Source organism: Sturnira hondurensis, unplaced genomic scaffold (assembly GCF_014824575.4).
Source record: "Sturnira hondurensis isolate 20B ecotype Veracruz unplaced genomic scaffold, ASM1482457v3 Scaffold0000880, whole genome shotgun sequence".
Classification (NCBI taxonomy): Eukaryota; Metazoa; Chordata; class Mammalia; order Chiroptera; family Phyllostomidae; genus Sturnira; species Sturnira hondurensis.
The window spans coordinates 9,914,114-9,986,202 of NW_028073511.1; the positions used below are offsets into that span (position 1 = coordinate 9,914,114).

The 72,089-nt window shown below is 37.2% G+C and overlaps 1 protein-coding gene and 1 pseudogene across 1 annotated transcript; one reads left to right on the forward strand and one right to left on the reverse strand.

Moving 5' to 3' along the window:
• Positions 1-8,032: 8,032 nt before the first annotated feature.
• CRISP1 (cysteine rich secretory protein 1) lies at positions 8,033-39,921 on the reverse strand. Its single transcript, XM_037056118.1, has 9 exons — positions 39,814-39,921; positions 34,641-34,708; positions 27,592-27,717; positions 23,582-23,672; positions 22,344-22,489; positions 16,009-16,106; positions 12,277-12,365; positions 8,684-8,813; positions 8,033-8,596 (listed from the first exon to the last, which is right to left on the reverse strand). Exons 2-8 carry the CDS (start codon positions 34,704-34,706, stop codon positions 8,686-8,688), a joined length of 744 nt encoding a protein of 247 aa, XP_036912013.1. The 5' UTR covers positions 34,707-34,708; positions 39,814-39,921; the 3' UTR covers positions 8,033-8,596; positions 8,684-8,685.
• Positions 39,922-50,937: 11,016 nt separating this feature from the next.
• On the forward strand, positions 50,938-71,638 carry LOC118994007 (DNA repair protein RAD51 homolog 3-like; annotated as a pseudogene).
• Positions 71,639-72,089: the final 451 nt, after the last annotated feature.

The following is a 72,089-nucleotide window of genomic DNA, read 5'->3' on the forward strand; positions in this document are numbered from 1 at the left end:
AGTGAAACACAAAAAAGATAGAGAATGAATTAGTGAGAAGAAACACTGATAGAGAAAATCTTTCAGAATGTGTAAGACACCAAGAGTTAGAGAGAATGAGAACAAATTTAAGATATATAGAAAAAGAAAATTGTAAAGATTCACCAGAGAGAAGTCATAAGAGAGAGAAAGCATAAATAAATGTCACAAAATATCTTAGAAAAGGGTAATCATACAATAAAAGAACAAAAGATTTCCAATTGAAAGAGTGTATGGTATACCATGCAAAATAGTCATGATTTAAAATACACAAATACACACAATGAGTGAATTTAAATAATATCACAAGCAGAAAAAAATGTTTAGTTTCTAGAAAGAAATAATGTTGTGGACCACTCTGCCTGGTTCTAGGAATTGTAACTCTACCCCCTGTGGCTAAGGAGGAGTCAGTGACCTCTGGAATGCGAGCCGCAGGAGACAAAGCTTGTCTCTGGTAGCAAATGCTGCCTCAGTTTCCTCTCCCCTCCCCTAAAGCTTGGTCAGAAGTCATTGATGTGTAAGACCTCTCAGACCAGGGGTAACCTAGGCCAGACACGATCACTTGGGAGGCCATCATGGAAGGACTCGCGGGGCTGCAACAAAGAGCAATGGACTCTCACCCCGCTGGCTTTGACAAAGCCAAAGTCCCCATGTTCTCTGGGAGAAGCGCTTCCTGGCTCTAATCTCCTTAAGCCTGAATACCTGATGGGGAGAGGTGCAGCTCCTTGCCTTGCTAGAGCATGTCCTGGGGGAAAATCTAGCATCACAAAGACTTCCTGACAAACCTGTGAAATCTGCTCTGCTAAGAGTGCTTTCATTCGTATGTTAAGGGTTCGAGCAGGAAACCCTAAAACTCTGTTCTTGATAGACTCTGACTCAGACTATCTACTGTTTGATCCTTGCCCCCCTGTATTCCTGTTTATTGCAAACCAATAAAAGCCCCTGGAAGAAGGGGTTTGAGGCCTTTTTCCCTTGAGAAACTGGCCACTGCTCAAGGCTTTTTTCCTCTGGGAAACTGGCCACCTTTCCTCCCCAGGCAGATCACATCATGTCTCAGTCATGTTTACTCTCATCCATGGCACATGGGGGGAATTGTGAGCAAAGTCGCCCCCACAAAATAACATCTAAGGAAAAGATTGACATCTAACTTTTCTAAATAAGCATGGGAAATAAAGCAAAAAGAGGAAAATCATTGCAAAATATCTAAGAAAATTTATTTTGATCAAAAAATTTACCTTGTACATATAATTTAAATAAATGAGTGAAATAAGGATATTTTAGTAATAAAAAAGTCAAAACATTTATTTTAATAGAAGTCATCTTTGAAAAAAATCTAGGTAGATTTCTTCTACCATGAAAAATCATATTTCTGAATAAATCAGTGAGTAATGGGAAGTAAAAAATCTTAAGAAATTTGTTGCTGAAGTAGGTTTTTAGAATTTCCTTATTACTTTTACAATTTTTACAATTATATTTTATAATATTATAAATTACTGCCCATATGTTGAAAAAAACCTTTTTTGGTTGACTTTTTAATCTAACTTCCTTGCTGAAATATCAAATAAATTTAAATATACATTTTATAAATTTTAATAAAAATGTACTGATAACATAAGTGATTATTATTTTATTTGAACATAAAAAATTAGCACCATACATTGCTTTTACCTTTTAAGTCTTATTAAACTACTTTATTTTTAGAAAATTTATTTAAATATGGTTGATACATAATCTTATATTATTTATATTAATTTCAGGTATACAATATAGTGATTTGACATTTTTATACCTTATAATGTAATCACACCACTAAATCTAGGAATCATCTGTTACTCTGTAATCACAAATTACTGACTATATTCTCTTTCTCTTTTTCACTCATCCGTCTACCCCTCCATTCTGTTAACCATCTTTCTGGTCTCTGTTTCTATGAGTTTGTTTTTTTGTTTTGTTTGGTTTTGTTTTGGTTAAACTACTTTCTTAAGTAATACCAGCCATATTTTGAACACACGCAGTAATGGTAGGCATATTTTGGTTTCTTTATATATAATATTTATTTCAAGATTTTGGTATCCTCTCTCAGTATATCACATCTCTCACTAGGTCTGATATGGTCTGAACAGATGTGAGGTATTTCAGGTACTACCCATGTATATTGCATATCCCTATTTTTCTGATAGTTTCTATTCTATTTCTTAATATAGTGGAAAAATTGAGAAAGTCAAAGTAAAACCTCTGGCCATTATGAAGAATATTTTAAAGTTCCATTAAATAGCTTTAAAAGTAAACCTGTAGGCCCTGTCCAGGTAATTCAGTTGGTTAAAGCATTGTATTGATACGCCAAGATTGTGAGTTTAATCCCCAGTCAGGGCACATACAATAATTAATTAATAAATACATAAATAAGTGGAACAACTAATCTGTGTTTCTCTCTCTCCCTCACTCTTTCTCCAAAAATCAATAAATAATTTTTTTGAAAAAAGCAAATCTGTAAAAACAATTCAGTATGCTATGTTCATGGGTGGTGTGTCTTGGCAATGAAGGAAACAAAGTCTCAAGCACTCTGTAAATTTAACGTAATAGTGATCATAATCCAGTAGGGTATATATTTTTTGATAGTGAAAGGGTGAATTTAAAAAACAGGCTAGCATTTTAAATGAAAAATAATAGTTAATTATGATAAATATTTTAAAAATATACAAGAAGGGCCACTCATTCCATCAGATTTAGACAAATATTAACCCATTATATTAAAATTGAGAATAAAGCACAGGAAAATTTAAATAGAACAACAGGGTAAAAGAAAAAATCCAGAAACAGACACTCTATAGACACTTAGTTTATAATAGAGTCAATCAAAAAGTATTGCATTTTGCCATGTATAATGTGTTTGGCCCAAATTTTCAAGAAAAAAAATCTTTTGTTTTAAATTTTAATTAACTTATTTATTTATTTATATTGAGATACATATTTTTGGTATTATAAAGGAATTTTAACACTTATTTTTGACATATTATGGTACAAGAAATTTTATGTAACAAATGATTACAAAACACAAGAACAGATATGAGGTATTTCAGGTACTACCCATGTATATTGCATATCCCTATTTTTCCTTCAAAAATGTGGGTAAAAAAACTGTACATTATACACAGCAAAAAATGGTAAATGGAAAAATACAATATTTTATATAGTAAATTATATTGGATAAATTGGCTTATCTAAGTGGATAATAATAGATCTTTAGCTCACCTAAATTATTTTTCCAAATAATTTAATTTAAAAATTCTGTAGGGGAAAAATTAAGGACAAAATGAGGCTGGAACTACAGAAATTTTTATGAGCCCGTGTTGTATAAAAATTTTATATGAAAGAGTTAAGTCATTTCTCATGAATGGATGACACTGATTAATGAAGAAGAAAACCTAAAAGATAAATAGTTATACAGTGTTATATAGTTGATGTTATAAAGTTGCTAAACAATGTCCATTTGTTTTCAAAAGTTCAAAATTATCTGTATAGAGTTACAACAATACAGTTTGCCTATAAAACAGTTATTTTATATTGTTTGATGAAAGAATTGCCTTGGCTGCATCTGTAAGGAAGAAATCCATTGCATTTTCTCAGTGGCATACTATCCCTTTTGAGATTGTCTTTGCCCACAGGCTCTGTCCAGATTAAACTAAGTACCATCCATAAAATTGCTGCCGAGCTTCAGTGTATAACAAATTTCTGAAAACCATTGTGAAGGAGAGAACAGCTTGGTTTGCAAGTGATCACATACTGTGGGTGTTTCCTCGTAATATGCCTGCAATCTTCATACAGTATAGAAGCTGAGCATTTCCCTAGGTATGGTTTGTAAGCGCATTTAGCACATAAAGGCTCTACACCCAATTCCAGGGTGGTGGGTGAGGGGTTTTGCCCCAACACTACCAAGTAATTCTCTGACACCAGCTCAGTGTCTGACAGTTCCACTCAATTCTGACACTATCTACCAGGAAACAGTTCCAGACACCAGAGATTATCCAGTTAGTCCTGTAAGACCATCCCCACTCCCACTGCAGACACAGTCAGCCTAGATCAGAGATTCCAATGGTCCCCTCCTTGGGTTTGGGTAATTTGCCAGAGTGACTCACAGAACTCAGGGAAACATTTTACTGACCAAATTACCAGTTCTTATAAAAAGATACATGACTCAGAAACAGCCAGATGGAAGGGATGCCTAGGGCAATGTATCAGAAAAGGATGCAGAGCTTTCATGCCCCCTCTGAGTACTCCACTCTCCCCAAGTCTCCATTTGCTCATCAACCTACAAGCTCTCCAAACCCAGTCCTGTGGGCTTTTACGGAGGCTTCATTACATAGTCAAGATTCATGAATTTAACCTATAGCCCTCTTCCCTCCCCAGAGGTCAAGGGATGGGAGTGAAAGTTCCAACCCTCTAATCACCTGGTTTTGTTCCCAGGTAACCTGCCCCCATCCTTAACTGCATTCCAGAAATTGCCCTAATAACATAACATAACAAAATAATTGCGTTATTAACATAAGCTCTCTATCACTCGCATCTCTTAGGAAATTCCAAGGGTATTAGGAGCTCTATGCCAAGAAGGGCACAAAGACAAATATATATATATATATTTCTCACTGTAAATACAATATCACAGCAGGATGTCCATTTTTTTGAAGAAAATAATATTCACAATAAACTCACCATAAATATCTCAGTATGCTGTTTCTTTTAAAAACCACACAATCCTGTTTATAAAATAAATGGAATGAATGAGAAAGAAAAAGTTTTCAAAATCCAAGTTTGATGTCTCTATTTTTGAGATGAGAGTCTAAAATCTCTTATTAGCTGCTTTTATTGCTGCATCTGGTGGCACACTCTTTAATTCCATCTGAAGTTTGGAAGAAAATACCCTTAAGGCAAGATCTCTGTGTCTTTCTAGTTGTGTGGTCCAGAGGAAGTCATGGAAAAACTTGAAAACTCGGTGCCCTCATGTTACAGTGGGCATTTAGTTAGGTATTAACCAAAAAGGGAGGGAGCCAATGGAACAGTCACCCCCAGGGATAATGGGTATCATTCCCCCAAATGGAGCAAAACATCCTGCTCCGTCCACTAGGCAGTGAAAATAATTTTATGACCGTACAAGGGGGAGAGGGAGGGAGGTGACCAGTATTGTTCTGATGGATCAATGGAAACAGCCAGGGGGAGTTCTTTCTACTGGGTGTATGCACAGTAGAAGCCAAAATGACAACTATAATAGGGGGAGGACAACACCTGGGGAAAACATAGAATTGGGGAAGGGCACAAGCCCTGGAGAATCCAGGAAAGAGATGGCATAGAGGGAGTGCACCAGTACGGGCGTGAGGAAAAGCCAGGGAAGAGATTAGGTAGTTTGAAAGAAAGCCTGCTCTTTCTCAAACCCAAGGAAATATAAGGAACGTGGACCAAGAATCCAGTGTGAGCCCTTCTTCTCTCAGGCTTGTACTTTTGCCTTTTTTTCTTCTAAAAGCTAAAGGTCCTCATGTGACTTACATCCAGGGGAGCAGCAAGCAGCAGCAGAGGACGTCCCTTTGCCTCTGCAACTTTCTTTCCTGAGTCCATGCGGGCCCTGCCCTGTAGCTTGCCTGCTCTCTGTCTCTCCAAGAGTATCCTGTCACTTTTCACTCTAACACATCACGTTACTATCAATTAAAACTTCTCCTACATGTGTGTTGCTGAAATTCTCCCTTGACACTGCCCCCAAATCTATTTTCTCCTGTAGCACTCATATGTAGACTTGTGATAATAATTTACACCTCAGAAGGATGTATAGTTTAAACGATATCATATGCATAACAATGTGTGCTCTACATTTTGCAAAAGTCTAAATACCCAAAGGCAGTTTCTACAGAGATTAATGATTTCTACTACAACCTGAAGCCGGAAACCTAAACACAGTCGAAATCTGCAGTGGTAAAATATTTGTCATGCTTCTCAGAGACAGTTGAGCTTTATTTAAAGAACACACTTCAAAATTCTTATAGATATGAATTTTTAATTATGCACTGGCTTTCATCATACAGCTTACTGGATAGACAGTCATATACTTTCCATAGTGTTCCCTCAATATTTCAAAAACCCTACTGACTATTTCCTGTGCTTTACTTCCCTGTGACTCTTGTGTAACACCCAGTTTGTGCCTGTTAGTCCTTTCACCGTTTCACTCAGCACCCCAAGCCCCCCTTCCCTCTCACAACCACCGGTCCCTCTTTGTTCTCGATGACTTTTTCAATTTTGTTTACTTCTTTTGTTCTTTACATTCCACATATAAGGGAAATGATATGGCATTTGTCTTTCTCTGACTGACTTATTTTCACTGAGCATCTATCGATGCTGTCGCAGATGGTAAGATTCCATTCTCTTTTATGGTCACATAACATTTCATGGTATACATGTACCACAGCTTCTTTATGTGTTCGCCTATTGCTTCCCTAGCTTGGCTGCTGTAAGAACGTGCATTTGATAAACCTTCTATTTCATATCTACATGAGGTGATAGGATTCACCCTAGTGAAATGTCTATGCTTCTTCATCTCTTTCCTTCCCGTAAAAAGATTTGAACATTACAGGCAGATCTAAGTCGGAGAAACACCATGTCCCCTATTACTCAGTGATTCATGGTATATGATCCCAGAAATGTCTTTGGCTTTTTGTACACTTAGCCGTCCTTGCATGTTACGGAAAACGAGCCGTGGCAATGTTGCTCGAACTGTTTAAGACTTGAGCACGTTTTGAAAACCCCAAATGACCCATGATGTAGGCCAGTTATCAGGCTGCACATCCGGAATCATTCTACTATACATGCCTTTGTATAAATTTGTGTAGACATTGTGTGTGTGTGTGTGTGTGTGTGTGTGTGTGTGAAGTTCTTGTATTTTTATTATTTTATTATTTTATTGTTGCTCAAGTACAGTTGTCTCCATTTTCCCTCCACCAAAAATGGAGCTGCCTTTTGACCTGGTAATTCCACTGTTGGGATTATACTTCAAGAATCCTAAAACACGAATTCAGAAGAACCCGTGTGCCCAATGTTCATAGCGGCACAATTTACAATAGACAAGTGCTGGAAGCAACTTAAATGCCCATCAGTAAATGAGTGGATCAAGAAACTATGGTGCATTTACACAATGGAATACTACACAGCAGAAAGAAAGAAGGTGCTCCTACTCTTTAAGACACCGTGGATGTGAAGCTTTTTCACAGAAAAACTAGGAGTGGCTTCCAAATCATTCAGTTTGCCTTTCCTTCCAGTTTCCCCATAATCTGGATCCATTTTTGCACCCATTCACTCTCTTCTGTGAACGGAGCAACCTAATGAGAATTTTGTCCCCAATAATGCTCTTTGCTTCATAGGTCTTCTAGACATCCACTAGACCATGTACACACGCATGCAAGCACACAAACATGCCTGTTTTTAATGGAACAATGTTGTCAGGCTCCTGGGTCCAGTTATGACCTTCTTCCCTGACAGTGACCCAGAACATATCCTGAGATTTCATTCTGCAAGTGGTGTGTTGCTGTGATCACAAACCTTCCTGGTAAACTGTGGTCATGGGGGTAATGTTGGGAAGCATTTTTTAAAAGTTAGACTATAATCTGTGTCACATTTCCTTGTAGATATTTAGCATAGGAAGCTTTTTTGGGGTCCCACAGACAATTGTCATAATTGAAGTGAAATTTGGTTTCTTCTGCCTCTTTCTTATATGTATTATGACTAAAGAGCACATTTAAGGAAAAAATCTTGAAGCTGAGAACAAATACCAGGTACCAGGCTCTCAAGGCAGCCACGTACTCATACACTTCACCAATTTGTTTAATGTTCAGATTCACTGACATTTACATCTTTATTTGAAATGAGTGAGGCGATATCCTCTATAATTTATGAATTAAGCCTTGTGAGTAATCAGTGCTGATTCCATATCTTGTTAAATTAAGGACACACAAGTTTTCTTCCCCCTGCTTTACAAATGTGTATAGATACAGCAATGAAACAATAAGACACTTAAAACCACTCACAGATAAGCAATATTTACCTTGCAATGAGTGACACTGGATCCTTTGCTTGCTTTGTAGATTATTTTAATGATTGATTCAAGATAAAAGTAAAGAAGTGAAGAAGGTTCGTTTATGTAAGTTGTATAGGGAAGACAAACATCGGGCTTGTCGGAGATGTAAGAAAGCAGGGGAAGGCGTTAAAGAGAACAAGAGGGGCCCAGCTGTGCCTGAGCTGAATCATGTCAACCAAAGAACTCTAAATCACAAAGCTCAAACATGGAGCAGGTGTTGAACTAGACCTTTCACTGCAGGAGTAAGAAAATTTTAAAACAATGTTACTTCAGGATGTGCCAAGACAGGAGTGGGTGGAATGGATACAAATATCTGATGCCCATATATGATTAGTGAAGAATTAGGATCTCAAGTATAATTAAAACCAAGTGAAATTCAGCAGAAGCTACTGAGGCAAATTAAGGTAAAAGATACAAACCACTGGACATTTCCTCAGCATTACGTTCTAGTTGAAACCACAGACACAACTGGCTTTGCACAGCAGTTTAACTGACTGGTGGCCGCATCCGGGCACATGCTTTAGCATTTCACAGTTAGTGTACTCATAGATACACAGTTAGTGTATCTCTGTGTTACAAAGACAACTGGCTTTGCACAGCAGTTTAACTGATTGGTGGCCGCATCCGGGCACATGCTTTAGCATTTCACAGTTAGTGTACTCATCATAGTAGATGCAGGGGTTAGCTGGAAAGAAAGACATGGTTACACAACATTACTCTAAAGAGATTATCTCCTTAAAGATATAAACATAAATTTATTAATAACTAATACTTTTTATTATCATGAGCTAATAAAATTAGAATAGAAAACAGGTAAGGAGGCTGTTATTTTAAAAAAGAATATGAAACTATGGTTTGTAACTAAACAGATTTCCCTAATCACAATTCTTTTTGGTAGGACATATCTAAGTAGATTAGAGATGAATCATCTTTATCAATTTGAATGTCATTTTGAAACCATCAACATCATACACTATATATAATAAAGTGCTAAAAGTGTTACTTATTCGTTGTAGTCTGTTTATTTGATGCTGTACCATTTAATAGGTGAGGCAATGCTTTGGATTATTAAAATTAATATACACCCATATATGCTAGGGTTTATTTCTGGGCTCTCTGTTCTAATTCCATGGGCACATGTCTGTCTTAAACCACTATGACACTGATTACTATAGCTTTGTAGTTAATTTTGAAATCAGAAAGTGAAAGTCATCTAGCATTGTTTTTTAATGAAAAAATTAATATGTAGCCAATTAAAAATTACATAAAATCCACATATAGAATGCCCACATTTCTCAAATAACCTCTTTACCCAGAGAACTTTATTTAAAAAAATGTAGTGGGTTCTATCCTACAAACAGGCATATATATACATCAATATTTATTTAGATAAATTATCGATCATTATCTCTTTGTCTTCTGCTATGTAATATTTTAGAAAAATATAATGTGATGAATTTTTTTATGTAACATGTTTTTTCTTTGACTTGTCTAAGGTGTTTTCATTCATATTTTTTCTTTTATTCTTTACTCTCCTTAGTTTTTTTTGAGCTATAACTGCTATATAACATTGTATTAGTTTAAGGTATACAACACAATAATTATATATATATGGATACTATATATATACTATATAAATGTATACATATATTTACTATATATTCTAAATATAAATATTATATATGTATATGTATATACACACACATTATATAGCAAGTTGTCTTTATCCATTTATCTGTCAATAGGCTGATTGTTGTTTCCATGACCTGGCTATTGGTAACAACAATAAACATGAGGGTGCAGATATCTTTTTGAGCTAGTGTTTTCCGTTTCTTTGGATGAATAAATAGGAGTAGAGTTGGTGGATCATATGACAGTTCCATTTTCAATTTTTTGAGGAAGTTCCATACCATTTGCCACAGTGACTGCACCAGTTTACATTCCCATCAACAGAGTACAAGGGGGTCCCTCTTCTCCATTTTGCATCACTTGTTACCTCTTGTCTTTTCCATAATAGTCATTCTAACAGGTGTGAGGGAAAAACTCATTGTGGTTTTGATTTGCATTTCTCTGATGATTAGTGATGATGAGTGTCTTTTATGTGTCTGATAGGAAAGAGGATNTGTCAATAGACTGATTGTTGTTTCCATGACCTGGCTATTGGTAACAACAATAAACACGAGGGTGCAGATATCTTTTTGAGCTAGTGTTTTCCGTTTCTTTGGATGAATAAATAGGAGTAGAGTTGGTGGATCATATGACAGTTCCATTTTCAATTTTTTGAGGAAGTTCCATACCATTTGCCACAGTGACTGCACCAGTTTACATTCCCATCAACAGAGTACAAGGGGGTCCCTCTTCTCCATTTTGCATCACTTGTTACCTCTTGTCTTTTCCATAATAATCATTCTAACAGGTGTGAGGGAAAAACTCATTGTGGTTTTGATTTGCATTTCTCTGATGATTAGTGATGATGAGTGTCTTTTATGTGTCTGATAGGAAAGAGGATCAGCGGGTTAAGGGTAGTCACTGTCTTCTTTGGAAAGGTATCTATTTAGTTCCTCTGCCCATTTTTAAATTGGATTGTTTGGAATTTTTGCTGTTGAGTCATATGAGTTCCTTACATATTTTGGATATTAACCCTAATTCAGATATATGATTTGCCAGTATTTTCTCCCATTTCTAAGGTTTTTTTTTTCCATTCTGATAGCTTTCTTTAAGATGCAGAAGCTTTTTAGTTTGAGGTAGTACTACACGTTTATTTTTGCTTTTGTTGCTTTTGCTTTGGGTATTAAATTTTAAAACTCATTCCCAAGACTGATATCAAGGAGATTTCCCTCATGTTTTATTTTATGGATTTTATGATTTCAGGTTTCATGTTCAAGTTTTTAATCTACATTGAGTTAGTTTTGTATATGGTGTAAGATAGTGATCCTATTTCACTCTTTTTCCTGAGGCTCTCTAGTTTTCCCAGCACCATATATTGAAGAGACTATCCTTTCCCTGTGTAGTCTCTTCGGACTACTTGGCTCCTGTATGTACTTGGCTCCTTTGTCGTAAATTAATTGACTACATATGCATTGGTCTACTTCTGGCCTTTATCTTCTGCCCTATTGATCTGTGTTTCTATTTTTATGTCAATACCATACTGCTCTGATGACTAAAGTTTTATTATAGTTTGAAATCACAAGTGTGATACCTTCAGCTTTATTCTTTTTTCTCAAGGTTGTTTTGACCACTTGAGGTCCTTTGTGGTTTCATGCAAATTTTCTGACTAATAGGTCTATTTCTATGAAAAAAATGCCAATAGAATTTTGATAAGGATTGTATTCAGTATGTAAATAACTTTGGACAAAATGTACATTTTAGCAATATTAATTCTAACAATCCATGAGTATGTAATATATTTTTATTTGTTTATATCTTCTTCAATTTCTTCATCAATATATAATACTTTACAGTGCATAGATTTTTTACATTCTTAGTTATATTTATCCTTAGGTATTTTTTTTATTTTTGACATAATTATAATTAGGATTGTTTTTTAAATTTTTTTCTGATAGTGTGTTATTTGTGTATATAAACACAACTAATTTTTATATATTGATTTTGTATCCTAAAACTTTTTTGAATTCAATTATGAATTCTGGCAATTTTGGTACAGTTGTTAAAATTTTCTATACACAATATCATACCATCTGTACTTAAAACGTTTTACATCTACACGCCATAATAAGGTCAAGTGAGCAGGGAAATCATAGAGCAGCAAGAAATGTGAGAACACTGGTAACTTGAAAGCACTATGTCTAATTTAAGGGCTGGAGTGAGAGAGCCCACAAATCTTTTATCACACATAGAAAAATTTTACTTATGTTAATATTTTATCTAGGTTGCCCCTGTTAGGGTCTTTAAAATTTAGGGTGGACACTTGATTTAGACCTACACATTCTAATTCCCATTCTAATAGATTTAATCAATGGTCTAGGTCACTTGTGGTAGAAATGGAAATCAAATAATGTTGATCTTTCCTGTTAAACGATTGAAATAAAAGTTGTAGGAAAGTGCAATATTAATAAATGTTTGACTTAAAGGACTCGTGACACCTGAGTCAACAGTCACCATTAAACAAACTAGCATGCAAAACTTACTACAAAGGCCATCGTCACAGTTATTCGGACAGGCTTCACATGGAGTCCCCACATTGTAAGGTATAGTCTTTCTTTCAGGTTCATTTCCCCTTAAAAAAACAGTGGTCTAATAAAATTGATGTTTGAAAAAGACATATGAAATATACTCACTATTTACAATCTATTTAAAATACAATTTTTGAAAACCACTTGTATATAACAATGATAATCTTTAAGACGGGTTTGATATTTCTAGACTTACAAAGAGGATAATTCATCTCTTTAAATGTACAACTGGCAAATGTGGTGCCCTCAGAATACTTTGAGGCAGTTTGTGTCTCTTTATACAGTCAAGTCCTAAGTAGCAGAGCAGCTTGAGAGCCATTTTTAACAGGAAACTTTTCTGTATACCCATAAGAACTTGATGAACAGTCATGAAAAATTACATGTTCTTAACAACACTAACAAACGTTTTGGGTCAAGATGGCAGGATAGGAAGATATGGCTCACCTCTTCTCACAACCATATCAAAATTATGACTAAAATATAGAATAGCCACTATTTAAAACTGTAAGAAATTGAGTTGAATGAAAGTCTGACAACTACAGAATTAATGAGACCACACCCATCAAGGCTGAGATGGCAAGCTGGAGCCATATCTGAGACTCCATCAACCTGGCTAGCCCTGTTTGACTTGCCTTGCAGACCCCCAGACTCTGTCCCACCCCATTTACAGGCCCACCCAAGTTGCATTTCCATATAAATAGCTGGTGTTGGCTCATGCTTCACAACTTCTTAAATCCTATCAAACAAGCAACAGCTGGCCTCAGAGGACCCACAGCCTTCCATTAAAAGCAACCGAAAGCCTAGAACTAAAGCCTAGATTCACAGTTTGGCTTCACTTGGAAATCTCCAAGCCCAGTACAAGTAGCAGTTAGCTCAGATTTCTTTATAGCTCAGGAAGGGTGGACCCAAGCAAAACACAGGTGAGGGCTGATCTTGGCCTGCACCACCTGAGAAATTCCAGGGCCATTGCAACCAGGGGACAGCTACAGACCATTTTAGGGTACCACCACCCAGCCCTGCACAGCTGATCCTCCAGGGAGGGTGGATGTTGGTGGTAAGTGGTTCCAGCCAAACCTTGCTATTGATTGGCCTGGGTAAATCCCTCTCATTGATCTGCTAACAGTAACCAAGGCTCAACTACAAGAAGAAGGTATACTCAGCCCACAGAAAGGCCGTACCTCAAGTACACAGCTTGGTGATAGGTGAGGTTGTGCCATTGGACCCTGCAGGACACCCACCACTTTAGGCAGCACTACCAAGACACAGAGTCAAGGCAGCTCTACCTAATATGTAGAAACAAACACAGGGAGGCTGCCAAAACAAGGAGACAAGGAAACATGGCCCAAATGAAAGAACAGATCAAAACTCCAGAAAAAAAGCTAAACAAAATGGAGATAAACAATATATCAAATATTTCTGGGTGGGCTTGTGTACATTCTAGGACCCTGTGGGTCTCTCCAGTGAATTCTCCTATGAGGCTGGGAGTGTTTCCTGCTACCACCACAACCCCAACAGGGGTTTTCAATCAGAGGTTTGAGGTTTTATTCCTCCACACTGGAACCCTGGGTTGCATGTCTTGTCTCACTTCCCAGTTGTTCCTCCCAGTTTATCTGTATGTAAATGTAGGACCACCTGGTCCTCAATCCACTGCCTTGCTGGGCCCTCCAGCTGCAGCCTTGCCACAAGTCCTCTCCACTTTGCTGCCCATCTCTGCCCCTTCTGTGGTCTGGTTGAATGTTTCTTCTTTAACTCCTTGGTTGTTGGACTTCCATACAGTTCAATTTTCTGTTAGTTCTGTGTTGTTTTTTTTTTTTAATTTGTGGTTGTCCTTCTTTGGTTGTGCAAGAAGGCAGTATGTCTACTTATGCCTCTATCTTTTCTGGAAGTCACCAAACCATTATTATATAAAATGTTTAGAGACTTAGTTAAGAAAAAGATCAAAACTATGAAAAATAAAATGGCAAAAATTACAAATCTATGAAGAGTTAAATCTAAAAAAAAACAAATTAAGCAAACAAGAAGAACAGAGACAAAATCATGAATATGAGGGGCATTCAAGGGTTGCCAGGTAGGAGTGGGATGTGTGGGAATGAGTGAAGAGGTGAAGGGATTAAGAAGTACAATAAGTAGTTAGAGAATAGCCATGGGGATGTAAGGTATAGTATAGGGAATGGAATGGACAAAGAAATTATATGCATGAGCTATGGACATAATCAGTGATGAGGGGATTGTCTGAGGGAGTGCAGGATGCTGGGCGGAGGGGGCAAATCAGTACAAATGTAATAGCATCATCAGTTACATATTAAAATAAGAAACGTTTTAAGTGCATGGAGATGTTCTAATTTCATCTCACACTACATCATAAAAACTTGATACATGTGAGTGTCTTTTATAGAAACATACGATGTATTATAAAAAATAAAAGTACACCAGCATAGCTAAATGTAGAGCATTGCAGGAAAGAGTGCATAGGTAATACTTTCCAGTTCTCAGGTAGTTTGAAATTGCAGAGACAACAGGCTTACCCGCAGATATCTAATAACACAATGTGGATGATTTGTACTTAATATCACTTGAAAATAAAGTGAATGTTCTGGCTGAAATAATGTTCTAACCACAGTTTTTCTCTTTGATATTGAAATTATTAAAATTTTACCTCATAAAAGAAATTTATCACTTATTAAGGATTTTTGTTAGAACCATGTCAAAATTTTTTTGCCAAGAAAATTCTTCTATCACAACTCCATGCATTCTACTTTCTTTAATATTTTTAGAAGTTCACCACAGACCATCAACCCCTTCAAAGATTCAATGCAATGGATGTGGTATAAATGCAAGCAGCTCTTATTTTTCTCAGCATTACTAAAATCACAATCAATATTAGCTACTAAAATAAAGACATAATGAGACCAGAAAGAACTCATATAGAGCTATTATGTGAATATTGTATATAAACTGCATCTATAATGACTTTGGAGAACTCATTTAATGTGTAAGGGTGGTTGCAGGTGATCAGATAAATAATTTTCATTGGATCATAGTGAACATATTTTACTATGCTATACATGTGGGAGACAGTGGTAAAACACCATGGGGACAAAGAGCACCTACCCTTCACTGAAGCAATCAGACTATTCCTTTTAGGAACTTACACTAACAATGTTGAATACATAAATTTAATTTCTAAAGAAAAGAAATATACCAATAGTTACACTAAAAAGTTAAAAAGTTAAATACAAGAACACTTGGGTTTTTCTATTTATTCTTTATACTCTGCTGAATTTCTGACCTTGCATTATAAAAGTACTCTGCATTGTTGAAGTGGATATCATTTTTCTTTCTTCTTTTTTTTTTTTGCTTAAGCTAGTTTGAATCTGTCTCCCTTAACTACTATTACTTGAAATATCAATAATACATAGAAAGACTACTGGTAATTCTAAATTTGTACATTCTATTAGTAATATATAGATGTATTTAGAAAAATATGTTGTAAATAAAAGTGTGTGTGTGTGTGTGTGTGTGTGTGTTTGGTATTTTAGATAATGGCTAAATGACATTTTAGCTCTAAAGTTCTGCTTAACTGATATGAAACATTTATTTGATTTTTATTTTATGTTTGAGAAACTAGAATAAGGGAGGGGGATAAATTGCTAAAAGCGACATGAACCCAAACTGTATGATACATACTCATGACAATAGTGACAAACATAGAGATATTGAAATGTCATTTTTTTGCAGCATGGTGACACACCACAGCCAATGAGGTAGGAAGAAGCCCAAATCATCTGTAAATATAAAGAGATAATTTTATTAGTACCTTTATATTTTCCTAAATTATTATAATATGAATACTGTTATCTATGATTAAAAATAAACACCCTTGCCATTAGGTTACTTTGAGTACAGCTTATAAGGAAGTAACAATAACAGAAATATTTCCATGTGTCTAGTTAACACACCTACATATCACACTCAGTGGCCACCATTGATGGTGGCTCACTCTCTTCCTCCCAAGTCTATATGGAAAATCAGATAACATGATGAAAGTGGCTTGGTGATTATAGTAAAATCAAACCATGGGAGAAACTTTACGTAAGCATCAGTGAGTAGGCATAGTGCAGAGTAGTGAGTTGGAAGAATAACTCAGGTTCAAATTTTTATCTCTACCTCTTCCTGGTGGGACGCTATCTACCATGATATTACAGTTTTGTAGGACAATGTCCTTGTAATTAGGAAATACATGCTGACATATCAAAAATTAAGTGTCATGACATCACTAATTTACTTTCAAAGGGTTCCAAACAAATGGGTATTTTTATAGAGATATAAACAAATTTGACAAAATGTAAAGAATTTATGAATATAAGTAGGAATAGTATTTATTATACCCTTAGTGAATATGTTTTGTGTGCTTCAAATGCTTTGAAATAAAAAGCTGGGCAAAGAAGAGTGATGGGAGAAAGGTGATGGATTAGGAAGTTCCAAACCCTTATTTTCTCATGGATATAGTAAAACTAACTCCTACAGTTTGGCTAAATTAGCTTTCTAGAAGCTGTGTAAAGCTATCAAAGATTTATAGCAACCAAGTGAACACCAAATCAAGAAAAAGCTACAGTCAAAATGGTAGAAAAAATTTCAATAACTTTTTACTCTTCCTCGACATACTGTCTCCCTGCTTTCCGCAGCATGATTGGAAGGAGATGGTCTAGATTCTGTTTCCCCACTTGGACTGGAGGAAGCAGAGAGGACTTTATGTGTCATGATCTAACCTCCCATGTACTACCCCAAGGAATATTCCTGTTTGCCTAATTTAGAGTTCAGGTGATAATCTGTGGCATAGTTCAGATCCCAGGCCAGAAAAAGCCATGAGAAACAGGGGGCTTAGCTCATGAAAGCTGAAGAGGAACAACAAGCCTATGGACACTCGGGGCAAGAGATTATGTGTAATAAAATACAGAACATCTAAAGTGCCAAGAAGAAGGTGGGATGATAAATTGTGGAAAATTAAGACATCTAAAAGCCCCTATGCATTTGGGGGAATTTAAAAGAAAAATCAGGGACCTATTTTTGAAAAGAAAGCTGCTCAGAAAAATAACATCAAATGGCCTTTAAGTTTCAGCTTGGAGTGATGCCCAGTCTCAAAATATGCCCTGCTAGTTAATCGAGGTCTTTCCTAGCAGTTTGAAAAGACTGGGAGGTGTTTCTGTTTTTGTTCAAATGCCCTATTTTCAACAATAAAAAAATCACATGGTATATAAAGAAACAGAAAAACATGTCCCATTAAAAGGAACACAACAAATTATGGAAACCATCCCTCAGTATACACAGGCATTAGACTTACTACCCAAAGACTTTAAGACAACTGTCTTAAACATACTTAAAGAACTAAAAATAAAACAAAACAAAACACACAGACAAGAAACTAAACTAAGTCAGGGAAATAATATATAAACAAACTGAGAATGTCAACAAAAATTAAAATTATTTAAAAAACAGAACCATACAGAAATCCTGGAGTTGCAATAACTAAATTTAAAAATTTACTAGAAGTGATTAGTAACAGGTTTAAACAAGCAGAAGAAAACATCAACCAACTACAAAACAGGTCTTCTGGAATTATCGTACCTGACTAGCACAAAGATTAAGGAATGAGGAAAACTCAACAGATCATAGGGTATTTGTGGGACACCATTAAGTACACCAGTATATATATTCTGGAAGTCAAAAAAGATAATATAGAATAAAAGTAGTAGAGAGATTATTTGAAAAACATTGTTGTTTAATATTTCCCAAATTTGTGACAATACATGGGTCTACAAATCCAAGAAACTCAGAGATCTCTAAGATACATTACATTCAAACTGTCAAAACTAAATATTAAAAGAAAATCTTGAAAGCAGAAAAAAATAAAGTGACACATTATGTGCAGGAAGCTCCAGTGAAATGATGAGAGGATTTCTCAGTAGAAAACTTTCAGTACAGAAGACAATGAGGTGGCATATTTGAAGTTCTAGAAGAAAAAAAAACAGTGAACCAAGAAGTATATATCTTGCGAAAGTGCCATTCAAAAATGAGGGAGAAATTAAAAGATCCTCAGCAAAACAAAATTGGAAGGAGTTCATGGCCACTAGATCTGCCCCACCAAAAAATCTGAAAGGAATCCAGCAAGTGAAATAAAAAGAAACTAGACAGTAATTTGAAGACATAAAAATACAATGATCCTTAATTACATAAATATAGGCTGAAATATAAAAATGAAGATTATTATAATTTTGTTTTGTAGTGGCATTTTTAATTTTTTACAGGATTTATAGGATAAATGCATAAAAATAATAATAACTATCTTCATAGGTGTACAATGTAAGAAAATAATTTTTTAACAGTTACATAAGCAAGGTGCTGGAGCTGTAAATGAGTAGTTTTTGTATGCAATTCATTAAAAGTTTAACACAAATTATTATCATTTTAGAATATTACATATAACCCATGTGGTAACCAAATAGATAATATCTATGGTATATACACAAAGGGGAAAGAGAAGGGAATCAATATGCACCACTACAAAAAGTCCACTCAAACAACAAGCAAATAAAAGAGGTAGTAGTAGAGAAAGTGCGGGACAGAAAAGCAGAAAACAATTTACAAAATGATAAAATACATATAAAAAACACTCCAGCCAACAGCAATGGAATATACTTTTTGTCAAGTGCACTTGGAAAAGTCTCCAGGATAGACTATATGTTAGGCTACAAAACAAGTCTCAATACATTTAAAGTTTAAAATATAATGTAGTGCTGGAAATGCTATCTTGAGCAACTAGACAAGAAAGATAAATATATTCCAATATGGAAAGGAGAAAATAAAATTATCTCTGTACATAGATTGCATAATCTTATATGTAGAAAACTGACAATACCACAAAAATTATTAGAACTGATAAAAAATAAAGCAAATCTACAGAGTACAAAATTGTCACACAAAAGTCAATTGTGTTTCTATAGATTTGTGATAAACAACCTCAAAAAATTAAGAAAATAACTCTGTTTAAAATAGCATCGAATATAATAAAATACATGAGTGGGCAAAATTAATAACAATAAATAATACAATAATTAATGAATAAACAACACAAGAATACAACTATAGACCTACTTTTTCCCACCTCGGTAGAAATGAACCTAACTAAGCAGGTGGAAGAGCTGTGCACTGAGAACCAGAAAACCTAACTGGTAGTCAGACTAAAGTAATGAGAAAGATATCCAATGTTCACAGGCTGGAAGGTGTCCTATTTTTAACAGGTTAATGTTACTCTAAGCATTCTACAGATTTAATGCAATCTCCATCAGAATCCCAATATCGTTTTTTTCAAACAAAAAATTCTAAAATTTGTATGAAACTTCAAGGAACCCAAAGAGACAATCTTGTAAAAGCAGAACAAAGTTGTAGCTCATACACTTCCAGATTCAAAACGTTGCTACAAAGCTACAGCAATAAAACTGTGTTTCTGGTGTAATGATAGACATATACATCTCTGAAATGAAATGAAGAGCTCAGAAATAAACCCTCATATACATGGCTAAATGATCTTCAACAAGGGTGACAAGACCATTCAATGGGGGAAGAAAGCCTTACTGCAAATAATGTTGTGGAAACAGACATCTACATGGAAACAGATAAAGTTGGGCACTACTTTACACCATATAAAAAATTAACTGAAAGTGAATCAAAGACCTAAACAGAACCATGGAAACTATAAAAGGCTTAGAGGGAAACATAAGGAAAGAACTTCATGATATGGAATTTAGCAATAGTTTCTTGATATAACACCAAAAACAAAGGCAAAATAAAAAGAGAGATTAACTGGACTTTATCAAAACTTAAAACTCTGAGTAAATAGGACACTACTATCAGAGTAAAAAGTCAAACTGTGCAATAAAAATTTGTATTTGCAAATTATATACCTGGTAAAGGGGAAATATCTTATAAGTAAACAACAAAGATAAACAATCTGATTAAATAATGAGCAAAGGACTTGAACAGACATTCCTCCAAAGTTGATATACAACACGGTAGTAGAAGGAAGGGGAGGGGACTCGTCAAAGAACATGTATGAGTGACCCATGGACATGGACAATGGTGTGGGGATTGCCTGTGGGAGTAGGGGGTGCGCTGGGTGGAGGAGGGCAAAGGGGAAAAAATTGGCACAACTCTAATAGAATAACAATGAAAAAATTTTTAAAAGAAGCTATACAAATGGCTGATAAGGACAGGAAAAGGTGCCCAACATCACTAATCATTAGAGAGATGCAAATCAATACCACGATGAAATACCACTTCACACTTATCATATTTTGTATAAATAAAACGGCAACAAATAAAAATGGCACTAACAAAAAACAACATCAAATATATAAGAAGTGTGTGAGTGTTATGTATTGAATGTTTATGTGTCCTCAAAATTCATATTCTGAAGCTTTAACCAAGCAGCGGGGCTCTATTTTGAGAAGTCTCTAAGGAATTCATTTAGGTTAAATGAGGTTATAAGGGTGGGGCCATGATATAATAGGATTAGTGTTCTTCTAAGAAAAGGCACCACAGATAACCCCCTCTCCAGGTATGCACAGAAGAAAGACCATGTAACCACACAGTGAGAAGATGGCCATATATAAGCCAGGATGAGAACTCTCACAAAAAGTGACTATACTCCAGATGTTCACAGACTTGTAGCCTCTAGAACTGTGAAAGAATAAATTTGTATTGTTTAATCTACCCAGTTTGTGATATCTTGCTATGGCATCAGACAGTGTAGATGTGAACACATCGGTAATTTCATTGCTGTTGTGAATGTAAAACACTACAGCTGCTGTGGAAGACAGTGGAAGATATTTATGTGAGTTCCTCAAATAATTAAACATAGAATTACCACATGATCCAGACTTCTTACATCTGGGCACCCACCCAAAATAATTGAAAGAGGATATGAACAGATATTTGCATAACAGTGTTTATAGCAACATTATTCTCAATAGTCAACAGGTAGAAACAACCTAATTATCTCATTGATGGAGGAATGGATAAAAAACAGGTGGCCAGGAATTAAACGGGTGATGGCAGCATCACACATACTATGATGCCCTCCCCAGGTCCCCTTCTCAACGGATGCACTTAGTTCCTCTTAAACTGGGAGTCCTGTCCACAGACAACTGCACTGCTGCCTGTCCTCCCTAACATGGTCCTTATTTATGAGCATTACCCCTTCTCTGGGCAGCCCATATCCAACAGCAAGTCCATGTGGGAACTGTGAATGCCGGGCCACCTCCCTCCAACTCAGGACAACACATGATGAATTTTTTTCAGCCGTACAAAGGAGTAACATTCTAACACATGCTACACCATGGATGAACATTGATTGAGGATATTATGCTAAATGAAATAAGGCAGACATAAAAAGACAAACATTATATGAATCAATTCATAGAGACAGGAGGTGGACTGCTGGTTGCCAGAGACTAGGACAAAGGAGGGAGGGGAAATGATCGTGTAGTGGGTACGAAGTTTTAGTTTGGGAAGATGAAAAGTTCTGGAGAAGGATGGTGGTAATATTTGAATGTCACTAATATCAGTGAACGCTAATGGTTCATAATTTAAAAGTGGTTAAAATGACAACTTTTACAATATATATCAATATTATTGTACTACAATATAAATAAAATAGAAAAATGGGAATTCTCTGTATAAGTTTTATTTTCGTGCTTTACAAATAATTTATAAATGGCATTGGTATTTTATGATTTTTTCAATCCCAGAAAATCAAACATGTAAAGGAGGAAACATCCTCTCCAAGTCATCTATGAAGGGAATCACATTATCTTGTGCTGCAAATTATAAGAGGAACTCAATGAGTTTAGGATACGTTTGCAAAAAGATGGGTAGAATGATTTTCCTTAGTTCTCAGTCACCGATATTTTGCACATGATCACAGTCACTTAAGCAATAGGGATATTTGCCGGTTCCCAAGGTACCTGAATGTAATTGTCACTTTTCTCCTCCCGCAAGGGTGACCAAGAGCCGTAACGAAAATGTTTAGACTCATTGTACCAGATTTCAATGACGTCAACCCATGGGATAGTATCAGGTGCCAGATACTTATTTTCTCCACAAAAAGTATCTGAAAGGAGAGAGAAAGGCTGGGTCATACTCTAAAAATCTGAAAATACTTTACAAGGATGATTTCCTTCTTTGTACTTTATAAATGTTATATTTGTCATTCGAGCAATGTCTTTAAAGAGGGAGGCAAACTCAGTTGTACCACTGCTGGCAGTCTTCTTTCTCACTGGTGAATAAATGTCTGCTGCTCAGGTTTGGGGAGAAGTTGATAGTACAAGGAGACGTGCAAAGCTTGGAAATGACATCGACCAACATTTCAGTCTCTGCCATTTAGCTGATGAAGAAAAGTGAAATCAGTCAGAGCAGACTATGACTTGTAACAGGGCTCATGGTTTGAAAACAGCTACACAGGGGTATTAATCATGTAAGGTCTTTGAAATAAACACTTGCTCATTTAGCCATCCCGTTTGCGCTGTGAGCTCTTAAGCAAACATGGTGGTCAGGAGTGACGTGCATTTCTCAGGGAATGGAAGACTCATTGCTAATTCACTGCTCCACAATATTGGGCAAAGATGCCCAATAATCAACAAATATAGAGGTGTCATTATTATTTTAAAATATTTTGTAATAAACAGTATCTCATAAATATTCACCTCTACTTGAGTAGGAAGTAGTGGTGAATATTGACTTTCCTGGAAACTAACAGTGACCCACTTATTACATATTCCATGCGATGGAGTCATGTTTGAGCATCTAAAATTGTACTTCTGGGGAGCTCAGTAGAGTTGAATATAACTCCTAAACTGTGTTAGTGTTCCAAAGTTCAAGGTATGGCAATGTTGTGGGTAGCTGAAACAATGTCGAGTGGAAACTTCTAGCTATCTGTGTGTAACAGTCATCATTGTATTTTTCAACTATTCTGTAACACTAAGAGTTTTGATTCTTTCCTTTTGATGATTAGAATATGGAATTTGAAAAAATTTGAATAACCACATTTAAAAAATAATAACGAAACTATAGTGGGCCACAATTCACGGTCATTTGTGGAGCAAATGTAAATATGGATGACATGAATTAAATTACCCTTTCTAGTTACTTAATAATCCCTGAGAACCTGTGAGCACACAGGGGAGTCATATACAAATATACCTACGTGTAATTCGCCTTTTGACCGCATTGGTCTTTGCCAAGTCACAGTTCCTTGACAATAGTCTGGCATTTTGGGCAGCTTCTTCACTCCAGCTCTACAGGGGGAGAGTCAAATGTTATACACACACATGATTTTAACATTTCCTTTTTTAAAAGAATTAAAAACAGTATTTATTCCATTTTAAAGAGAGGGGAAGAGAAGGAGAAACAGAGGGAGAGAAATATCAATATGTGGTTGCCCCTCGTGCACCCCTACTGGGGACGTGGCCAACCCAGGCATGCGCCCTGGCCAGGAACTAAACTGGTGACCCTTTGGTTTCTACACTGGCACTCAATCCACTGAGCCACACCAGCCAGGGCTTAACATGTCCATAATAAAATTTCAGTTTATCATTTAAAAAAATTCGAAGTGAGAAATATCCTCAATTTAAGTCATTTAAGATAATGTAAATAATTATACTTATTTAAATAGCTTACTTGAAACACTTGAGGATAGATGAAGAGGAAGACACAACTTCTAATGCATTGTTTTAGCTTTTGAATTTACACAATCGAAATTTGGTAATAGAGCTCAGATATAGCTTCTCTCTTAGAAGAATTAAAGAGGTTAAGTAAATACTTCCAGTAAAAAATGCCAAAGTTAGAAATCCCTCCCCTCAGTTATTGGTACATATTATTTCATCTTTTTGAATCTCAGTTTCTTTAGCTGTAACCTATAATTCTACCCAATGGTTTATTCAAAGTTTTTATATTATAACCAATACAATTGTGATATGACAAATCTTATGTTACATGTCTAATAAAAATGATGACTGTGATTAGAAGCAGATATAGTGTCACACATCTCCATATAAAATTGTGAATAATAATACAAATTACAGCTAATACCACATGCCAGGATCTGTTACCAATTTTGTATGCCTATTCCCTCATTTTTACTCACAGCAATCCTATAAGGGAAGCCCTATGATTATTCCCATTTGCCGATGAGAAAACTAAGGCACAGAAATGTCACATTATTTTCTAAGACAAAACAACAAATACGTGGTAAAAAGAGATTTAGAATCTAGGGTGTTCTGGCTCCAGAACATGTGCTCTTAATTCTCAGTGTGTGACAGTTGTGCTGAGTTGTAACATTTCGTTTGGTTTATCTCCCAATAAAATGAAATGTGGAACATCTATGTCACAAGTTATGGGACTCTGTGACAAACATTCTCCCAGTTACCCTTTCGTTCTCATACTGTGTTATGTTCATTGAAAAAACTGCTCAGATATCTGCACACAGCACATTATCAACCAAAGTTGCAGAGTTGGTGTTTTACTATAGGATTTTACATAAGTCATTCAGTTACTCTTTATAATAATTTTTGGATGACACCCGAAAACAGATTGACAATATTTATCCTGGCTTCAATGTTTAGCTATTATATGCATATGCTGCCATCATATTTGTTTCTTAGAATTATACCTCAAGTTGATGAATTTAGTAAACTGGGAGATGAATTGAGTAATCCATTAACCTAAGATCAAAGGAAAAACATGGTTTTGTTGAGTTTGTTTCATTCGAGAGATTTTAGTAGTGAACACATCTCACTGAAGAAATCGAGACGACATAACACATCCCATTAGGACATGAGATCTCCTGGCAATGGGAACAACATCAATCACACCCAGTAGTACCAACTCTTGCCTATAATGGCCAGGTTGCCAAATGCTTAGGACTGCAACTTCTCTGGCTAACTTCCAGCTGATGGCTTGTCACACATACTATGATGCCCTCCCCAGGTCCCCTTCTCAACGGATGCACTTCGTTCCTCTTAAACTGGGAGTCCTGTCCACAGACAACTGCACCACTGCCTGTCCTCCCTAACATGGTCCTTATTCATGAGCATTACCCCTTCTCCGGGCAGCCACATCCAACAGCGAGTCCACGTGGGAACTGTGAATGCCGGGCCATCTCCCTCCAACTCAGGACAACCCAGAAAGGTCACCCTAGTTGCACAGTTTCCCATGGGAGTAGCTGAGATCTCTGTTGGGCCTGCATCCGCCATATACCCAGTGCTGTTCCCCTCTCTACCTTTACACATAGGCCTGAATATTCCCCAATAAATACCTTATGTGCTAATGTCCATCTCAGACTCTGCTTATGTTGCTGTGTAAATTACCTGCAACATTCATTACACAGAGTCTGTTGTTCAGACCTCTTTGAAGAAGCTCTCTCCGACATGACCTCTGATTTATGTTGATAAGGTACCCTGTTTTTGTGATATATCCCTGATTAAAATCACAAGTGAACGTTTATAGTTATTGCATCAAAGCTGTGAATTCTGCCTCTCACAAGTGGTTCTGTTTAGTTAATTTTTAACCCAATTGGCTGTGGCCAAACCACACTGAACATGCCTGATTGCATTTGACGTCAGAAGTTTTTAACCCAGTATATAGAAACTTCTTTTTTTTTTAAATACCTGTCTGGCAGTTGTGATATACTTTATATCTCTATAGTAATGCTGTAATTTTCTTTCTAGCCACATCCTACACATTGTTTATGGAAGAACTCAATTCCCATAGTCCCTTTAAAATGTTAACTCAGTTTTATAGGTGTGCTTAACTTATCATCTTGTTGCTCTCTCCTACTTTTGTAAACTAGCACTTGAATAAGTCCATTTTTATGCTCTAATGTTTCCATTGTATAAACCCTTAGTCCACAGTAGTGAAATTCTGAAATCAGAGCCTATAATTTCCCCTTACTCTATAACTTCTTCAATATTTCCAGCTACACTTATTTGCTCATCTGGAAACCAAGGAGTTTAGACCATGTTTGTCCTAAGGGAAGTAAATAATTAAGAGCAAGTTCCTGGAGCTGGTCATTTGCATTTGTATTTGTACTGATCCAGTACTTAGGATTGGAGAAGCTACTTAACTTCTCAGAGGTTTAGATTAATAACCTGTAAAGTAGAAATGATAGTATGTAATCACAGAGCTATTGCATGGAATGAATTAACAGGATAGGATTCAGAAGGGTGACTGTCAATAGTAAGCACAGTATGTCCATCAGATGCAGCGCTAACAATGTGACAATGCCAGTGGGGGCCTTCGATTTTTATTGTTCTGTTCAAGTAACACCTTGGATTCTAAGATGACCAAGAGATACATTTGGAAATCATTTATCTATTCACTTGTTTCCTCCACTTCATTACTTAACATGAGGAAACTGACACTTAGAATCACCCTCCAGAGTCTGCACTAGTCCTTGCTACTTTAGGCCAGTCCGGGATTTGAGGAACCAGGATGAGGTTCCCCCCAAAATCTGAATGATACTTCTGTGAGGTTATAAATGCAATGCCGATCACCTGAGAGCATCCTAAATTTGTTTTGTTTTATAGCACCTAATCTGCTCACCCATCAGGTGTATAACAGAAATATAATTTCTCTCTCCTTTTATGAGATGCAAGGGAGCTGGAAAATAGATTCGTTGATACCTGGTTGCCTACTAGCCTCAGCTTAGAACCTGGACATCTTTATTCTCAGAAGAATGTCTTAGCCTCTGGGCTGTTGCCTAAGAAAAACAGCTATAAAATGCCTCAATGACTCGTTAAACAAGGTGTGCTCTACAGAGGACACTGACTGGCAGCATGAGCATCGGCAGGAGCTTGGCCTGGCCTCCACCCCAGACCTCCGGAATCAGGAGCTCAGAGAGGGGGCCCCAGGAACCTGGCTGTCCCCAGTTCTTCGGGTGCTTCTGGAGCACACTCAGGCTTGAGAAGCACCGTCCTAGGGCACACTGTGAATGAAGCCAGCCTGCCTGGGTTGGGGTTGTTGCTGTGTCATTTACTCACTGCACACTTTTGAGAAATTGATCTCTTCTGGGCCTCTGTGTCTTCTGTTGCTATGCCAGAGGTTTGCTTGTGAAGACCAAGCTTCTACTATATTGAAAGCAAATAGAACTTTATAAAAACTCAGTAAACACCATTACTATTATCGTCATCACTGCTACTGCTGTTTGAATAATCTTACCATTTTCAACATGTTGCCGGCTTCCGGAACTGTTACTTTCCTGATGATATTGTGTAGAGAAACAATTTCTTCTTGAACCTTTGGCAAGTGAGTAAGGAGTGCACTGTACGGAACCGCTGGTGTTGCCTGTTACCAGAAAATTAATTAGTCTTTCTTCTTCAAAGTGTAATTTGTCAGGCACATTACATTACTTTGCAGACCTATATACAATTTAAATGTATAATTTACATGCTGAAGAGTATTTTAAACTTTGTTATCGCTATGTGTTAGTTTCCACTTCTCCAGTCCTAGTTTTGAGGATTTCCATATGTCTGTCTGACATTATACAAGTCTACAGAGTAGTGCAATATTCTGGGATGGGCCTTTTGAAATTTGTAGTTGGTACTTTGGACCAGGTTGAAGCAGTTGTTATTGGGCTGTATGAACCACAGTGGGATGTCTCGGTACCTCTAACTGACTGACTTCACTTCCTTGGCTCATTGCCCACCACACCACCAAGTGTTCTCTTTGGGTTCCAGATAAACCACTTACACTTGAATTTCTGCTTAAAGGTCGGTATCTAGGAGAACCTAATGTAAGAGATTCATCACAAGTACAAAGATTCAAGTATCTTCAACTCAGATTGTACATCTTTGTCTAATTTGTATGAAAAAGCATTGTTTACATCTGTAAGTATAAAATAGGATTCAAATCAGCCATAATCTAGAATTTATATGAACAAAAAATGTGTTTACCTTTTATCCTACAACTAAGAAGAAAAATTACTCCTTAATATCTTAGGTTAACATTAATTGCAATAAAGAACAACTTTTCTATGTTTATGATATATCACATATAATTCACCATAAAAATTTACCTTAAAAGTAGTGATAAAACTTATCTAGTATGATTTGAGTGATATCTATTTATTCCTCAACTACCATGGGACTATGAATATAGTTTCTGAATAGATAAGATCCAGTGTCACACCTTTTTCAAATACAGAAGTAGTTAATGTCCTTTATTTTCTAATACTAGTTTTGGGTTACAGAGGAAAGGCATAAATATGGAAATTCAGAAGACCTACATAGAGGCTGTTGCATGGGGACATTATTTTCTCAAAAACACGCTATTCTGGTGCTATTTTCCATTCATACTGCAGGTGGCTCTGGTCTAGGCTGGAGGAGACGTTGGTGACTCTCGAGCATCCTCTTCTCGTTGTCAGAGATTATAACTTTCCTTGCTCCTCTGGAAAACCCTTCTCTGGTAAAACTAACAGTCCTTAGCACTACCTCCTCATCCCTGAATATTTACTCTCCTATAACAATTTTTCCTGTCATTTCCTGTTATTCACAGACATTGGGTCTCCTGAAACAAGTTCATATGGTCCACCTAACGACTTGGACCACCTGAGGGACTCGGCATCCACATAGATCATTCTAGCTGATGTCTCAGGCCTGTGAACTCTTCCTCTATTAAGCCTGTTTTACAAGCCTCTTTAGTTCTCCACCTCAATGGTCACAGTCTATATCTCACGATCATTCCTAGTGGCCACAGCTCCCTACCTAACCACCTGGCCAAGAATTCCACTGCCTTACCGTGATTCCCTGTTTTCTCCACTTGCTAAGTACAGGCATTCTATTAGCCATCAAGCTCAGTCTTTATTTTCTCTATTTTCCCTTTCATGTCTTCTCATTCTTTTCTACCCATGTGCCTTCATTTCAACAACTGTCTTGCTAAAAGATTGAATCTTTTGCCTGCCCTTCCCCCTAGAGGAATACTCTACCTTTGGATGGGACCAAAAATTTCCCTGCCTGCATTAAGTGAGCTGAGTATTGGCCAAAAGATATCAGAACATGACTAATACTGGTACCACCCATTATCAGAATGCCTGATCTCGAGTTATCCTTTAATTCTGCTCATCAGTTCTGCTCACTTACCTGCTTACATCGCATTGTTTCTCTCCACAGTGTTACCGCAGAACCTATGCACTCCACCCCAGTAACACCTGCCTCTCCCAATCCGTCTCACGTTCTTCAGTGAGGAGAAGCTATCAGAGGGCAGCTGCTTCAGCTTCTCTTCAGACTGCAGCTAAATCTTCTGTGGTACCATGGAACAGGTTACACTTTCTTGTGTGTTTTTTAAACTCTTTGATTGAAGTATAGTTGAGATGTAAAATGTTGTACATGCTGAATGTATACACATCTCAGTGAGTTTGAGATCAGTAAACACTCAGGAGTCTGTCACCTCCATCAAGAGCATAAACATATCCATCACCTCCTAAACATTTTTCTCACCCTCATTATTATAACTATTATTATTATTTTGTGGGGGGGGTAGAAACACTTAGCATAAGATCTGCCCTCCTGGCAAATTTAAAACAGGATATACACATGTGAAATAATGAAACCAAACCCTTATTTTACACTGTACATCGTCCTTAAATGTAAGATCTGAAATTATAAAAGTCCTGGCCCAAAACACAGGTAAAGTGCTGCTATTGGTCTTGGCAAGCACAGACTATCAATACCAGAAATATTCAAACCTGTAGAGAATTTATATGAGTTTATTTGAGCCAAACTGATGACAATTGTAGGGAAGCAAAACCTCAATGGATTGAGAAAACGCTCTGGAGCAGGGCAGTAATGCACCTTATTTTATTCATTACAATGAAAAGAGGATGCATAAGTGAGTTATGTGAAGTCTGTGGGTGACAGATTAGGGAGGCGGGAGAAAGCAAAGCAGGGAAACCTCTGGAACTGGGCAAAAAGTAAAGAGGTAGACACATACTTCTTTTACACAGGAGGGTATAAGAGAGTAGCCAGTTAACAATGAACACAGTAACAGTAACAAAGAGGGGACTTGCGGTCTTCTTCTGGTGAGGTGCCTGTGGTTGCAGGGGTCCCGAAAAAGGAAATCTGACATTCCAAAGGTGTGTTATCATAGATGCAAAAAGACAACAGAGACGCTCTACTGAGGTAAAGATGGACTTTTGTCAGATTCTGGCCTTGGACATGACTTTTTGCCATGGCCTGTTTTTAGAACATTTCTAACCTTAGACCACCCTTTGTGGTTACTTTAGGTCTCTGCATTGGCAGGGTTGCCACACAGCCCCGCCCCTCCTGAGCCTGTCAGGTTGAGTATGCGGCCCCCTTGGTTCAGGAGACAGTAAAAGCAAAAACTGACAAACAGGATTATATCAAGCTAAAAAGTTTCTGCCCAGCAAAAGTAACAATCAAATGAAAAAGGCAATTTACAAAAGGGAAGAGAATAGCACAAACCATATATATCATAAGGGGTTAATATCCAAAATATATAAGGGACTCAACAACCCAATAGCACAAAAATAACCCTATTAAAAATTACTCAAAGGACATGAACAAACATCTCTCCAAAGAAGAAACAGCAGCGGCCAACAGGTACATGAAAAAGTTCTTAACCTCACTGTTCACCAGAGAAAAGCAAATCAAAACCACAATAGAATATCACCAAATATTTCTTTGAATGGCAATTATTAAAAAACAAAATATTTCAAATGTTGGCCATGATGTGAAGAAAGATAACTTTATATTATACAGTCAGTGAAAATGCAAAGTGGTACAGCCATTATGAAAAATTGTCTTGGGTTCCTCAAAGAACTAAAAACAGGTCATTCTTTCAGAAGCACATTTCACAACCTGTGTTTTTTAGTCCATTCTTTTCCACCTCTCCCCAAATCTCCTAGTACTCATTATCTTTCCATTTTATCTGCAACCATTTTTTTGTCTTGGTCCTTCTCACTGGCATTTATTCATGACGACGATGCTTGTATCTTAAACTAAATTAACAAAACTCTTGAATTATCTCACTTCCCCATTCAATCACTGTCCTTTCTCTTCACTTTCTTTTCCTATCAAAATTCCTGAAAAGGTTGCCAGCACTGGTTGTCTATAATTCCCGGCTGTTTAAGTAACATAGTCTTACATTTGCTCTCTCCTCACTTAATCAACTTAAGCAGTGGGTTTGTATCAGTGGTGCTGTGCCCCCTCCCCAACATCCATCTCTTCCCACTAGGCTTTAGACGGTGTCTAGAGACATTTTTGGTGGTCAGACTGCATGAGGGAGAGAACTCTGCCATCTTGTGGAGAGAGGCGAGTGATTCTGCTCAACATCTTAACAAAACTGCAAACAGCCCCAAGTCACCAACAAACTCAAACTGTAAATTCAATATATTCTTTAAACATCTTCATCCTAGTTGGTCTATTGGCGGCTACGTCCTTTGACTAAGCTGTCAGTGTAGAAATAGTCTTTTTCTTAGTGTAAGGGATGACACATTCTCTTCATCTTTCTCCTACTCTCATAGACCTCTTCCCTCACCTGGACTGACTGTGGCTATAGCCTGCCCTTCTACTGGCCTCCCAGACTTTGCATGGGCCTCATCATCCCCGCGTCCTCCCTCTCCCTGCCCTGTCCAGTCCCTCACAGTCTGCTCTCCGGTCATCCACCAGAGTAAACATTGCAAAGTACAGATGCAGTGGAGTCACCTCTCTATTAAAACGCTTCAATAGTTTGTAAGTCTTAGAGACTTAAAGAACCAAATCTTTAACTGAACCTAAAATGACCCTGCTGGCTTCCCAAGCTCTATTTAAGACCTGCTCTCCGCCTTCTCTCTGCTGTAGTCTCCAATGTGCTGGTTTCCACATTCTCAGAACACCTGCTAAAGCCTGCCCCTCTGTTCGTCTGCCCTTTCAGCTTGCTCTACCAAGCCCTGTCTATATACCCTTTAGAGCTGAGGCACCATGTCCTAATCACCGGAGTAATCGCTAATTGCATTGAACAAGATCAAACCAGCTTAGTTACCTGCTTGCCACTCCCTACACTTTTTATTCAAAGACCACATTCTATAACATTTACCAGGTTCTCATGGAAAACTTTATATCTCAGTAAAGAAAAATCTGTCCAATTAGATGACTAGTATCCCAGTAAAGTTTAACATTGAAGAGAATTTTAAAATAACATTCAAGCCTGGCAAGCAGTCTATTTACTTTCTATCTGGAGTTTTAAAATGGCAAGTATTTGAAACAAATTGAAACAGCTTATTATTTACTTTAACTGAGATTCGTGTGTTTGAAGGGCTCTATTTGGCTTATATTCATGTTTTCATTTAAAATTCTTAAGCCTTAATTTTCTCAGCAAATTGTTTATCAAATTACATGTAAATGTCCCAATAACTATGTGTCTATAGAATACAGACATGTCATTTTGTCAACTCCTTCAACTCTTTCACATCTTTTCTTTGTGTTCTTGGAGAGTAGTGGATATCAATATGTGATACTGATTCCTTCCTTCACATGTCAACCTGGGCCAGGCTGTCTCCAAGAACTTGGGCTAAGTGGCCTATACCAGGGCAGCATTAACTAGGTCTTAAAGCAAATGTAGTTTGTTTGCTGTCTTCCTTCCCCTACCTCCCAAACCCCCACACTCCAAAATGGTTGCCATGCTTCAGCTTAGCTTTTCCTTACTGTGAAGTGTGAAGACCCACCCTTTACATCAGAGGACTCAATGGGCAGAGAATCAGAGGGGAGGAAGGAAGAGTGGTATGCTCTAAACCAACACCCCAATAGTCTCATGCATATGGATTTGCTTTTGTTTATAACATTTAGTACCTTCCATGCCTTACTTATCTTGCTGGGGACCACTCTGTGTGGTTTTGGAGGTTGTAGCCCCATGAGAGCAAGGTCTGAAAGGGGTTGGTAAGGCTCCCTGGAAAGCCAGGTCATAATGCAGGTGGCAGACATGACTCGACTCTAACACGAAGGGTCCCATGGGAATCAGTCCTGAAATGTACATTTTTCCCATTTGAAGCCAGCTCTGCTCAATGATAAGCCCTGTTGGTATAACCCAGATGTTTGAGCACAAGGCATGAGGAGTGAAACTCCCTACATCGTTCGCAGTGCATGCCTTTACAACCATCTGTCATCTGCATGTCTTGCAGACCCCGGCCTGAAAAGATTTCTGTGTTTCTTCAATTGTTATCTATAGATAGTGTTAGTTTTTTTTAGAACTATAGACTTGTTGGACATTGATTGACAAGCTATGCACATGTTCTGTGTCCCCCTGCACTTCCCAACCCTAATAAAAACCATATTGGAGAAGGGCTCCCAGCATTCTCCACTAGAAGGAATCGCCACCCCTTTTCCCGCAACAAGATTGTGTCTTGGACGACTCTTTATTCTCCTCTGCAGTGGCCTGGGGAAACTTGCTAGCTGAAGTTCCCCTCATTTTCTAGTTTTTAAAAATATAAAAAAAAAATACTTTCTACACCAAAGCTTTTAACTTCAGCTTATAGCAAAACTATTTTAGGAAGTATTCAAAAGTGTGATATTTTCTTTACATTGTTGAGGTATTTAGAGGTACATATTAATGGGTGAGCACAACATATTTGAGACTTATTTCTTATTATACCTTTGAGTATTTTGTTTGTTTCTGATTGTTGAAGTTCTTGTTTTTAATAAGTAGTGAGATTCTGGCCTTATATATTCACTCCATTGCTAATAGCTCCTTATATAATACTTCTCTCCTTACTTTTGGCATCATTCATTTTTATATTTATTTTTGATGTGTTAAAATCTTGTTATAGTTATAAATCAGACAGCCGAGTTGGGATATTAATGGAACATGTACCTTTTCTGAGTAAACAGAACAAAACAGTATTTGTTTTCCCCCATTTAGTCATGGAAAATACATGGATGAATTATAAATAAGTAATTCTTGCCCTACATTCTCAGTTTTGTTTCTTTTTTTTTTAATTATTGAGAATGACTATAATAAACATGAGCCCACAGAACCAAACTACTGAAGGTTACTGTTGGGCTCTGCTGCATCCTAGTTACCTAACCTTGGCTACAGGACTTAAGGAGTCTCTGTAATACGAGAGTAAGACTAGCATTGGCCTAACAGGGCAACGGTGAGACCTAGGTGAGTAACAGACAGAGTCCTCACAACAGTGCCTGTACTAAGGTGAGTCTTCTACAAGGTTAGCTCTTATTTCTTCCAAGAAGTAATTACAAAATACAGAAACCTCATAATACTCTTACAATCAAAACAGGCAGAAAGCCAGCAGCAGCCGCCAAAAATAAGAAGCATTTCATTGTCATTCCTGGAAAGAAAAGTAACATAGTTTTAGATTACTGTCAACTTGAGATAAAGTTTTGTAGTAAGACATTTTAAAAACCACTTTTACATATATTTGCATTTTCTGCAAAAATACACCAGCAAGATCAGAACAAGGTTTAATATATTAGTCATTGGAATCAAGAGGGGAAGAAAGAACTGTGATTGGAGGAATAATAGACTTAATGTCTTAATCTCTGGAACTGTTAAATATGTTCCATTTATAAGAAGAGAGAATTAAGGGAGGGATGGAATTCAAATGGCTAATCAGCTGACTTTAAAATAGGGAGATTATCCTGGATTTATCCATGTGAGCTCAATGTTACCACAAAAGTGCTGGAATGTGAAAGAGAAAGGCCATGTCAGTGATGAATCATGAGAAAGACTTGACCAGCCAATGCCGAGTTTGAAGCTAGAGAAGGGACTCTGGACATCAAAGAATGAGGGCGACCTCCGGAAGTAGGGAAAGGAGTGGACGTGGAATCCCCCTGGGCTCTCCATGCTAATCCTGATTTTAGCCCAGGGAGTCCTCTGACCTCCAGAACTGTACACTAACAAATTTGTGTTGTTTTAAAACACGAAGTTTTTAGTCATTTCTTCTAGTAGCATCAGAAAAATGACATAAAAGCACAAAAAGATTAGATTTGAGTTCTCTGTTTCCCAAAGAGAAGAGGTGTGATCTTGGCATGAGGAAGTTACATATGATTTGGAGACATTCTGTACCATCTGAGCATTCTGCTGAGAACGGTTGTCGTTGGGAGTCAGGGAAAACAGTTAATATAGCCTCTCTTTTATTTCTAGTCAGTAGAGGTTGCTTTAAGGTATAAATAAGTGCAGTTTATTAAATTCAGCTGGTACCTTTTTCTCACAATCTGCCAAGTTTATTTCTGAGTCCACCCTGCTGAGTGACAAGCAAAAATACTAACAGTTTGGTTTTTAAAAGAAAACTTCCAAAAAGCAGACTAAATGATGTATGCACAATAAAACACATGATGTGGTTTGTCACTGCTCTCAAGCTTCGTCTGCTCACTGCAAAACATGTCTGAGACCAGGAGAATTCTGTAAATTATTTTTTTCAAAGAACATGCACATGTAAGCAATCTCTCCTCTATTATTCTTATTTTTAAAAGATTCTCTTTATTTATCTTTAGAGGGGAAGGGAAGGAGAGAGGGAGAGAAATATCAATGTATGGCTCCCTCTCATGTGTCCCCCGCTGGGAACTGGCCTGCAACCCAGGCATGTGCCCTGACTGGGAACTGAACCGTGATTCCTTAGTTTGCAGGCCAGAGCTCAATCCACTGAGCTACACCAGCCAGGGCTCTCTTCCATTATTCTTTAGCCACCTTTTTTGTTCTCTTCCTCTTTCTTCCCCTCCAAAATGTCACATGCCCTTAAACCCTAAAATTTATAATAATATTGTGACATAGATAATGAAATAGGCACCTTATTCTCTTACCTAACCCTCAAAAACTCCAGTAAAACACAATTTTTTTCCTTAGTTGAAGAAAAAATAAAATAAAAAAGACTTACTGAAATATAGTAGGCTAATTTGTGTAAACATTGATATTTGTTATCTCATCATTTATACAATTACATAAAGCTACAATTACATATGTATATATACGCATTTATAGGAGTATATATTTACTTCAGTCTTATTATGTAAGTATGAGGCTGGCTGGAACTTCTGAGGGAAAACTTTTGGGGTTGGTGTGCATACTCATTATCTTAAATATTATGATGTTTTCACANAAAAAAGACTTACTGAAATATAGTAGGTTAATATATGTAAACATTGATATTTGTTATCTCATCATTTATACAATTACATAAAGCTACAATTACATATGTATATATACACATTTATAGGAGTATATATTCACTTCAGTCTTATTATGTAAGTATGAGGCTGGCTGGAACTTCTGAGGGAAAACTTTTGGGGTTGGTGTGCATACTCATTATCTTAAATATTATGATGTTTTCACAGATATACATTAACATGTACCTTGATACCTCAAAAAAGCTATTAAAGAGTTTTAAGACATACCCCCCAAATTGCTTATTTCATTTTAATTAAACCATTGGCACTGATAACTTAGATTTTGCTTTTAAGTCCTTTTTTATCCTATGACAAATTCAATACTTAGATTTACTCATCAACATACAATTTCTACAAAATATTGTTTGTTATTTTCCCCAGAATTATTATGAACATTATTTGGATAATGTGAATGACTTTTAATTTATGTAATAAAAATCTGGCTAAAGTTTGATTTTAGGCTGCTAATATTTTTCTCTATAAATAATGTTATGAATACATTGTTCACATGAGGGGTTCAAATACACTAGAGCAACTGAGTTGAATCTTGAAGATAAAGGTTGATACTTGGCTATCAGAAGTACATTAAGCATTTGGGAATGATGATTGAATTCTGGTAATTATGAAGGTGTCAGAACTCTTGGCGCAGAACTCTTAAGAAAATACAGCTCATTTGGACTCTGGGAGAGCTCTCAAAGATTGTCAGAAGGTGGGACTCTGGGATGGACAACGACAGGGAATAGAGCTTGTGGCAACCAGCAAATCCTGCAGAAATAGTCAAGGTGCAGACATGGAAATTAGAACTAGAGAGCAGAATTTAGAGGTTGAGTAGGAGTTGTGTGGATAGAAAAATAAGTGGTCCCAGGGTAGAGACTGTGGGGACCCACACTGAGGCTTATTCACTGGAGGATTAAGACAGGATTTGTCCAGGACCTAGACCACAACCAAGCCTCTGGAAGAGTCTAAATGATTCTCCATTACCTGGAGGACTGCAAATGTAGGAATTAAGTAGGTTGCATTAACTTAACAATCACAGTTGCTTGTTCTGAGGTAAAGGAAGCTTCTCTGAACAAACAGCATTACAGAAGCAGCCGAGGTATCACCTCACTGACTTTACTGCCAGCCTCCACCTCACCTATTCTGTACACAGGAGGCAATTTTAGGCCAAAACTCTTAAAATATTTTCAGACAATAATACCAGAAACTTGATACATAATTTAAATTTACTTTTATGTTTCATACTGTATTATCATTAACATATAAACAGACCATGGGAATTTGTAAGATATATTTAGTACAAGGAAAGATCAAAAATGAGAAAAAAACTGAGGGGAATTGAGTACTGCCTTCTGGCATGCCCTCGATGTGTGTTCTGATGTATTAAAATACTAGACCATGACTGTCTCAGAAAGCACTTACATGAAGAACAGCCCCACCCAGGTCTCGGCCAAGGAATTCATAAGAATGGACACTACAAGGAAAATGCTCTCCATCTTTTTATCTTCTTTGTCTTAGGGAATTTGTCAATTAAAAAATTACTAAGTTATATTTAGTAAAGTACATAAATCTTAAGCATGAAGATTGATAAATTTGTGAACATATGTATATATATATATGTGTGTGTGTGTGTGTGTGTGTGTAACCACCACCAACAGCAATATATGTGATGGTGTCAGCACTCAAGGAGACGCTGTTCTCCCTTCCAGTCAGTAACTCTCCAGAGTAAAAACTATTCTGATTTCTGCAACTATGGGTGAGTTTTATCAGTTTTGAAGCTTCATGTAATTAAAATATACATATTTTTAGTATCTAACCTCTTCCACTTGAGGTTAGGCTGATGCTACTCAACCGGGTGGCATGTGAGATTTGTTTTTGTTAATAGCTATGTAGTATTCTACTGCATGCACACAATATAATTTACCTCTTCATTCTATTATTGAACATTTTCTTTTCAGTTTAGAACCCTGGTGAATAAAACTTCCATGAACATTCTATGTAGGTCTTTTTGTCCATTTTGCTATTCACTTTTTTGAAAATACACACGAGTGGAATTATTGGGTCATACGGTATACATATGTTTTCCTTTAGTGGATACTGCAAAATATTTTTTCAAGGAGTTATAAAAGTTTATATATTTTTTCTCCCACTAGCTTCATGTCCTCACCTATAGGTGGTGTACTGTCTTTTTCTCTTTAAAAAAATCACTTTATTCATTATATTTATGTAATTATATATATACATATATCAAAGATTTAATTTGTATTTGTCTAATGACTAATGATATTGAATACATTTCTATAAGTTGATCAGCCACTTTGTTACCATTTTTTTTGTGAAGTTTGTCAAATCTTTTGCCCACTGCTGTAATTAGCTTGACTGTATCATATTGGTTTGCAGGAATCGTCTACATGTTTTTGATATAAAACATTTCTCAAATGTATATATTGCAAGTATCACCTCTTAGTCTGTGGCTTATTTTTGAACTCTTTTAATTGTAGCTTTTGTTAAACAAAAGTTCTTAGTTTAAATATGTCCAGTTTATCTTTCTTCCTGGTTAACAGTTGTGCTATAATGCATGCATATGTGTGTCCATCCCATTGCCAAAAATTCCGATCATCCCAAAGTCATGAATCATAAAGTTATTTTCTTCTAGAAGCTTGATTCAACATGGATGAAATTTTGGAAATGAACAAAGCCTGATACATGTACTATCAGGTATCAAGACTTACTATAATGCTGTGAATAATTAAGACAGAGTACTAGCGGCACCAGTATACATAAATAAGCCAATGTGAGATAATAGAATGCAGAAACAGAACCCTGTACATAGCTGCCTGATTTATCACAACCCACGAAAATGCCTAGCAACTCTCCATGGTAAGATTTGGAAATATCCTACCCTCAGTTTTAAAAAAGACAGGGCCACTGTCTGTTTGAGTATGAGTCTTCTTATTTGGGAAGAGTCATACAGTTCATGAAATAGAAGATGCCTGTCTTCGTACTTTAAGATCTATATAACTCTGGTAATGGTAATCTGCTTAGCTACAAGGAGTTCATGAGAATTATCTGAATAAGTAAGAGTACTTCACAATTGAATAGTATGTTCAAGTTTATTAATCCCTGTATTAAAAGCATGGAAACAGGTAACACTTAAATGATCATAGATGGTGTTAAGACTGCACATATCTCTTAGTTAATATGATAATGATGCTATTATTAATCTCACTTTTCAAAAAAGTAAACTGACACTCAAAGATATTGTATAACTTACCCAAGTTGACATAGTTTGTAAAATTCAGTGTCGTGATGAGAACCAGATAGAGGGTATACAGTGTGCTCTTGCTTTTGAACAACACTCCTCAGGAAAGCTTTGCACTCTGAGGAAGTCAGTGCAATGAACATGCTTGTAAGAGAGCCAGGAATTTATAACAGAGAGAGGGCCTGGGATCATGGTAATCAGAACAAGTCTAGAGCTTGTGATGATTACAAATCATGATTGTGAACGCATTTCTGGTTTATGGTTCAGGCAACATCTTCAATGAACCTCACCGCTCTTACATGTCCACATTTGGAACAAGATGCAAAGGTTAGCTGCACGATTCAGTGGAGACACAATCAGATAGCAAAAGGTCTGAAAAAAATTGACCCCATTGTCCAGAGGAGAGAGGCAATCTATCAGCTTTATTATGTGCAGGGATGCACTTATTCAATAAATATTTATTGCAGCATTTATATGGACCATGCCCACTTCTATGCACTGAGGATCCATAGAATAACCAAACATATTAGCAAACAAACAATCTCATGAAGTTTGCAATTCAATACCTGGCATATAGTACACACAGTGCATTTATGGAAATGGCACTATAAATGCCAGATACTCTGAGATTTGGGGAATAAAAAGATAAAGAGTCCATTTTCCTAAGAAACTTTCTGTTCCATAGAAAAACTATCTGCAAAAGAGCAATTTGTCCAAAAGTAATGTGGAACAAACTAACTGCCTTGAAAAGTCTGAAAATACTAAAATAATTTTATATTCAATAGTAAATACCAAATACTCCAGATGTCATTTGTGCTACATAATGATAAATAAGTATAACTTTTTAAAAGTGAAAGACATTGTCCTCCAGACAGAAATCATAAATGAGGATAGAAAAATCACTCTAAAATTAGATATAATCATTTTTTTGCTTATTATTCTGGAAACATGGAAAATGTCTGGACATATTAGTGTATAGTCATTTATATATGAACATATGGCCATTTATATATGAGTTTATCACCAGTTATATTGAAGTCTCTGTATTTTTTCATTTTTTCCATTTTGCATAATGCCTTTGTTCTTTGAAAGAAAGAAGATATTATTATGTAACGAAAAAATTTCTATTTCTTTCCTGAGAAGGTCATCTGAATATCTACAAAGGAACAAAACAAAATAAGGTGAAGAGTGTACACTCACGAGTGATTGTGTGTTGTGTTGTATCGCTTAGGTGGAGGATGTGAAATTAAAAAATAACAGAAAGATTGGAGGCCCTTGAGATAGAGTTTTCTGGCCTTGCCAAAGAGTTCTTAATGAATGCCAGGAAGACAGTCTGTGGGGTGGGAGTACTAAATGTCATTTAAAAATCGCTCACTGATCGCCATAAGAATTCTGTTGTTGTTGGAAGGAGAGAGTACGAAGCTGGGAGCGTGCCAAAGCTCATCTGTAAATCGTGTAACATTTTGCAGAAAGAGAATTTTGTATGATCTCTGAATGAAAACTCACAAATTACCAAACAACTTATTTTTTTCTCCCACCTTGTAAAAAGAAAGCTGGAGAAGAATTCTGTTACCTCATCAAACTAGTGTGGTTTATATATTGGAAATGTATGATTTGTCATTTATGTTTGTCACACGCTGTTTATCAAGAAGAGTGTTGATTCAACACCAAGTCAAGTGTTTGTGGAAACTTAATTGCTTTGGTTCTATCTGTTGGTCCTGTCAATTCCTGGCATTGCTCTACCCAACACAATGCTGTCTGTATTTATATCATTGATGTTTTCTTATAGAGTTTCTATCCAGCCTCAAATATGGTTTTTAAAAAATCGGGAAGTGTTTGAAAGCAAAAAATAACTTGATTTGCATGTGAGCCCAAGCATGGATGCCAGTTGGCTGCTTCTGTTCACATCTCTCTTATTTTCATACATTGTTCTTTTTTATGTTTAAGGTTCTTAGCATAGTAAGAAGTAATCTGAATGGCTTTTTTTCCCCTAAAGCCAAAAACCAAGACACATTGGTCTAACATATGATATAACAACATGATAGAATGTTTTTGATTGGAACTATCCCAGAAAACCCTTGGGTGATAGCTGAAGAATAATGTGCTCATAAGCATATCATGTTTGTTAAAATATATGCATATAAAATAAAACTGAAGTAGAATAGCAAGAAGCCAGGAATATTCCTTGGCACACAGAATGGGGAAACTGAAACAGGCAGCTGATTCAAACTGGTCTCATCCAGCACCCTGACTCACCTGCCTCCTTCTCCCTTGCACAGCCAATTCCTTAAGCTTTAAACCCTGGAGACAATGAGGTTTGATCAGCATCAGATAATGTTAGGAACAGAGCCTCAGGTCTTTTGACCACAGAGACAGATTCTTGGTCAAACTGGAGATAGCATCTGGGCCTCACTTATATTTCAGGTCCAGGCCCAGAGAAGCAACAAAACCAGACCAATGATACCGTGACTGAGATCCGGATGAGCTGCAATGACAATTGACCCCCTTCTCTCCTGCCAACCAATCAGTAGAGACCAGAACCCTGACCCTGTACGCTCATTTCGATGAGGTAGCAAATTAAAGGACATACACACACACAAACACACACACCCATGGAAAGAAAATTCATGAATATTCTACTGAGATCCCCCCAGGAGACCACCTCTAAAATTCCACTCTTTACAAAACATACAATGGGTCTTGGGCAGGTAGCTCAGTTGGTTAGAGTGTCATCACAATATACCAGAGTTACAGGTTTGATTCCTGGTCAGGGCACATACAAGAATCAACCGATGAAAGCATAAATAAGTGGAACAACAAACTGATGTTTCTCTCCCTTTCTTTCTCTCAAATCAATAAATTAAAAAAAAGGAATAAAAGAAAACAGATAAAAACCCTTAAGACAAAGGATCCAGTGCATGCTCTCTCTCTAGAGCACGCCCATACTTTCTTTCCTCAGGTATGTACCTTCACTTTTTTTCCCCTGAGCTCTAAGTTTCCCCAGGAGACTTGCAACCAGGGGGTCAATGGGAGTGGTAGCTTGTCCTGGGCTGACCCCTGAACCTGTCTACAAGGGCCCTCCTTTTATCTCTTTATCTTGCTTCCTGAGTCCACACAGCCCAGCTGGCTCACTTCTTCTGCTTCTGTGACCTTCTTTCTAAAGGGTCAAGACAACTCTCTGAGCAGGATGCTTGCATTTTCTCTTTGAGTGTACTTTTACTTTCCATGCTAAATAAATTCCTCTTGCATCAGAGCTCTTAGCTCTGAATGATTTCTTTGCTGAACACAGAACTAAGAGCCAACATTGTCAGTAACAGATACTTTAAAAAATCAGTTATTTAACTAGGGGTTGGCTACCAAACATTTTAGAACACAAATATATAATAAACAAAATAAAGAAAAATAGCATCTATGTGCTAAATATAATTTGAAAATGATACATGTACAAGAACAGTTGTATACATTATGGCTATAGCATCTTGAGGGCAAGATTCAACCTAGTAACTGTTGCCAAATCAGTCCATTTGAGGCTGATTGCCTCTTTATGTACTGGGGTGTAGGCTGAGAGCCCCAACAAGCCTGGCTGGGGGATAGGAGACCTGGAGCAGGGCCTTTGGGAGTTATTTTACATGTCAACAGCAGGCTAGCTTCATACCCATATGCGAAATAGTTATTTTGCATATCAATAGCAGGCAAACTAGGGAGACAGGCAAAATTTTGACCCATGGTGTAACTAGGAGGCAGCTCCCTTGGTTACAGCACCTGTGCTCTTGCACATCTCCAAAATCTTTGGAGTTGGCTCCAAGGTTTGACCATGCCACAGAGCCACGCCTGCCTGGACTAACTATAAGAGCCAAGAAAGGCAGAGAACAGGGGACTGCTAGCAGGTGTAGCCAGTTGTGGAAGGAGTCAGAAATGAGGTTCGGAGGAGGTTCCAGACTGAGATTTAAACTAAAAGTTGGGCCACCACGAGGGACGGAAGACAATGCAAGACCATGCTGGAAGAAAAGGGGTGAAAGGACTCCCCCTGGTGAGCCCTAAAGAGGTACCACGTGGTTTTTGGATTAAGAACTGGAGATCGTCGCCACACAGCTGATAGTGCTGGGAGCTGATAGTGCAGTTGCTGTAAGCAAGCCAATCTGCCCAGCCCAGCATGGGTTGCTGGGAGAACCAGGAGAAGTGAGCTGCAGGTGTCTGTTCTTTTTCTTCTGGAGAATAGTAGTTCTGATTGGCCTGTTCTGAGACTGGCCTGACTGGTCAAAGGGGGAAGGCAGGACTGTATGTTGGAGGGTGTTTTAAAGGAACTTTGAAATTTAATGGTGACATTCTGTCCTTACTCTAAAGCTGTATAACTTTTGAGTAAATAGTTCCTTCCCTTTTTACCAAACTCTGGCATTGAGAGCCACAGTTCCTAACACATGGCGAATGGCCATAGTACAGAAAGATCCTGGGGGAGGGAGCCCTTTCAGTAACAGTATCTGGTCTCTTAAATGGGTCCATTCTGTAACATTTACACCACTCAGAGAAGTTGTATTTACGCAACGGAGTTCTTGCTCTATGGCCTCAACAATTCTAAACTTGCCTGGCAACTTGGGCCCACCCACCTAAAAATTCTCTAGACCCTATGAAATTCAAACATTTGCCACATAAAGTCAAAGTAATGTTTTGAATAAGAATTCTAAAAAACCTGAACATCATAGCCCTTTGAACCTTTTTCTCCTCTTGTCCTACAATGTATAGCTTTTCCCTTATCCCCTCTATGTTCTTTGGTTGGCTTAATAATTAGATTGACATAAGACAGATTCATAGGAAAAAAACAAATTTCCTACCTGTGGAAGCCCCATAAAAGTATGAGACTCAGGTGGCCAGGCACTGGAGGCTCTCACTGACATTACATACTGGGCCAGGGAGAAAGGTATAGGGGTCTGGGGCTTCGAAGGAGAGGAAGATAACTCACGGGAGGAGCACAAGAGCCGCTGTTTGGTAAAGTGAAGTTTCCCTGGCCATGCAGATAGGCCTTTCTGTGTAATAAGTGATCTCTGGTGTTAGTTCCCTTCCTGGCACAGGTTCTCCCTAATTTTTTTAGGTAGTTCATGGAGAGGCACAAAGCTCTTCCCGAGTCTGCTGGGTCTTAATTGCCTTCTGTTCAAAATAATTCACGCGCTAAAGTGGTACATTCTGAGGTGGCATATTCTGCTCCTCCTCTCTTCCATAATCTGGAGAGGAAGTCAGTACACATTCTTGTATTTAATTTGTTTTAGTCTTTAGTTCTTGAAATAAATTATACCAAAGCTTACTGGCTTAAAACAATAAATATGACACTTCACATTTTCTGTGAATCAGGAATCTGGAATGGCTCGCCTGGGCAGTTTTGGCCTAGAGCCTGTAATTGATTGCAACTAAATGCAATGATCTTCATCTCTCTGGTGGCTTAACTGCTTCCAAATATGACTCATTCTTATCACTTGCAAATTGGTTCTCTTTGTTTGTTGGGATCTTTTTGTTCCTCTCTTGATTAGCTTCTCCAACCGGATGCTTGAAATATTCTTACAACAGGGCAGTTATTCACTCCCCAAAAGTGATCCAAGAGCACTAGAACTACAGTACCTTCTCTGACAAAGATTGGGCGGTCATACACTATGCTATTCTGTTGATTATAGAGACTAGCCTTGTTAGTCGAGTGACTAGCGTTGTGTTAAGAAGGTCACACAAGGATGTCAATAACAAGAGGCAAGGATTACTGAAGCCTCCTTGTAGGTCACTATCATAAACCCTTAACCCCAATTCTATTTTAACTCTATATCCAGGTTTTCCTAAATCCAGCTGAAAGACTTGTAATTTCTCTTCAGTTTTCAGGAAGATATCATAGGAAGCTTAAAATAAAAAAATAAAAAAAACAGTCTGCACATTTTCTCAAAAGTGAAGGTGGTTAAACATCATGCCTAAAACTGAAGTGGAAAAGGGACCTGGCTGGTGTGGGGCTCAGTGGATCGAGTGCCCATTTGTGAACCAACGGGTCACCAGTTCAATTCCCAGTTAGGGCACATGCCTGGGTTGTAGGCCAGCTCCTCAGTAGGAGGTGCGTGAGAGGCAACCACACATTGATGTTTCTCTCCCTTTCTTTCCCCTTCCCTTCTCCTCTCTCTAAAAGTAAATAAAATCTTTTAAAAAACAGGAGTTGCAATGGACAATGTAGTAACCAGTAATGGTAAGTAAATTTATAACACCCATTCTGAATAGATGAGGGGAAGGGAGTTAGTAGAAGCTAGAACATGAAAGAGTTGTGTGGGAAGGAGTCTTGGGTACAGGAACCCAGGCAGCCCATGCAAATGCTTCAGAGGGATGCTGCAGAGGGTCATGAGGGAATAAAACATACCTGACCTTGGCCAAACTCAATCTCAAGGTCAAGAAAACCTATTGATACACGTAATTATGCAAATACATATGTTTTAATTTCTCAACTTCAGTTCCTTATGAAACCTATTTTCTGTTCTTGAGTAATAAAGGGAGTTATTTTCTACTTCAAATCAATTCCCAAATTTTGCCATTATTCTGGGTGTTTCCAGTTATCTGAAATGAATTGAGTTCATTTTTTTAAAAAAAAAATTTATAGCATTGGGCATCAGTGCTTGCTTTAGGCAAGTATATAATGTTTTTAGCTCTAACATTATTGGGAATTGCCATGTTCATTTTTCAATAACTACTGAAAGAACTGTTCTCTCAGAAAATTCAAACCGTAAATGACAGCTCGAAAATAGCAAAGGCATTTGATTTTGAATATAAATGTTAGAAAAAACACTTTGAGTTTTTTTGTACTTCAAGTAAAATCTGAGCCCCTTTTTAACTCACCTCTTGGGTTTGGGTCTTCAAAGAATTGACAATGTAGACAGAGAATTGTCAATTGACAATTGTCAATTGACAATTGACAATGTAGACAGAGAGTCACAGCCTTGGATAAATTTGGGGGTCATTTTAAATTCAGACCAAGAGCAGAGACTCTTTTTGCATGATATCACTTTGAAATCATTTCCATCATCACGGCCTGGACGAAAACCTCAATCAGTAATCAAAATCAGTAGTAAAACCACTAATTCCTAGTAGTCTGGTTATATGAATAATTACAGTCATCCTATATCTGCCAGAGTATGGTACATATTAAGCAAATATTTTTAAAGAGCAACATGTTTGTGGTGGACATCTGGAAGGCCTCAGCCTCTTGCAGGGTGAACAATTTAGTTTCAACGATGATTCTAGATCAAGATGATTGCCCACCCTCTGATCTGCAATGAAACATTTTTCTCTGCTGATATGAGAGGAGAAAATCCTTATTTATAAATCTTTCTTAGTCCACTTAGAAAACAACTATATTCTTGGGTAGTAGGGGCTATTGTTATTTCTATTTTACAAAGAAATAGGCTGTGGCTCTAAGAAATAGTTTAAATAAAAAATATCAGAGTTAGGAAGTGGCAGAACTGGAATCCAGGCCCGTAAAGCTTCAGAGTCTAGGTTTTCAAGTGCTATCCTCTAGCAGTTCATATGATTTTAAAACAGATAAATACAATGAAACAAAAATAAAAATACCACTTCTCTCTTACGTATTTTTAGTGAAGGTGATATTTCTAGTTAATTAGTAAATTGGTCACCAAGAGCATACAGGGGACTTAATAACATCAGCAGATCAGAAGGGCCTTTTGCATAGAAGAGTAAGTCCTGTGAAATAATCTGGGGTATCAGTAACTCAACTCAATATTACTCATTGTGTTAGATGTGCCTACACTGATGAAACGTAGAGAAAAACAAGCCACAGAAGTGTTTAGCATATTTTTTATAGTCAGGAAAGCAACTCAGACTTGCTGCTGCATATTTCGATTAGGTTAATGGTTAAGGTTTTCTGTTGCAGGAAGCCTCCTGGTCCATCCCAGTTCTTTGTTAGGTAACCCTGTACCCATCTCTATGCTCTCATAACTGTGCTCCTGTCTGCTTTCACACAAAGCATACATGTCACTGTAGCCTTTCCAGTGTCGGTATTTGTGTGTGTGTTTAGAGAGGGAAAGTTGATGCATCTGTTTTAAGACTGTCACCGAACAAAGGGCCCAAGGGGGGGGCAATACCTGGCCCACCGAGGGATGCCAAAAACTGCTACAGAAAACAGGGGCCCCTCCCAAGGACGATACACTAATATCTATAGGGCTCTTCTGTCCGCCGCCAATTGGAAACACATCTCTCAATGCCAGAGATTTGTGAAAAGGAAACAAAATGTTTATTTAATGCTATTCAGGCCTAATGCCTTCCTTAAAATATTAAAGTCTTTAAGGGTATACACCTACACACACACACACACAGCGCTCCCTTCTCCCATTGTCTCAACTCCGGGTACCGTAAATAAGGAAAAGAGCACACGTCCGTTTTTCAGGTCGCTGGCACGTGAGCTGTGTCGCCTGCCTGTCTAGGCAGGATCTCCAAGTAATCCAAAGTCATGCGACACCTTCCACTGGCAAGAGTTCTTTGTACCAAGTTCCAGTCAAAGTCTCTCCTGCTTTCCAGGCCACTCAGCCAAAGGGGGCACCCCAAAGCCGTGTGGGCCTCTTCTACCAAAGCCGCACTCCACCGAAAGCACGTCTTTCTTCTTCACCTGGCCGCAGGGATCTCCATTCTGGCAAAGCTGCGTGGTCTTCCCTTTCACCTGGCCAAGAGGGGGTCTGCACTCTGCTGAAGCCGCATGGCTCTCCCGCAGGCACTCTCTCTGAGCATCAGCCCCCAGTTACATCCTCAGTAGCCACTCCTCCCTGGCCCAAAACTTGGCCACAGCTATTTAACATATCTATGAAACCAGTTAAAGGTTATAGATATGTTAAATGACCATTCCAGAGGTTAGCTGCAAAACTGTTACTATGCAAAACAGCTCTCAATGGCCCTGCTCCATTCATCCCTTCCCCCAACTGACAGCTTGTGGGGGTGGGAGGTGAGGACACCTTAATATTTCCTCCAATATTCCTGTACATTTTGAGTTCTGGACACCATTCCAAATCTTTCCTGGGCCCCCCCTTGGCTGCAGCCTGTATCAAGACCAGTATATTAAAATAGCTGTGTCAAAATGCAAAACATATTTTTGAAAATGTCATCTAGTATTATTATTCTGTCCATAACTCTTAATGTGATTGGTATGAGACTTCTTATTTTTGTTGTGGATTTCTGCAGTGTTAATTTTTTTGAGCCTGTTTTATTTAAAATGTCTATTTTAAACATTATGTGCATAGGTATTGTATATTATAAATTTACTTGTTATTTTGTAGTGCAATTTGTGTCTGAAAAGTTACAAATCATAAGGAGACCAATCTTCTCTCCTCATTTCAGTGTCTAATATATGCTGAATCAAACAAGATTTGCCTACCCAGAAAGCTTATAAGAAGTAGAGGCATAACCCACTACTATTATTTAATGTAGTAGAATATATACAAAGAAAAGAACAAAAACCACAAGCATATTAATGAGTTGAATGGTATTCCTGACTACAGGCCCCTTTCCTCACTTTCATTAGAACATTTACTTTAGAAAACTTGCAATTATAAATTCTTTCTCTGCCTCCCTGAGATGTGGAGCTTCTGTAATCCAGGAATGTCTCTTTCAAGGACTTTGGAACTATCCTTTGTACTGTAACCATCAGAAAAAATAGAGTCTCCACCTCCCGGATGCTGTGGGAAAGGAGGACCCTAATTTCAGTAAGCAATAATTCACATGGGCCACTCACATGAACCAACCTACCTCTCAGATTCTCCAGTACTTTTCATTTAACTCATGCCAGCCTTTAAAAATCCTTCTGCCTTTTGTTTTGAGACTTGAATTTAATCTCTCTTCCCTCTTGCAATTGAAGGGTCTTGACCCTTATTACAATAGTCTTGAATACAGTTTTCCTTCCTATTCCGTAGCAAGTTTTAGGGGCAATTTTTCTTTTACCCTGCATACATTACTGTTTCTTTAACTCGACAGTTCTTACGCCTCATCCGTTCCTTTTCATCTTTTATATTCCAGGTCAGATATTGTGTCATATTGATTTGAGGAGACCACAAGGTCTCTTAGATGCAGGTCACTTGGAAAGTCAGGGACAAGAAAGAGGGACAGAAATTAGGAAATGTTAAACAATGTAAGAAATGCAAAATGAAACAAAAATTTTTAAGTCTCACTGAGTACCCTATGAGCTTTGCACATTTTTGCTACAAAACACATTTGGATGAGGAGGTGGGCTCCCCAGTGTCTGAATAGTTTCTGGGACAGTGAATCTTTCCCTCTGGATCTATAGTCAGAGCGGTTAACTCGCTGAGCTGGAGGTACTGTAAGGCACACTCCCTTCTACTTCCCCATTTGCCTCTCTTCCACTGGCATCCATCAGTCCTGAAAGATGGAGATGCTGTCCTATATAGATTACAGGACAGCAATAGTAGTAGTAATTCAGTTCTAGATCTTAAAATCTAGAGCTTAAACGGAAAGTAGTCCTATCCAGATTATGCAGCAATAGTAGTAGCAATTCAAGATCTTAACATTTAGAACGTAAATGAAAATATGGGCTTTCACTTTTAGAAAAGAGTAACTTAGAAACAAATTGCTAGTGACTTATATATTTGGTCTCTCTCCTTTGGGAAGAACAACAGAAAATCCTGAAATAAATCTCTAATGTTACGTCTCAATAATGACAATATTTGTGAAAACAGATACTACTACTGATATTAAAAATAAATATGTAAAATAAAATTCATTTATTTTAATCATTATTATTTAGGAGTATTATTATCTGAACACCAAGTATCTTTAAAATTGCATTTGTGATTTCTGCTGTGGCAAACAAGACCTAAACCCCCTCAAATTTAAAAACTCATTAATAGTATGACATTTTCCAGTGTGAGACAAAAGGGATTTTTAGAGTCAGTTCTATAGATGTTCCACAAAGGGTTTTCTAAATCTCCAAGGGGCAATGCCTGAGGAATTCCTCTGTGTGGGAGCAGCGAGTGAAACGTGCTGCACTTTCAGCAGTGCCAGGGAGAGGTGCAGATGGGATGCAGCGATGGCCAGCAGGAGGGTGCCAACGCAAGAAGAGCAGCTGCTGGGAGTGATTGCTGAGCAGGTGGTGCAGTGGCATAGGCCATGGCGGCCCTCAGCAGTGAGAAGGAGAAGTTCACATTCAAAGGTTCTGGAACAGCTGCACTGAGCCTGGTACAAAATGAAATCATTAATTTCAATGATCATTTGTTAGGGTGCCCTGGTATTGAGTGTTAGGTAAAGACAATCTGAAGTATTGGTCAGAAGTCTGCCTCCTTAAAAATACAGTCATTGATTTCATATTTTCAGTAATCTGATTGAATAAAGTAAATAATACTAACTGAATATATACTTACAGGGATAAAAAGAGATCTAATATTTGTATCCAGCATTATGATTGATGTTTTTCAAGCATTATTAAATTACATAATCTATTAATTCTTTGAGCTAGTTTTCCTTCTTAAGGTATGAAAACCTTCATATGTATAAGGAACACATGAGATATTGGCTAAAAAATACATATTCCAGGGTTCTTTTCTAAAATAGTTAACTGATAATTTCTAAGACTACAGCCCTAGATCTGTAACTAACAGGTTTCTTCCAGTAGTCTTATGCACACTAAATTTAGAGTCCCCCACTTAAGTACATTTGGAAAAAAATTAGAAAAATAAAAGTCTGTGAATAAGCACTGTTGCAAATTAAAAAAGTATATATTTGTCATCTGCATATGGGAATTCAGATGGGATACTTTTGACCTCCTGTAAGGCTAGATCCAGGTACTCAAATGCTCTTTCTCCAGTTCTTGGGTCTGCTTGTCTCTGCTGGACTTCTCTCTACAGACTATTCAGGTTTACTTGCCGAACAACTTCTTTACTTATCCCTGAAAATGATCTGTTCTTAATTGGGTTACATTCCCACCCTGGAAAATCCTAACACTAAGATATAAATATAATGACTAGGGAGATAAGTAAATATGGGTCACACAGGAAATTTAATATATCTTGATTTAACTCTAACTAGAATAAGATGGGGAGTGGGCCTGAAAAATCAACAGAATTGTCACTAGGACCCTAATTTTTTTTTCAGTCTCTTAGCCTGCACACACTGGCCCAAAGAAATGCATGAGCAAGAGTTTGCAGTATAGAAAGAAAAACAGTTTAATATCGAATTGGCCAATATGGAGGCCAATACCGATGCTAATACTCTACAACCCTGACTTCCCAATGGAGTGTAGGTTATGGGTTATATTGAGTAAATTATAAGACACAGGCAGTTCAAGTGTTCAGACTCATGTTTGGAGCTGATTGGTTCAATGTGATGTAAGGGTAGTAAATCATTTTTCAGGTCTTGAACACAGTTCTGAAGTTTGCTCCCACATCCTTCTGTTTGGTCTCATAAGAAACTATCTGGGAGTTTGTTCTACCTTAGGGCTCAGGAGCTAAAACATAACTTAAGTCAAGATGGTATCTGCCGTGGCCTGGTGGTTCAGTCGGTTGGAATGGCATCCTATACACTAGAAGGTTGTGGTTTCGATTCTCACTCAAGGCACATACCTGGGTTATAAGTTTGATCCCTGATTGCGGTGCTTACTGGAGGCCTCCCAATCCACATTTCCCTCACATGGATGAAGATTTTATCTTTAGCCGGCCGAGGTTCAGACATTATGACCATTAGTCAAGTCTGGGCTACTGTTTTCTGCTTCCTCGGGGGTTGCTGATTACCTGGGGTGGGGGTAAAGCTAGTTCTCTGAGGGGTAGATAGAAGATAGATAGATAGATAGATAGATGATAAATATATAATTTCTAGAGCTGTGATTTAAAATCAAATTTAATCAGACATAGGAGATTTTAATTTCAAGAACAATTCAAAGATACTCATTGCTAAAAAAAATTTGAACTTTTCTTGGGAAAATTGAAAGATATACTTAGGCAATTGGCAGTGTTAGTCATTTTAGAAGATCACCTTTATCGTACGTCTTCTTCTTAGGTACAAATATTATTCAAGTACTCCCTGACATCTTAACAAAGGAATCTTAATAATGGAACTCCTATCACATCTCTAGCTTATTTCCTTAAAATGTGCTCTTTTAACATTGATAAAGGGATAAAAACAAATATTTTCTAAAAAATTTACTATGGGATCCATAATCTATAATTCTGCAACGTTTTATTTTTAGACAGGAACGTGTATTTAGACAAGAAGTATATTGTTCACATTAAAAAAGAAGAAGAAGAAAACTGAGAAAAGAACCAAGGAAAGAATGCTATTCATGTGATTCATGTAAGGATTTATATCTTTGTGCCATGCTGGAAAACCTAATTATACTTGATTTTCTGAAATAAGAAAATTTCTCATCTTAAAACTGATTTTTTCTTGTGTCCTAACCCAATTGTAAAAGATGAAAAGATGTCAAACAGGAAGTGAAAGATGAAAAAATGTCAAACAGCCTGTGGGCTTTTAACAATATAAGGAAAACAGCACTCTATTATTGAGTGTTTATAACACATTAAGGGCTTAGCATGCAGTACATCACTTAATCCATGACGGTCCTATAGGGAGGTGCTATAATAATACTCAGTTTCCAGCTGAAGGTATCTGACATTATATGATATTAACTAGCTTGGCCAAGATCACTTAAGAACTAAGTGGCAAAGATACACCTTGAATGTTTTTCTGTTTGATCACAAGACAAAGATTTTCAATCACAATGTCCATCATATGAATGACAACACATTATTTTGACACATTCTATTCTCAATTTCCCAATTTATAAGATGCGTGTAACACTATTCCATAGGATGGAATAGGAATACTGCTTACTGGCTTATATTCTTAGGCCAAGAAATAACTCAGACCATGCTGACTGTTTGCGGATGTCTGTGTGCCCACTAACTTGAGCGGGCAGAGAAGTATGAGGAAGCAGTATTTGGTGAGCACTGTTGTTACTCAATAATACACAATAAACATAATCAGACTTTGATTTCAAGAAAGGATTATCATGGTATATATCCTAACTTTGTCTCAAATATAAATATAATATCAATTATTTAAGTTGAGGGGGGAAATTCAACTTAATTTTCAGAAATTTTAAGCTATGTACAATCTTATTTTAGTTTTTATGCAATTCTCACTTTCTAAATGGTTCTCAAATAACAGATTTTTTTTAAAGTAATTCTGACATTTATATGTCTTTATTTTTACAGCTAGTTGTAAATTACTCTGCTTTCCACATAACATAGTGAGACTTTATATTCCTGGTTTTAAGACATGAATAACTGAACTGACAAAATTAGAGGGAAAAGTTTTCTGACTTCTTGAATCTTTAAAAACCATCTTTTGATCATATTATGACTCATAATTAGTGAAATACCACCAAAATATCCCCTTTAAAAATATTATAGGGTCTAAGTGAAGATTAGCAAAGCAGTCACTTTTTATCTATAATGTTAACTATAAACTTTCTATATAACACACTCATTCCTGAGAAAATTTCCCTCTTGGCTCTCATTAGTGTTGTAATTGTGATCTTTTCTTTTCTTTAGATTTTTAAGAGCACAGTATAAAATTAGGGTTACTATTTTACATGTGATCAATACAGTGAAATTATTTGGCCCACAAATTTTCCTGCTTGGTTTCTTTAGATCAGTATGTAATAACCGTAACTAGGGAAATCATTTTAATTCTAAAAATTCCTATTAGAATAACTGATTTGGGGGCAGTGTTCATAAATACTTGCAGATAGGTCAAACATAAGTCACAAGAGAGTTCTGTTTTTCAGGATATTAGCCCCAAAGTGGGTTGTTGTCAGGATCTGGCAGATGTGAGGTGGTGACACAGTGTCAGGTGACATTCCCAAGTAGACCTGGCTATCCTTTGAGTCATAGAGGTCAAGGTATGTTAACCTTAACTCAGGCTAAAATATCCCTCTAAAATTTCTTTACCTCACTAACACACTAACCGTCAAGGCTTCTGCTGTCCTCTTAAACCAAAGACTATATATAATTCTGAAGGTAAATAACCAGAATAGTAGGTTATATTTGACACCTGTGTTGTTGGTAGACTGCCTCTTCAGAGAATGTACAGACAGAGAGCTGACATGTGACTTGGTAAAGGTGTTTATGCTAGACAGAATGACATTAAACTCAATTGTGTGCAGTCCTGTTGTGCCCAGATGATCTGTGTTACTGTCACGACCAGTTAACCTCGAGCTGTTTCCACTTATTTTCTGTTTGCAGATGTATAAGTATGGTTATAATAAGCCCACTTACTTAGGAGAACTAATTCTAAAATACCTTTTCCAAAATAAGAGACTTTTCTATGTATGAAAAATAAATTCAATTCATCACTTTAACAAATCCATTAATTTGTTCTTAATCTACTCATATCTATTGAGTTGACAGTCCAAAAATGACATTGTAGATTTATTTTGAGGAAAGCTTCAAATAACACTTAAGGGGCTTCTTTTGTTTTTGTGGTAATCAACCAAGCTTTCTGTGTTCAGAGGGATTTTCTTAGTTACAAACTTTTTTAACATGCTTTTTATTCTTCATTATAAGTAACTCAAATAATATGTTTACCATGTCTGAATTTAGCTCATAAGGTGAAGAAATGCATTATTTTATATTTAGTGTGAAAAATAAAGACTTTATTCTGCAGTCTTGAATATATAACAGTTTGCAAGATGTTTTGTGAACAAAGTGTAGCTTCAGAATATCTCAGTGTCTGAATTTTGACTGAAGGGATAGAAAAATGACATATGTCCCTAGCATCATTTCTGTAATGATGAATATGGTATAATTTATCATTTTGTATCTTGAGTGCCCAACATTCACCTAGCTACTTTATCTCAAACTCTTAGAACAACCCTGCAGTGAACCTGCTTGAAAAAAAGAAAGAGAGTAAGTAGTTGCGAAAGAGACCCCACAGCTATGAAATTTCTGAGCTAGGATTGTAATCTGGTGTTTCATACTCTCTGCTCATGATCTTGTAGCACATGATATTGATTTTACCTTATGGATAGTTTTTTCTCAATATTGCACTTTTCAGTCTAAAGATCATTTTGATGGATGTCAAAGAGCCATGCTTTCAGTGAATGAATTAGGGTTTGACATGAAACCCAAAAAGATGACATTGGAGATACATAGTTAATTTTGTTCACTGCAAGCACGTTAAAATTCTCCCACCTGATAAGATTGTTTTCTTTAAAAGTAAGTTTATAAAATGCCTTAACATTTAAAATATTTCATTGCTAAGTATGGACACTGGTGATTAAGAATGCCCAGATGGATGATGTGAGCACCAACTTTTGACATCATTTTTGTGAATCTAATTTTACAGAAAACTCTTACTATTCTTTGATTTATGTTTTTACTATCAGTGTATTCACCAAGTTACATTATTTCCCAACAGAGTATTCTAAATTTGGTTACTGTAATAGTACATTTCATGTAATTTTAAATAATTTCTTTCAGCATGGCAACTAAAAGGAAAGAAATAGGACAACAAATTAGTAAGAGTTTGGGGATAGAGAAAGGACTTATTATGAGTGCTGTTTGAATAAGATGAGTAATTATAGAGTATGTAATTTTATAATGAAATGAATTCAACCAGACCATTGAGTCCTCCACTGTCTCCTTTGAAACACCTCCTTAAAACAGTGAACCTTCAGTAGCCAACAAAAGGCTACTGCCACCTCAAAGGTCTTTTTTACTTCTTGCCATCCCAACTTCACCCTTCAAGTTAAATGGGAATTAGCCTTGCTGATATATAAATCTTTGGGACAATGAAAGTAATAAAGTAAAACTGAATGTGGATATTGTTAACCGAACTCCCAAGCCCCAGTGGCATCTCTTATGCTAGAAGCCTGCCCTACAAAACCTACATTTAATACCTAACATAACTGCGGTTTCAACTTCTCCAGAAATGTAATCTTCAACAACCAGTCTGGAATATTCTGGTCAACACCAACGAGGTAATCTGTCATATGGGGCCTATCTATTCCCCATAAGAAGAAGAAGCAGTCTGCATGATAAAAACTTTGCTGGTCCCTTAACCCCAGAAAGATTTGCTGGCTTGAAAGGATCTCTTTCTTTGCCTTTGCTAATTGCTCTCTTGCCCCACACTTCCTCCTATAAAAGTGGTCCATTTTGTACAAACCCTCAAGTGCCCTTCCCATCGCTGCTGGATGAACCACTGTACTATTCATGAGTCTTTTAATAAGGCCAATTAGATTTTTAAGTTTACTTGGCTGAATGTTGTTTTTAGCAATATGTAAATCTTGGTATTTAGAAGAGAAGAGCAGACGTCTAAGAAAGATAGAGCTTGAAATTTCAACACAATCCTTTTATGAAAATGTGTTTTATTTTTGAATAAATAGATAAGGGAAAGGATAAAACTGGGAGCAACTAGGAGAAATATTGACATATACAATCTCTGTGACATTTTCTGTCACAGGCAATCTGGGAAGGACATGTGGAGTGATGGCAGATGCTATGTGATCAAAACAAAAAAAAAGAAAGTCCATGTCTTTATCTACATATTCCAAAGGCATTATTAAGGGTAGAACACATGCTTTGAAGGAGAGGCGGAAGAGGGAAGACGTGAGGACCTGATGGCTGAGAATCTCCCAAATGGAATATCTCAGAATGCTAGTCACTTAAATTCACCAAGTATTTATTGAATGCTGGACACATTCTCTTTACTAGCTTATATGTGGAAAACAACTTCTTGTGTTCTCTATGAGACAAAAAATTATTGTTACAGATCCAATATAATGTCATCATTTTATGGCACTCTCATTTGCTTAAAGTTATAGTCTCTTTCTTACACTCAAATTATTTATTATGTGTGTTATCTATTTTAAATTATAGAAATTAATTTTACTGATTTAATTTATTAACTATCAATAGAGCCCTTACACATTGAAAGTTGATTCACCAAGGGTGGGTGTTCCATGAGACAGAAAATTCCTCAGAGAAAAGTTTGTGGAATAGAGAAAAATAGCAGGTTTTGGTATAGAATAAAGAGTGGCTTAGTTTGTGTTTCACTTAAAACTTACCTATGCTCTATGCAAAGTAGATGCTTAGAAATACTTGTTGACTAAGTCAAGGAATGGTTCAAATTAATTTTTACACATATTCACATTCTCATTAAAAAACTGGCACACGAAACTTTGAGTTTGGCCACAGTGAAATTTGGACTCCTGTTAGGTTTGTTAACATTAATAAGATCAATACATAAATTCTTGAAAGAAATGGATTCTTTCCAATGGAAAAAAATATTATTCCTGTTTTGGTTCTTGCAATTTTAAATTGAATAAATCAACAAATCATTTGATTTTTACTGTTGGCAGCAACAACAGTGTCGGAGTGTTATCAGCAATTGGACCTTGGTTCAGCAACCTCAGTACTTGAGTTCTGGCAAGGAAGATTCAAATATAAGCAAAATTTTATTTAGAAAGTCACAGAAGTAGAAGAAGTGAGCCGTGGAAAAAGTCAGCCAGTTGAGCTGTTTGGGCTCAGGGAACAAGTTATGGAGATGAAAGAGAGGCCCTTAAAACAGGAAAAAGAGAGGCAAGGAAAATGTGGGGGGATGGCGGGGGAAGAAGGCCCAGGAATGTTCCAGAGAGAGAGCTGCACTGGGTCCTCCATCTCGAGGGTATTTATCTGAAGGTCTTAGGGGAGGCTTCCAATAAAATATTCATCAGCTTTTCAGCTGTGTCCTTTCAGGGTTATGGTCTTTACTGATTGGTTGGCATCAGGGCAGGGGGTCATCAGTCAGTGCAGCTGGTCCTGATGTCAGCCATGGGCTTGCTTGTCTGCTTTTGCTGCTTTTCTGGGCCTGGGGCTGAAACACAATTAAGCCTCTATGTATTTGATTCAGGTTAGAACTTCACTGTCCTGCGGGCTTAATGCTTTACCCAGGCCCCTTGTTTTTTTTCTTTTCTAAGGCAGTCTAACCTGTATGACTAGCAACATGCCAGGGGAGGGTTCAAACTGCATGACCAGAGATATGAAACATCAGAGGGTCCAAACCTCTTAACTTGTGATATGCTAGGGGAGTAAAGGTTGCCCTGGGGGTGAGGTCCTTTGTGTCTCACTTTTGCCCATTGCTAGGCACTCAGGGCTTTCTGTCCTGGTGACCTTCTGTACCTGTCCCATTATCCTTGTTCCGCTCATGTCTGTCTATTGCCAACCATGATATTATGGCTTATTGTGAAGATTCATGCTACTAATTTAAGCTTTTGTTTGCACAAAAGCAATATGGTGATTTAATGTGATACTAGATTTTTAAAATCAACAATTTTATCAAAAACTAATTCATGATGCTTTACAATATTCTAGAGTAAGATAAGTTATTTTTTAAATATTTTGCAAGATAAAGCAATTGTACTTTATTAATTACATTTTTGAGCATGTCATTTTTGTTGAAGAGTTATACACCCAAGAATCAGGAAATCAAGTCTCAGAATTCCTTAAACCATGCTCATTATATTTATCTATTTATTGATTGATTAATCAACAGATAAATTGACCCCAATACGTATGTTTCAATATTTGAAATTTTCGGTCTGTGTTAAATATCTTGAAACTGTAAAATATCTCGTTTGTTTGTTTGTTTGTTTGTTCGTTCAATTTATGTATTATCTTTACCTTAGGACATTTTTTCATTTCTTTTATAGAGGAAGGGAGAGAGGGAAAAGCATTGATGTGAGAGAGAGATATCAATCAGTTGCCTCCTGTGTGCACCTGAACTTGGGATCCTAAGTGCCAGGACAGGGGATCAAACCTACAACCCAGATATGTGTCCCACCTAGAATCAAACCCACGTCCTTTCTGTTGTAGACAATGCTCCAATCAACTGAACCTCCTTGGCCAGGGCTCTGTCTACCAATCTTAACAATTATTTTTCATGTTTTTCCATGCTTATATCTAGAAGCCTCATGCTCAGATACATATTTCTTTACTGTATTCCCTCTGATCTTTGGATTTTGTAGTAGACATAAATTATTGTAACATTGTCCAAAGTTAAGTAAAAATGTATTTTAAGAAATGCTTTTCTTCTGATAAATAGGTTAGCCTACACCAAATCCCCATACTCAGAACACAAAACATGACAGTGAAATATTATTATTATTTCACTGTACAATACATACTTAAAAATCATACTCTTATCTAATATAGAATATCTTTATCTTGGGAACAGAAATTAATACATAGAATAGCAACACAAAAAGGCAAGCCTGTAGGGAGGTACTATTGGAAATAATTCATAGCATCTTTGTATTTAATTTCTATGAGAAACAGCTCTAACAATATTCCACCCCCTGTAAGGGAACAGTGCACTGGGTCTGCACATGGAAGCTGGGAATGGCTTTGGCCCTGGACAGAATCTGTGGCCTGTAGTGAATAGCATCTCTGGAGGGTCAAGAAAGGGCCATGAAAATCCCACCACTGAGCAAAATGCCACACTGACTCTGGTAATGGATTGGTTGTATTTTCTTAAGAAAACAACGGAAACAGAAATATAAGAGCTGGTTCTCACTTGAGAACCCTGGGGTGCAAAGCAAACAAAAGAGGAGCATCCATGGGCAGAAAACAATCAATTAGCCAAGGAATTCCTTCTCGAGATAAGGCTGCCATAAGAAAAAAATAATTTAATGGATGGGTCCCGATAAGAGATCACAACCGAGGTAACATAAATAAAAGTGTAATCTAAGAGGAAATTAAAATAAAACTGAATATGCTTCTCAAAAATATGACTAACATTCTAGAAATAAACAGAAGGCTATGAAACAAAAACAGTTGGAGTTGTATCAAGAACTGTTGGATATATAAAAAGAACACATTAGTAATCCCAGAAATAAGAAAATACAGTCATTCAAATACAGATTCCTCACTTGCAGAAGTCTTCAGCAACTTGCAGAGGTGGAGGTGATTTTTCTACAAATATAGCCTGGGATTTCACAGGGTTATTACCCACTAATTGATCTCTGATTGGGATCACCCTCAACAGAGCCTTGAATTTGCCTGGTAGCAAGAATTAAAGCATTAAAATTAGATGTCAAAGTTTCATGAGTCAACAATGGATCTTCCCCCTAATCCAAACTAACAACCCCGAACCTAGCCTAAATTGGTACAAGTTGCCTTGTAAAGAAACTAAGCTGGAAGGGAAAAAAGAGCAGCATATATCTCCAGCATTTTAGTCACAGTCTAGTATAATGCCCACACATTTAGAATCTTTAATACCTAAGAATCCAACCTGTCATCTACTTGAAATATCCATAAGTTTTAGCCTTCTACCCAACTCTGAACTTCCATTGTTATTACCTCACTGGGCCACTACTACTCCATTTAAAGAACATTGCTGGGAAAAAAGTCATCTCTCGGATGCCCATTTTTTCCATTAAAGAATGTATTACAACAGCTTAAATGGTTGCAGAACATTTGTTAAATTCTTTTATGCATACATGACTCTACTTAATGCTAAGTAACAAGACAAACGTAGGTGCAGCCCATTCAGGCCCTCAGGGTATGGCTTGTGCGGTATGTTGGAAATGTTCAGTGAGCCAAGAAGCTGTCAGCACCACGCTTGCTGGTGCCAAGAGAGGCCTGAGCAGACTGCTCGGCGCTGGCACTCTTCCTTCCCTGACAGTGATATTGATGATGAGGTGGACACCACTTCTGTTGTTCTGGTCCTTGTCAGAACAAGAAATCACGAGTAGGTTTGTTTGAAGTAGCCTTTTAGTATCTACTAGGAACCAAATGCAAAACATTCTTACTCTGTGAGAGATAGATGGGCGATCAGAGGCCAGCTGTAGGCTACAGTTAAAAATAGTGAATACACTGCTTTATCTTCCTCTTATAGCTGATATTCTTTCTAATAGCAAATGAAGTTAATGGGGATTTAAGAAGAGATTCAACCTTTTACCTAATTCCCAAAATTCAATTTCCGGTTCTATCACTAAGTTATTTCCTTAGCTACCCAGAATAAATGTAAGGTCAGTTAACTTTGGGATTTATGCAGGTAGCCAATGAAGAAAAAATAAATATCCCAAACGTGTAAGTGAAGAATAATTAAGGCACCAATCAAATCTGACCCAATCTATTATATTAGAATTGACAACATTCTCTCAAGAGAGGAATTCAACAACAAGAACATCATAAATAATTATTTAGAAATCCATCAATTATAAAATTATTACTGAATGTAATTGATATTATTAATTTTCACATGATTTAATTTGTATCTATTGTGAGGATATGTTTTGCAATTTGTTTTCCTTATTAAGATTGTGAATTAGATAATATTATTTGTTTGCTTGCATATTTTTTTTCTCATTCCTAAACAGGTCTTTTTTTAAAATTTTATTTTATTTAATTCTTATTTGAGTACAGTTTTCTGTCTTATATTCCCTGCCCTGCCCCTCCCCCAGTGCTCCCCACCTCCCTCCCATTTCCACCCCCCACCTTAATGATTGTCCATGTGTCCTTTATACTTATTCATGTGAGTCCCTCCCCTTTTCCCCTATGATTCTCTCCCCTCTCCTCTCTGGACCCTGTCAGCCTGTTCTGTATTTGAGTGTCATTGGTCATATTTTGCTTGCTTGTTTGTTTTGTTGTTTAGATTCCTGTTAAAGGTGAGATCATATGGTATTTGTCTTTCACCGCCTGGCTTATTTCACTCAACATAATGTTCTCCAGTTCCATCCATGATATTGCAAAAGGTAGGAGCTCCTTCTTCCTTTCTGCAGCATAGAATTCCACTGTGTAAATGTACCATAGCTTTTTGATCCAGTCATTTACTGATGGGCATCTAGGTTGCCTCCAACTCTTGGCTATTGTGAATTGTGCTGCTATGAACATCGGGGTGCACAGGTTCTTTTGGGTTGGTGTTTCAGGGTTCTTAGGATATACTCCTAATAGTGGAATTGCTGGGTCAAAAGGCACGTTCATTTTTAGTTTTCTTAGAAAATTCCATACTGTTTTCCATAGTGGTTGTACCAGTCTGCAATGTTTGCTTGCATATTAACAACAAAAGAAAACTCTTTTACAGGGAACACAAATCATGGTATTAATAAGTTTCTGGCCCTGACTAGTGTGGCTCAATGGGTTGGACATTGTCCTGTGAATCCAATGGTTGCTGGTTCGATTCCCCAACAGAGCATATGCCAGGGTTATGGGCCGGCCAAGTCAGCAGTTGGAGATGTGAGAGAGGCAACCAATCAGTGTATCTTGTGTACATTGCTGTTTCTCTCCTCTCTTTCCCTCCCTTCCTCTCTATCTAAAAGTAAAGAAATAAAATCTTTTTAAAAATCAGTTGCTGAAAATTATTTTTCTTACAACAAAGTAATTTCTGTGTTACCGCAATATCACAGACCTTCTAATATGTCTCAAGCAGAGTAAAAACTCTATGTCTGTATTTCTACCTAATAGCAGCTCTACTTTCTGTACAAGTATAAAGTAAGGCATGAATCAGCCCTTTGGGTTTCTGAGGAGAGTGTCGGCATAGTAAAAGGAAGGACTGGCAAAAAGGTGTGCCCACAGTGCAGTTTTGTAAAATTAATTTTAAGGAGTATTTAAAGCATTGAATTCAAAAATAAAAGCATTTCTAGATGAAATATTTTAAGTGTTCTGCTAGTCTAATGAGCTTAATCACATATTAACAAAGATTGAAGACTTCCTGTGTTCTGGAGATACTTTGAAGAACACAAAGTAGGTATGTTCATTGCTAAGGATTTTACAATTCAGCTTGATCAATAGATTTTTCATGAAAACACACTATAAGTGCTCATTATTTATTACTTAACTCTTGGGACTCATGATTCATGACACCCTCGCCCTGCTCCCTGCCAACCTTATCATTTTTCGGTTACTACCTGTCCAAAATTCAACTTAATGACCTCTGATATAAAGAGTTTAAGTAAAATGGTTGATGACATTTTCAGAGAACTCTTTTAGCATTTTTTAAATATGTGTCACATAGACTATTCAGTCTTGTATTATTTATGCATATCCTTATGTCTTATCTCTGTGCCCCACTGAGCTTTAAAAGCCCTTGCATTTGTTCAGTCAGTAATTGACTTCCAGTAGAGCAAGCTTGCACTTATTTTGGAAACCTTAGCATCTGTATCTGTTGGCAGAACCCATCCAGGAGCTGTGGAGGTCACCTCAGCTTGTCAAGTAATAAACTGAGGATCAGAAACATGTGCATTATAGCACATGGGACATGGGGTTTGGAATCAGGCCATCTTGCCTCTACTTGTAACACAACCTGGTTGACCACTGGCAAGATCTTTAGCTTCCCTCCAGTTCCTTCATCTGTGAACAGGGACAGTATTGCCTAACTCATGAATTGCTGTGATGCTTGATAAGAAAATACATATAAAATCTTTAAGACGGCTATGATGTGTAAATATTTCTTATGTACCTTTGCATGTATCTTCACTTCCTATATACTATAGGATATAAATGCAGTTCTCTATTAATAAGTTACCAGTAGAAATTGATTTATTTAAAAATATATTTTACTATTAAGTGATGTTGTTGCCTCATATGTTTACTTTCTACAAGGTATTAATTCATTCAAATGTAGCTGGACACTGAAGATGACTTTTTAAATAGATGTGAGATGTAAATACCAACATTAAGACCCTAAAGGCCGAATTTCACTGTACAACTAGCAATTGCGTTATCAACCCAAATATATATATGTATATACACACACACATATACACACACTTTAAAGAATAAAGAAAAATAAACTTAGATATGAAACCTGTTAGATAGTGAAGCCTGATATCAAGAAACTTGACTACTCACAATGATAAATAATTTAGAAAAAGAATGGCTGACTTCTGCCCTGGCTGGTGTAGCTCAGTGGATTGAGCACAGGCCTGCGAACCACAGTATCACGGTTTGATTCCCAGTCAGGGCACATGCCTGGGTTGTAGGCCAGTTCCCAGCAGGAGACACACGAGAGGCAACCATACGTTGATATTTCTTTCCCTATCTCCTTCCTTTCCCCTCTAAAGATAAATAAATAAAAATTAAAAAAAAATTAAAAAAGAATGGCTGACTTCTAACTATGCAAGAGATTTTATAAAGAGAAGATTTATATATTTTTTTCAATTTGAAAACATTTGGCTTTAGCTTTAGATGCCTTTTGAATAGATGACTAAAGACTATAAAAATATAAAAAACCATCATGTTCATCTTTATAGGGCTAAATTAATTACTTCCCTATAATATCTAATTACCTATAAAAGAATAGAAGAAACATTCAAAATGAAGGAAGAAAGAGGTGTAATGTGCTGACATGGGCTTAGGAGAGTAGGCCAAATGTACTTCCTCTTAGGAGGAAGTATAAGGAAGATGTGCTGATTCTGAAGGAAGTTTCACATACAGAGTTGTCATACGTAATTGCTGATCTTAAGTTCAAGAACGTTGAAGATCAAAAGTAGTCAATGGACTAGCATCATTAGCATTGCCTGCTGCAGAATCTCAGCTCACTTAGATCCTTAATACTTAAATTGTTAAGAAAAATTTTTTCTTCTAGGGAAAAGTAGGCTTATAAAAGGTGTTTCTTGTATTTCTGGGCATATTCAGGGTGGAAAGATATATGAGGTCTGTCCAGTAGTAGTCCAACCATTGTTAATACAATGAGAATGGTTTGTATGGCACTGATGTAACCGGCAGCCAGGGAGAGTGAACGGGAATGTTCATGCTCAAACAGTGACATCAGTGAGGGCAGTAGATGCTATCGAGTAAGCTGTGTGGTCATCACTTTCTAAATGACTGAACTAGTAGAGCAAAAAATGTGCATCAAATTTGCATTAAGCTCGTACATTGTGGAAACTATTCAGATGGTTCAGGAACTACGGGCAACTGGCGATTGGCAGTTTCATCACATCTGAATAGTGCTGATGGTTTTGGTGAAATATTATATCACCCAGGTGACTCAGCCTCCCTACAGCCTAGAACAATGCATTGTGACTTCTGGCTTTTCCCAAAGCTAAAATCACCTTTGAAAGGAAAGAGGTTTCGGACCATTGATGAGATTCAAGAAAATATGACAGAGCAGCTGATGGTGACTAGGAGAACTTTGTAAGTTCCAAGGTCCCTACTTTGAAGGGGACAGAAGCATCATTGTCCTATGTACAATATTTCTTGTATCTTGCATCTTCTTCAATAAATATCTTTATTTTTTATATCACATGGCTACCTACCTTCTGGACAGACCTCATATATACAGAAGAAATGAATTGGTTTTTCCTCCTACATCTTTAGGTGACTGAGGTTTTGTGTGATGTTCTGGGAATCCAAATGTTATTATTTTTTATCATGTACTGTAAGGATAAGTTTCCAAAATCATTATTTTTTAGAGCGCATCAATGAATTTAGTACATAGGTGACTGAAAACTCATAAAGCATAGCGGGAAGTATAAAAGAGGAAGAAATAGTTCGTTAACATGGTTGAATACCTGTATTTATTTACATTTACTTACCTTTAGCCAAATTTGGCTGAAGAATTGACCGGTCGACACCTCTGTCTCCTGTAGATGAAACTTCCCCTGGAGAAAAGGGAGCTTCGTTCCAGGTGGACCTTGTATGATGAATGATAAATGACAAATGATAGATCAAGCTTTGCCCTGCCCCTGCCAGACAGGCATTGAGAACAAAATGTGGTTAGTACGTTCCCTGGAGTTTGTATTAAAAAACAAACAAAGGAATAAAAAGACATCTCAGAATGAAAATTCCCATTTAAACAGGACACAGAAACTGACAGTATCTCTGGGTTCATTAAGAAAGAACCTGTCACTTACACTGAATTCCCATGGTCTTGATGTATCTCTGCAGGGGGGCGGGAGTTGTCTTCTTGGTCCATGCATGTGTGGTGGGTGCACAACACAGCAACAAATGCTCCCACTGAAAATCAGAGTTCCATGACCACTGACTTTTATCTCGTGCCTTTTTCTCCATCGTTTCCCATATTTGGAAATAATATACAAATTTTAATTGGAAAGTAATTCAATCAATTCTGAATTAAATGTAAAGACTTAAGTTCAAGCCCCGGAAATGCTACTTATCATCTGTGTAATCGTTCACCTTTCTTTAAACTTTGTTTTCCCACTTACAAAATGATGTCACTCACAGATGATCGAACTATATTCTCAAACTGAAATCCATGGCTTTGTGATCCTTATTCTCTAAGTTCTGTCATTATGACCTGGTTTCTTTCTATAATCAATAGGTACATTATATTCTGTAAGGCTATCTGAATGATTCTTTGGGATAAGATTAATCTCACTGATTCACAGGGCACAGAGATGTGTTTATCCTACAGGTTTTGAGTACCCAATATTTGTGAGCCATTATGGTGAATCTTGATAGAGTGTAAGGTTCCAGCTTGAGAATCCTTAAAAGGAGGTGGTGACACATAAAAACAACTAAAATGTGATTTAAAATGTGAACATAAGAAATTCTCTTGGAGTTCAGAATAAATTAAAATTGCCTTAATAAACAATGGTTGGTGCCGAAGGAGAATCAGAATCTGCTTCCTGATGCAGGTGTAATGGAGTAAGAGGATTTCAACAAGTGGGATATTTGGAAAGAGGATGCTCTCATAGCACAGTGAAAACACTGATAGTAAAACATAGTTTGTAAAACACAGAACATTTTTGACAGGAAGTTCAATTTTCCTGGAATGGAGAGTTTGTATGGCATGTGTTTTAAATGTTGAGGTATGTACAGAAAGCCTTTTCTTTATTTGAAAAGAATTATAATTTTTTATTTTTATTTTTAGGGGAACAGGTCATTGACAGAGAAAAAACAGGTGAAAGAGAATGCTGAAATTTTTATTTCTGTCTTCTTAAGTGGCCTAAATCATTATCTTACACAAAATGCTAGATAAGGTTATCTCCTGTGTGCAATTTTTTTTTATGTAGAATGTATGTTCTTTTATGTTCTTTCTCTGCTGAGGAGAAATTCAAGCCTGAAATTTGCAATCAAGCAATTGATCTTAATATATAATATATCAGGACATGTAAACCATTCTGGGAGCAACAGGCATGGGATGAAGTGAGTGACCATCACTACTTATGAATTTGTTATTTATAATAAGTAAAAAGAAAAATCTAAAACCAGAAGAATTTTGTTTTATGGCAATGTTATGAACATATGAACATTTTTCTTATTAATTCATTCTTTTTATTTTTTGAAAGATAATTTAGAAGTTGGGGATTTGATTTGTCCTTCTTTTCTCCTTTTATTTGCTTTTCTCCTTTTTCTTTCTCTTTTCCTTTTTGTTATGTTGATAGTTTAAATTGTGTCACAAATCTATCTTCTGAAAAATTTCCATATTCCTCTTTGGGGATTTAATATTTTATCACCTTTGCATCATTACACAAATTAACCACAAAAGAATCTCTTTCTCTGGGTTACCTTTGCAATTATAAATTGTATAATTGCTTTAGTAGGTTGAACAAGTCATTCGTCAGGAACATTTTAATTAAATGTAATGTGATAATTGCCTTTCATAACAAATTTAGTGTGTGGGACCTAACACACAAATTAAAAAATTGGACTGTTGGGTTTTTAAATTTGGGCTTTGTAGTATAGAAGTCACATGACTGCTCAGAACTTTCGAGGAGCTAGAAAGAGTAGGAAAAAGTAATACAGGTTGCACATTAAACATACACACACACTCCTAAACAGCATTATTAGGAAAGAACATGCTTCTCTTCTTCATATAAGCCTCACCCTGGTGAAAGGTGACAAACTGACACCTCTAGGGAAAAGATCGAGTCTCCCATCCAGAGAGGGGGACCAGATTGACATAGGCAGGGATAAATCCTTCCATAGCACCCCCACCTGGGGGTCTGGCCTGAGCAGCAAGGAGATGGTGGCAGCTTCTGAAAGGCCTGCTCAGGATTCACATCCTGTGACCTGCAGGGCTCCCAGCCCCTCTGTAGAGACCAGCACCTGCAGGGAGCTGACTGCTGCCAGTCAGTAATGGGGATGTCCCTACCCCGGAGTAGCTGAACTGGGGTCACTTCTTCCACAGCTCCCTCCTGTCCCAGCTCTGACCAGCTACTAACAAGAGAAGACTTGTCCCCACAGTGACATAAGGTGGGTATCTGCGCTGGAGACCTAGAAGTAAAGGTGTTACAATGAATTCCTGGAGTCACCCAAGTCCCTACTGGTCTTGCTATAGTTCTAAAGCAAAATTTTAAAAATCCCTGCAGATTCTTAATTCTTTTACCAGCTGTATACTTTTACTCTCTGTCTGATCTCCATTTTTCTCTGCATAAGCAGTTTTCGGCTTTATTTAAGTGTTGCATTTCCAAGTGTTTGTAAGTTTGTGCAGCCCTCGCCACACATCACTCATGCCTGATTTTACAGGGTGAGCGGGTAATTAGCATTTTTCATGATTAGCCAGGATTTGCTCTGCTAATTTCATTCCCTGATGAAGGTGCTAAGTTGGTGTGAAACTGTAATATGTTGGGTGATTTATTAAGTCTCCAGTGATGGGTGGAAATCACATGTCATGCCTTTACTGTTGAGAAAGTGAACAGCATCCATTTGTAAGAGATGGTATTTGAAAAGTGATGTTGGTGTGATTGAATGTGTGAATGCATAATGAAGTCAACCCAGATAACCTTGTTCTGATTAAATTGTATTAAAATGATGTGGCAGTTCCTTAAAAAGAGGTTCTTAAGGAAGAAATATGTACTTATCTTTTAGGAGTAGCTGTCAGTCACAGTGTCAGTGGGGACTGTAGAGGAAAAAATCATACCTGTGTTTTAAGCAACAAATAGACGGAAACTCCAAACTAATATATGAAGGCCCTTTGCCTAAACAAGCTGTACATATAACTTTTAACAAGACAGGGAGCCAACTTCTTTAGGAAATTTTCAAATTGAGCGATTGGGCACATACATCATTAGATTTATTATGATACATTTTCCTTAACTTATTTCCACTCTAAGCATAAGTATTTAATACTTAGTATCAGAATTCATAATCAAGAAATACTGCTTCCACTAAAAGTTGTTTCTGAAAACCCTGAGTTGTATTTTCCTTACTTATCCTGAGTTTCCAAAAGAGATTTATTTTTTTAAAGTTATTTTATCTAGGAGAAATCTGAAGGACATCTCGTTAGCCAAGTGATTAATGATAACATCCTTGATGATGGAGAAAACTAACATTATGCGCTTCTCGATAAGATGCTTTAGAAAAAAGCACTGTAGGTTGTATTCTTGGCTAAAATTTAAAAATCAAATATCAGATACTCATCAGGAAGAATCAATAGAAATCAATGAATAAACTATAAAATAACTTCTTAAATAATTTGGGGGTATTCTTTAGAAATATTAGTGTCAAGAAAAACAAAGAATGGCTTAGAAATTGTATCAGATTAAAGGAGACCAAAGAGATATGAAAACTAACACAATGTATAATAATAACACTGTCTTGGTTCTGCCCTGGCTGGTGTAGCTCAGTGGATTGAGTATGGGCCTGTGAAGCAAAGGGTCGCTGGTTCGATTCCCAGTCAGGGCACATGCCTAAGTTGTGGGCCAGGTCCCCGGTAGGGGACACATGAGAGGCAACCACACATTGATATTTCTCTCCCACTCTTTCTCCTTCCCCTCCCCTCTCTCTAAAAATAAATAAATAAAATATTTTAAAAATAATGTATTGGTTCTGTGAGATTAGATCTGCAACTCATCCTCAAATGACTCAGTCGACAACTAAACAAGCTCTGTGTGACTGTACACAGTGGCATCTGGCTCTGAAACGCAGTGAGATTTAGTGAGTTTCCCTGTCCCCAGTGGATCAGGTGAAGGCTGGTGTCTCCAGGTTTCCAGCCCTCTCAAGAACTCCTAGAGGTGAAACTCTCTGAGCTAAGCAAAGAGGTTGGGATGTCTACAGAGGGGGTCTTAGAAACTGTAAATTAAAAGAAGAGAGTGTATTACAAATAAACTGAGATATGCTGATGCAGCTGAATCAGTATGCAATCGGCAGCAGATGTGCCGAGAGCAGAATGTTTGGGAGGAGTGGAAGGCTAAGCAGTGTTTGTTAGTACAGAGGGAAATTTTATGGTTGATAGAATGGTACACCTCGCTGCTGCCTGCCTTCAGCACCTTCACTTCATGGCAGGAACACATATGGGAGAGGCACACCCAAAGGCTTTGAAGAATTCTACCCTTGAAAATATTCTTTGTCAAATGTCTTTTTCACCGTTGTGACTACAAAGAGATACTGGCACAAGTTAATCTCTTTCTATACTTCCTTTTAGAACACTCAAAGTTTTGATTAGTGATAGTGGATGGTATTGCTTTTCCTTTTTGTCATGACTGTGATGACCTACTCCTTCTTTCTCCATTACTAAATTACCTGCCCCAGCAAATGATCAGCCTTGTAAATAATCACAGAATAGCTATAATTTTAACCAATCAGATGGCAGTGGACATAGACGCCAGGCCTTGCTAATACCAGCATTGTGGGAGGTTGGGGACGTGCTGGTACAATATGGCTGGGATGAAAAGCAAGGGTTGGCAACACTGTACAAATCACCATGCCAGAAGGAATCTGCAGTACTGTTTTAAGTCACACCTCGGGGATTTAGAGATGCTGTTGTTGCTACTGCGTGTTCATTACAAACAGAGGGCTCCTTGAAATTCTGGAAACTGTCATGAGAGTGAGAGGAACAGGAATCCCAAGACCAGGCTCGAAGTACATATATGTGTATTGATTCTGTGAGATGTAATATACATGAACAGTATATTCATCACTTTAAAAGATAAACACACACAATGGCATACATGAATGAGGAATGTATTAAGTAAAACAAATATATTTTTAATGATTCTCTGAAAGAGTTTTTCTAAGGCAGTGTTCTGCAATTATTTGTTCCTTGTTTTCGCTTTAGGTAACATTCAGTAGGGATGAGACAGGTATTGTATTTTGCAAATGTGGACAGCTGATCTCATGTGACCAATCTGAACTTAGCATTCAGGCTTTTTTTCCCCCTCCTTTCTTTGCCAATATCCAGAAAATCCTAGGGAGAAAAGATGTTTTTTACACTCCTTTTGTGTTTTCCTCCTTAAATGTAGCTTTGATAATTCTTAAAATGACTCACTCTACTATCGGGAAGGGAGCCTGGTAGACTCAGTCAGCATGTCATTCTACTCAGTTTTATGGGGAGAGCACCCACTTTATACGGCCAATCTGATTTTAGTGACCTCGGTCCTAAAA

What these genes read in the sequence shown, in the direction of transcription:
- CRISP1 (XM_037056118.1), bottom strand. Translation starts at nt 34,706, where the DNA reads ATGACAATGAAATGCTTCTTATTTTTGGCGGCTGCTGCTGGCTTTCTG. An exon ending in TGCCTGTTTTGATTGTAAGA is followed by an intron (nt 27,718 to 34,640) that starts GTATTATGAGGT and finishes TTCTGGTAACAG; the next exon opens with GCAACACCAGCGGTTCCGTA. An exon ending in AAAGTGACAATTACATTCAG is followed by an intron (nt 16,107 to 22,343) that starts GTACCTTGGGAA and finishes TTATATTTACAG; the next exon opens with ATGATTTGGGCTTCTTCCTA.